This window comes from Nicotiana tabacum, chromosome 5, assembly GCF_000715075.1.
Source record: "Nicotiana tabacum cultivar K326 chromosome 5, ASM71507v2, whole genome shotgun sequence".
Classification (NCBI taxonomy): Eukaryota; Viridiplantae; Streptophyta; class Magnoliopsida; order Solanales; family Solanaceae; genus Nicotiana; species Nicotiana tabacum.
Window position 1 is genome coordinate 103,175,866 of NC_134084.1, and position 72,089 is coordinate 103,247,954.

Sequence of the window (72,089 nt, forward strand, 5' to 3'; positions counted from 1 at the left end):
TAGGAGAAAAATTCATCAGACTAAGATTTTGATCCTAGGAGAAAGTTCATCAGACTAGGTCATTTTTGTTTTTTGCTTTTTTTTTTTTTAACAACCACTTAGGAGGAAATGCATCTCCTATTGGATACAATAAACTTAGGAAGTGCGTCTCCTATTGGTACAATGGATCTAGGAAGTGCGTCTCCTATTGGTAAAACTTAACTTAGGAAGTGCGTCTCCTATCGGTGAAACTTTTTAGGAAGTGCGTCTCCTATTGGTGAACTTAACTTAGGAAGTGCGTCTCCTATTGGTGAAATTAACTTAGGAAGTGCGTCTCCTACTGGTAAAACTTGTCTTAAGAAGTGCGTCTCCTACTGGTACAATGGATCTAGGAAGTGCGTCTCCTATGGGTAAAAATAAACTTTAGGAGGAAATACATCTCCTATGGGTAAGACGTGGAATGTATGCCTCTGTTATCTGGGCGGGCTCCCAACTTCAATACTTAAAATAAAAAGACTGAATGTATGCCTCTATTATCTGGGCGGGCTCCCAACTTCAACACTAAAAATAAAAGACTGAATGTATGCCTCTGTTATCTGGGCGGGCTCCCAATTTCAACACTTAAAATAAAAGACTGAATGTATGCCTCTATTATCTGGGCGGGCTCCCAACTTCGACACTTGAAAATAAAAAGACTGAATTTATGCCTCTGTTATCTGGGCGGGCTCCCAATTTCAACACTTAAAAGTAAAGACTGAAACCAACATATCCTATTTGAGGGCGGATGAACCCAACATATCCTATTTGAGGGCGGATTAACCCAACAGATCCTATTTGAGGGCGGATGAACCCAACAGATCCTATTTGAGGGCGGATTAACCCAACATATCCTATTTGAGGGCGGATTAACCCAACAGATCCTATTTGAGGGCGGATGAACCCAACAGATCCTATTTGAGGGCGGATTAACCCAACATATCCTATTTGAGGGCGGATGAACCCAACATATCCTATTTGAGGGCGGATGAACCCAACAGATCCTATTTGAGGGCGGATGAACCCAACAGATCCTATTTGAGGGCGGATTAACCCAACATATCCTATTTGAGGGCGGATTAACCCAACAGATCCTATTTGAGGGCGGATGAACCCAACAGATCCTATTTGAGGGCGGATTAACCCAACATATCCTATTTGAGGGCGGATGAACCCAACATATCCTATTTGAGGGCGGATGAACCCAACAGATCCTATTTGAGGGCGGATAAACCCGACATATCCTATTTGAGGGCGGATGAACCCAACATATCCTATTTGAGGGCGGATGAACCCAACAGATCCTATTTGAGGGCGGATTAACCCAACATATCCTATTTGAGGGCGGATTAACCCGACAGATCCTATTTGAGGGCGGATTAACCCAACATATCATATTTGAGGGCGGATGAACCCAACATCTCCTTAAGACTTGAAAATGTCTTACCTCGAATACTTGCTGGGGATTGGGATGAATTTTCATTTTCTACCTTCCCCATTTTTTATTATTCTTTTTTATTTATTTATTTATTTATTATTATTATTATTATTATTAGCTTCCTCCTTTGAAGTCTAACCGCTGAGGATACCGACTTTCCAACCTTGTGTTGGACCCCTTGCAACTGCTAGGGATAACACTGTTGAGGAATTATTTACTTACCTGTTGGGGGTAAAATGTTATCAGCTGGGGGTACCTGACTTCCAGAGAATTTTCTAAATGGAAGGAAAATTTTCTGCCCCAGTTTGATAATATCCCTTGTGGCATGCGTTTCTGCCTCAATGCCATTTCCCTTACCTGTTTCAAATCAAACAAAATTGTTAGTTTAAAACATGGTGGTTGGTTGTGATACTCCTGCTGGGATGGTGTTCCCTTTCTCCCTCCTTGCTCTGTGTTCCACAACTTGTTGGGGATGATATTATGTGCTGGGGATAATCCCTTCCTGCTGGGGATATCCATCTTCTTTTGTGGCATAGCTCGGAAACTGGCATTTTCCCGACCTTTTAGTCTAGTATGGATTTCGCCAAATCATGCTCACTGCTCTCCTTGCTCTGTTCACGGGCCTTGTCTTTGAGGTTTATAACCTTGGTTTTGGCAAGGATATCCCTCTTGATGCTCGTCAATCCTTTTGTCAATTCCCTTTGCTGGGGATATCTTTTTTGACACTGGCCTCGCGCTTGTTCCTCGCTGACTATACCATTTGGATATACTAGTCAGATCTCATCTTGGAAAGCTGATGGCATATTTTGAAGTCGTTTCATACTTGTTCTGACCGGACATACTCTATTGGGGAAATTTTTATGAAAGGAGAAAGATAACAGAAACAAAATAAAAGACAAAGGAAACGATGACTCTTTTACAAAAGAAACTATAAATAAAAATATATCAAATGCAGATACCGACTCTAATGGCCATGACATGCGTATGTGGCCTATCCTTTACCGTCAATCACCTTTCAAGATCTTCAATTGGTGATTCCCCCTCTGATTCTTGATCTTATTCGACTTGCAATGCCAGAAGGGTTTTCACTATCAAGTCTCTCTCATTTTTGGCTTTTCTCTCAGCTTTCATCGCCTTATGGTGCCTGTGAAGGTTTTCACCGATAAGACTCTCTCATTTGTATCACTTTCCAGCTGGGGGGATTTGGAGTGTCGCCGGTACGACTCTTTCTGCTGGAGATTAGAGTCCTTTCTGCTGTGGAACAGAGTGTTATGTTCGCCGGTAAGACTCTTCATTTGTCTAACTTGGCATCTTTTGAAGACTGATCGGAAGGTCTTTCTTTGGACCGTAATGTAAGTTTTGGATAGGCTAGAAAGAAAAAGGTATAAAAGGCTCAAAAATGCATTAATTTTGGGTTATTAGTTACAACCTTCGGAATTAGATTTATTTACAACGAACGCAACATTTGCCCCAGTTTCTTGCTTGGGGATATTTTAATTGATTTTTTTTTCATTTTTCTAAACTATGACCGAGCCGTGAAGCGCCTACGTATCCTTTTGAGGAATCAGGTCAAACGTAGTTCCCAATTCTTCTTTTCCATTTGACTTTCTTCTTCTTTTTTCTTTTTTCTTTTTTTGTTATCACTTTTCTTTTCTTTTCTCATTTCTCCTTTCTTTTTGTCGTTTTTTCTTTCTCTCTTTTTTCTTCTATTCTTCTTTTTCCATTTTGTTGTTTTTTTTTTCTTTCTTTTCTCTTACCTGCCATGCTTGCGTATTTTATTCGTTGCTACTAATTCCGAACGAGGGGTATGAAAGAAAATAAATAAGGCTCAAAGGGCTAACGAAGGATAAAGTGTTTGGGTAGCAGAACAAAATGCCTTCGTCATTCCAGTCTTCAACACATGCCAAGTGCAAACAACACAATTAAACAATAGATTTATAGTCTCTTCCGATGGTGCCGGACTTGACAATTATATTCAACATCTGTTTGTTCATTTGTCACTTCTAAAACATCGTTGGGCGACACTCTCATTCTCATTATTGACCTTCATGCCAATTTGGCGAATCTTGCTTTTAAACGGTTTTCTTTGTGTTTTACTTGCCCCAGTTCCATATCACCCGGGCTCTGAATAATCTCAACCGTCCTTATTTCTTTAAACGTTCTGATCACCTTCTCGGGGTTTTATGATTAACTTTAAAGACTAGGCCCAAAGTGTGTGCGCATGTCATGTCCCTAGAATCGGCTTTGAACAAAATGATAAAAGGACTAACAGAAAGATAACTGGAACTAACAAAAGACCGACTTTGTATTAGACTACCGGCGAAATGGTTTGAAAAAAAAAACAAAAAACAAACCGGAATAAAATCCTAAACAACCTGGACAAAACTTAAACAAACCGCTATGACAAAACGGAAAGATAAGCGGAAAGACATTGACACAAAACAAAATCCGAATTACAATCTTAATAATCCGAACAAGAGAAATGACAACAAAATAAGCCACCAAATGCCTCTTTCTTGCTAACCAAGGAATGGAGCGTCCTCCCACTTTATCAAAACTGGCATCTTAGCCACTGAGCTTTGCATCAGTATTGCGAAGACCATTGCCAGCTTCAATATCAGCAACCTCCGTCAACAAGTTTCCAATAGGATTCAAGTGCTTCTATTATTAGGCCTGATCCCCGCAGACTGTATATCATGAGGTGCAAGCAAAGGATTCTGGGCGTCATTGTCCGGATTACCACAAACCAACCACCTTAAGTTTATGCTTCAAAACAAAACGGGTGCCAACATCTTTTTTTCGTTTTTTTTTCTTTTTTTTTTCTTTCGATTTTTCTTTCTTTTTTTTTCATTGCTTTTTCATTTTGCTTTTTCTATTTTTTTTCTTTTTCTTTTTCATTCTCTTTTTCCCTCTTTTTTTTTTGTTGTGGTCGAATCTTATGGAGATTGCCTACGTATCATGACCCCGCATGAATCAGACCTTGCGTAGTTCGTGCCACTAAAAGATAAACAATAATAAACACACATTTTTTTTGGAATTTCCAACTTTCAAATTAAAACAAACTTGATTGCAAAAACAGACTTTTGACAAGAGACAACAAACGGACCCGAAAATCAAAATAATTCGCATACTCTAATCAACAATTACAAACTCAAAAACGAACGGATAGTTCCTTTCCCCGTTTGCCAAATGCAACCGGACGGTTATTTTTTGCAAATATGGCCCCTTCCAAATTTCATATAAATTTTGAGGCCGGGGAGGATTATTTTATGACACTTTACAAATTTGTCCATTCTTTTATGAAAATAACCTTTCGACAACTGAAGATACTCTAAGGCTATTTCGGCAAGAACGGTTTAAGACGCGGCCGAAGCTGGCTCGGCTTATTATGACAAAATTTGAACGGTATTCACCTGACCGTTGACTAGTTGTTTTTTTTTTCTTTTTGTTTTTCTTTTCAAATTATAATAAAACCCTGGTGTTGCAAACACGGCCCTTCAGCGCCTCGGGGACGAAGATTTTTAAGGCTGTGTGGGTCAACTGGACCAAACTCCTAAACATGACCCCAAAAGGTGGTTGTTTATGCAAAGTCAGCCTTCCGGCGTCCCTTTCGGGAACATTCGGCTATTTATGACAAACAACATCACCTGATTTATTTATGACTCTTTTTATCATTTTTCAAAAATAGAAAACTCAATATTGCAAACACGACCTTTCAACGTCTCGGGGACGAAGATTTTTAAGGCTGTGTGGGTCAACTGGACCAAATCTTAAACATGACCCAAAAGTGGCCGTTTGTGCAAAGTCAGCCTTCCGGCGTCCCTTTCGGGAACATTCGGCTATTTTTGACAAAACAGCATCACCCGACTTATTTATGAAAAAAAATTAAAATTTTGACATGTTTTTATTTATTTGTTTTTGGTTATTTTAGCAAAGGGTGGGGTTGGACCCGATGAGGGTTGCCTACGTATCTCACATCCGATGAGAATCAAACCCGCGTAGTTCGGTCGAATAAACTATTTTTGAGAAGACCCTTTTCCATTTCTATTTTTTTTATTATTATTTTTTATTATTATTTTCACAACAAACAAATAGACTATTATTCTATTATTTTCATTTATAACAAACAAACGAATTAACGAAAAACATAAAACATTCCTTCTTTTTGAGAAGGTGGGGTTGGACCCGATGAGGGTTGCCTACGTATCTCACATCCGGTGAGAATCAAACCCGCGTAGTTCGGTCAAAAGAACTACTTTAAAAGAAAAAAGGAAGCATTTTTTTTTGATTGATTTTCCCTTTTTAAAAGAAACACTTCTAAGATATATTTTTTGAATTTTCATTTCCTCTTTTTTTTCTTTATTCTAAAGAAGAAGAAGAAAATATTTTTCGAAATTTTGCTTTTAATGAAAGAAATGCTTCTAAAATGTTTTTTTTTTTGAATTTTCTAAAGAAGAATCAAAATATTTTCGGATTTTTATTTATCTATTTTATCTTTTTGAATTTTGAACTTTCTTTTGATTTTTTTTTTATATATATACTTATTTTTGGAACAAATAATAAAATCACATTCAACGCCGGACTCTTTTTATTTTTATTTCTGGCATTTTCATAGACAAACAAAATAAAATAAAATAAAACATTTTTTTTTAAAAAAAAAAAACAGACTCTTTTTCATTTTCATTTAATGGCAAAACAAACTATTTTCTTTAATATTTTTTTTAAAAAAACAGACAGAACAATGATGATTTTTTTTTATTCTTCCTTTGCTTTTAATATAACAAACTAACAAGACATTTTTTCATTTTCAAAATTTCGGCAGAGATTCGACTCTACTCGGACTTCTATACTGTTATTTTCTCCTTTTCACGATTTTCTTATATGTGGAAAATGACGACAACATACAAAATCTTTTTTGAATTTTCATGCTTTGTTTTTATTTGTATTTTTTTTTTTTATTTATTTATTGTTATTTTCAAAATGTGGCATGGGAAACATAAGGATTTCCAAGACATCTTGGATTTCGCAAATGTTCCCCATGCGCTTTTTCCAACATATGAAGCGTGGGGGACATATGGGAATTCCAAGACTTCTTGGATTCCACAAATGTTCCCTAGGTGCTTTTCCCAAAAAGCAAGCGTGGGGGACATAGGGAATTCCAAGAATTCTTGGATTCCACAAATGTTCCCCATGCTTTGATTAAAATAACATCATGCTGGAAAAACGTGCGGCCTTCTTATTTAAATGTGATCAACCTAACAAGGTGTGTTATTTGTCCGCAACTATTATTGGTCCGCCAAACGACCCATTCACCCTTGAATAAGTACAACATGTAGCACATAGGATGCCAAAAGATGGTCTACTATTTTCAGGTTGCTTGTCCTAGACGGACCCAACCCCTGTGTTGAGTCCCCTAAGTCAAATGCACATGATGCAAATAAACGCTCCTACTAGGGATCCGGCATGAAGCTGAGTTATTCTAAGTTCATAACCTGGGTCGGTGTTCTAGACAGTGTACCCGAGCGGACAACTCGAGTCGAGGAGGGGGCAACTTACCGGGAACCAAAAGGCTGTCCGGCTTCGTAACTTATCCGTCCTCTTTCTTATTTCGGGTATTGACACTAACAGAATAGGGAGTCTCGACCAGCGAGCTTCTCCCCGGAGGTAAGAAGAAAAGGGTTTCGGCACAGTTTATATACAGTTCAGATAATATCAAAGCGGTAAAAGACAACATTTAGCACGTTATGCAAAAACATGTAATAAAGATCAGATAATAAAGCCAAATTATTTCATGCTCGAATTCTTAACCCTGAACCAGTGGTTCTGGGTTATGTAGTCCCCAGCAGAGTCGCCAGAGCTGTCACACCTCCTTTTTACGCACCCGAGAGGGCGCAGGGGAGTTTTTTCCAATTAAAGGACAGCCGAAATGGGATTGGTTTATTTATTTCAGAGTCGCCACTTGGGAGATTTAGGGTGTCCCAAGTCACCAATTTTAATCCCGAATCGAGGAAAAGAATGACTCTATATTATGGTCTGCGTACCAGAAATCCGGATGAGGAATTCTGTTAACCCGGGAGAAGGTGTTAGGCATTCCCGAGTTCCGTGGTTCTAGAACGGTCGCTCAATTGTTATATTCGGCTTGATTATCTGATTTTATACAAGTATGAACTTATGTGCCAATTTTATCTTTTAACCGCTTTTATCATTCACTGTTATTTTTATAGGACTTGCAACGTCGTGAAAACATATCTCGAACCACGTTACATCAATGCACCCGTGGTTATTGATATATCTCGACTCGGTTGAGATTTGGATTTGAGTCACATAAATGTGCACCCGAATTAAGAAAAATAAATTATTTAAGACGCGCCTAAAGCAACTAACGTATGGTTGTTTTGGGGAAGGCCGTAAAATTTGCTAAACGGCATGTCCCGAATTCTAAGTATTTTTAATATATATGCATTTAGAGGGCCCCGCAGCTTCTACATTTTTGTTTGTCGAGGCTCGTCTCATTTATTATTAAAAGGAATTTACAACGTCATGGAAATGCATCTCGGGCCACGCCACAATCAATGCGCCCGTAACTAAAGACATATTTCGACTCCGTTGAGATTTGGATTTGGGTCACATAAATGTGCACCCGAGTTTAGGGAGATAACATTATTAAAGGCGCGCCTAAAGCAACTAGCGCATTATTATTTTTTGGGTAGGGCCGTGAAATTTGCTAAACGGCCCGTCCCGGAATCTAAGTATTTAATACATATATTTTGTGAGGGCCCCGCAATTTGTACATTTTTTATTTTTGGCGAAGCTTGTCCCGTTTTTTTTTTTTTTTTTTATTTTTTATTTTTTTTTTATTATGTTTTTTTTAAAAGGATGCCATTTTTACGCCTTTAACAATACTAAACCTTACGGCTTCTTTACAACTACAATCTCATAACTTGTCAAGATTTGATAAAAGAAGTTAAGCGAATGAGTGTTTCGGGCGTAGTAACAACACGTACTAATATTAATCTTGTCCAAACAAACTAAGACAATGAAGGGACGAGCGAATCAACGTCAAACTGTGTCTTAGGACTACTACTACAACTAAATCAAATGACGTCAAGTAAACAATAATAACATAACACAAAAATGAACTAAAATGCATACGGTGAAACATAAGCAGAATCTCAATTGATATATTGCAACTTCAAACATTGAACGTAAAATTGCTTTAATCCAATACATCGAGGCTTACTAACCTGAATAAACAGAAATGCATAGAGCCATGGACCGAACCTCAACATCGACTTCAACGAACAAACTCGACGCGCCGGACCTCGACGAACAAAGACGACCTCAACGGACTGAATAAACAGAAATGCATAGAGCCATGGACCGAACCTCAACATCGACTTCAACGAACAAACTCGACGCGCCGGACCTCGACGAACAAAGACGACCTCAACGGACTGCACGACAACAGTGAAAGAACCACGATAACATGAGCTGAAGCAGTGGTGGTCGCGTTTGGACGGTGGGGTTGCGGGCAGTGGTTGACGGGCCTGTTTGGTGATGGTTTTGGTTGGTTCCACAGGTGGTTTTTAGGCGACGGGGGAGGTGACAGACTGGTGGTTTTCGGACGTGAGGCTGGTGAAGCTGGGACGGGCAGCGTTGGTGGTCGACGGTGGTGTTGAGCTGGGTTGTTTGGTCGTCGGCTTGACAATGACGACGAGCAGGAGCTCGTGGGCTGGGGAGGGCGAAACAGTGGTGATTTGGGTGATGACGACGATGGTTTCCACTGGGAAGGTGAGGACGGTGGTCTGTCGATGGTTATGGCGTTTTGACAGTGGTCGGCGATGGAGGAGTTGGGTGGTCGTTCATGGAGTGTTGATGGTGGGGGGCTGTTCGGAGGTTGACGATGGTGGGGCTGCCGGGGAAGGTGACGGGTTGAGGAGGAGTGAGCTCGGACGTGTCGATGGAGGTAGTTGTTTGGACAGGAGGGGGAGGAGGTTGCCGGTGGCTTTCGACGCTGGGGGGGGGGCAGTAGGTTTTTCTTACTTTCTTCTTTGAAGAAGAAAGAGGAACAGTAGTCCGTTTTCAAAATTCTCCAAAGTCCTCCTCCTCAAACGTGTTTGTCCGTGTTTTTGTAATACAATGCCCATGAAAATGAGCCCCACGCGTGGTGGGGTTCGAGGCATATGTCCCCCACGCGTGGTGGGGTTCCCCACGTGTCCTGGACACGGTTTATTATGGGCTAGGTCCGAAAATTAGGCCTAAAACCGGGTAGTTTGAACCCGAATATTATTCTTTTGCTCGGACCCGAGAAATAGAAAACGACGTTGCTTAACTAGTCCTATATAAGCAAAATAACTACCAAAATAAGACTAGTATTTAACAAAACTATATCTTTTTAAATATTTTTTAAGGATTTAAAATAGCTACAAAATATTAATAAAACTATTTTTGTAATTTTCGTTTTTAAATATTAAGATAAAATATGGGGTAATATTTTTGTATTTTTTCCAAATTAAAATGACTATATTAATAAAACTATTTTTGTAATTTCGTTTTTTTTAATAAAGACAAAAATGTGAAGTGATATTTTGTATTTTTCAAAATTATAATGACTGCAAACATTAATAGAACTATATTTTTTTTTTGTAATTTTCGAATTTATATAAAGTACCAAAATAAAGTACAATTTTTCAAGTTTATGAGAGATACATAAACTAAAATTTATATATATATTTTTTTGAAATTTTCTTTTTGCAACGAAATAAAGTAAAAATAGTCAAAATAGCTATATTAGTCCTAAATTAAATATTTAAGCTAAGAATGTAAAAATTCCCGGGGAGGGTCAAAAATCACGTGCTTACAAGTTATACACAACTAATTTGCAACTTAGCAAATCAAATTTGCTTTCTTAAATAAGTGTACAAATCTCAAATTAGTGTAAATCTTTATTAATTATTGTAGCATCTATATATACAACCGTTTGTAGTCAGAATATTTCTTCTAAATTCTATAAGAGTTTAAAAGGATCACAAAATCATTGTCATAATATTTATTGAGTCTCTCTCAAAAATATTGTTGTTTTCGGGGTATACCCTACCTATTGGATTTGATTTAACGCCATGACTTTCCTTCACTCAATTCAACCAAGCAATTAGTGAATAAATTTATCAAAAGTACACCTAACACATATATAGTACTAATACATAAATTCATCATTTATATTACCTGAAAAGTGACATTATAGGTAACAACTTACCAGTTGTAGCTTGTGCATCATTCATATAAAATACTTAAAAATGGTAAGTCAGTAGCAAGCATCAAGTAGGTCATGGATACTCAAAAATACCTCTTCTAGTAATCATACTAATCATTGTTTGCTTTCAAATGATACGACCATAAATTATGAAGTATACTTTCAAATAACTGGTTTGTTTTCCAAATATCAAAAAAGTACTAATTAATCAACCTAGATAAAGATGTGAAGTATTTCTTATTTTCTTCAAGATGATTTATGCTTTTAATCAGTATGACCAATTTTATTTTATTTTTTATTCCTTTTTTTTGTACTATATGCAAGTGTAAAAATCCAAAAGGAAAAAAAATATTCATCCAAGTAAAAGAAAATGTTTAAAGCGGCAGGACAGATTGAAGATAATTAACACATAAATATGCATAGGACAATTTATATAAAATATCCTTGGTTACCATGACATGCATCATATCAACAATTAACTGCTACTATGATTTTCACATATAGAACTTCGAAAATTTTATTCCATTCATGTGATATAAAAGATGTAATATTAATATGTGCTTATGCAATACAGGTGTAGTACGAAGTTGTGTGCATATGAGATTTTAAAGGAATGACAAGTATAAGATAATCATACCTTCTTACATTTCATTACTTACCATATGTAGTTTCTCTTTACATTTAACCATGTGATGATATGTATGGCTTCTAATTGTAATCTTTCCGGATGTAGAATTTTTTTTGTAGATATATATATATATACAATTAGTTAGAGACTCGTGTTGATAACGTGTTATGAAATAAAAGCAATTTAGTAAAACATGAACAAGAAATAGAGATAGAGAGAATGAAGAGATTTTCTTCTTCAATTGTGTGTATTTTCCTATCTATTACAAGGCCTTTATATAGGCATGAAAAGTGAAGAAAATATGTCATGGAATATGTCATTGAACATAGAAAATATGTCATTGAATATGTCATTAACCATTTGAGAGAAAGATCATGGAGGAAGAGTAGACATCCACCATATTTTGATTTTTATCATAACACTCCCCCTTGGATGTCTATAAATAATGTACCTCGTTAAAACCTTATTAGAATTGTCACACCTCCTTTTTCCGCCCCCCGCGAGGGGCGTAGGAGTTTTTTCCAATTAAAGGACGATCGAAACGAGATATATTTATTTATTTCAGAGTCGCCACTTGGGAGATTTAGGGTGTCCCAAGTCACCAATTTTAATCCCGAATCGAGGAAAAGAATGACTCCATATTACAGTCTGCGTACCAGAAATCCGGATAACGAATTATGTTAACCCGGGAGAAGGTGTTAGGCATTCCCGAATTCCGTGGTTCTAGCACGGTCGCTCAACTGTCATATTCGGCTTGATTATCTGATTTTTATACAAATATGAACTTATGTGCAAATTTTAACTCTTTACCGCTTTTATTATTATATATTTTTTAAAAAATGTGAACATCGTTTAAAACATGTCTTTGGATTACGTCACATGAAATGCACCCGCAATCCGGAACACATTTTTATTCAATGTTTTAGGATTTAGATTTGGGTCGCATGAAATGCGCATCCGAGTTTAAGAAGGTAAAATTAATTAAATCGCACCTAAAGAGTCTAGCGTATCATTATTTTTGGGGAAGGAAGTGAAATTCACTAAACAGTCCATCCCAAATTCTAAGTATTTTTTTTTAAATAATTAAATAAATAAATGAGATTGGAGAATCCTGCAAATTTTTGTATTGTTTACATCTATTTATTTTTAGCGAAATCCTTCCTTATTTTAAGAATATCCTTTAATGACTACATTTTTATTATTACTAAGTTTGTCTATAAATATAAAATCAATCTCTACATTCTTAAAAATGACATATTAAATAGAAGAGAAAAACAAATATTAACAGAAAGTAATAAAAATTATAATTATAAATACAACATGGAATTGTCAAATAAATTTGTTTTTCAAAAAAAAAAACTAATTATCCCATAGTCGGATTAAAAATCATATTGTTAGATGACTTGAGCTATTAAAATTAATTATTTACAAATACTGAAAATTAGAAATAATCTTGATTACTAAACCGTATTTCTAAAAAATTAAATAATTTAACCTTAACTAACCTTGTTTTAATTCAAATCCTGTCCTAATATTTGATTCGCAAAATTAATTCATGTTTTAACTGAATTTAGCTACATGATTCTAATTAACTTAACGTTGGCGATACTAAAACCCTTATGAATAAGGAACTTAATCAATATTGCCAAACTGATTTAATAAAGCTATTTTTACGTTATTTTCTTCTATTTTAATTATTTGACAGTTTAAACAGTAATGAACATGCTTAAATATATACTACCTAATAATCTGGTTAAAGCAAAGCATTATTTAATACATCGCTACAATATGCCTAATTATGCAAAACAATGGCGATTTACAGAATAATAATACATGAAATAACCTAAATGCAATTAAATAAAAAAAAACTAAATAAAAAATTTAAACTTCCATTCTTCATTTTCAGCTTACAAAAAGCCAAAATTACAGTTGTGTACCTGATATTGCCAATATAAGAAGAAGAAAGTCAGCAACGTAATACGTAACACAGCAACAACAACAATAACCGGCAATAACCAGTCAACGAAATCCCAGTGACAGATTTTGAAAATCAAAATAAAATCCAGGAATGCCGACAACAACGGACATAAACCAAGGGAATTTTCAGATTTGAGTGGCTAATTAATGTTTAACCCTTAATTTCTAAACCTGTATATCAGAATATTTATCAGGTGTGTACTACTCTCTCTTCTAATTTCCAACTCTTTTTTATTTTTGTATTTTTTTTTCTTGAAAGTTTTAATGTTTTTCGGAATTTTTCTTTCTCTCTTAAATATTCAGCTTTTTTTTTTCTCTCTCTATCTGTCTGTCTTTTTTCTGTCTCCCCTCAAAATCTGATTCAAGTCTTTTATTTATATCCCATCCCAAAACCCTTTAATCAATTAATAAATCAACCACTTTCTCCTACCAAACCCATTATCTTCCCACTCATCCCCTACTACATTAAACAAATATATCAACCCCACCCCATTACATCTTGTTCCCCATGCCTAACATAAACAAATACAATATTCCCCTCCACTACCTTATATCTTGTCCTCCATTATATTAAACAATTATATCACCCACACCCCATTACATTTTGTCCCCCATCCTTAACATAAAGAATTATTCAAAAATGTTAAATTACCAAACTACCCTTCCGACCTTACTAAAATTACCATTTTACCCCCTGAACGTACTGCAAATTACCAAACTAGCCCCATCAGCTACAACCAATTCACTTAATCAATTTCAACCAAAATATAGCAAATATGACCAATTTCTAACAAATGTTCAACAACAAATTCAAACTAAATGATGAACAACAAAGAAACAACTAAATTATCTTGATTGAACAACATCTTTAACAACAAACAAACCTATTTTCAAATTCAATCAACAACAACAACAAACAAGTATATTCAGATTTCTAAATTCAATAATCATTTGAACTTAAAATCTAACAACTTTACAACCAACAATTTTTTATATATTAAAACTAAACAAAAATCATGAAGCAAAAATGAAGAAATAATCAAAAAATGATAATCAACAAACAAGAAGATCAAACTATACTAATTTCGGATTCAAGAACAATCAAACAAAATATGAACATAAATGAAAAAATTCAACAACAATAACAAACAAGCTTTATTCAAATTCGAATTAAACTTAAACAAAACAAATAAACATATTCAAATCACTAATCTCCAAATAATCAATTGATCTTTTTAAATTAAATCCAACAAAATTATAACAAAGATACATGATTCAAAAATTAAAAACCAAAACATAACTTCACATTAAATCACTAAATTAAAAACGAACTTCAAACAAGATGAACACGAATTAAATCTACAACAAACAACGGATTCAAGTGATTTAAACTAACATTCTTTTATATTAACACTAAATCCTTTTAAATTAATAAAACAAACTGAAAAATAATTAAATGAATCTTCAATTTAAATCTAGCAACATTATAATTAATTAATCAATTTCTACCTAAAAAAAATAAACAAGAACAATAAAACAAATATGAAACAAATTGAAGAAAAATAAGAAAACGATAAATACGAATTGGTTAAACAACTAACCGGAACGGAACGATGATAAATTTGAATGAGAACAAATATGTCCGGACACGATTATCGCGCCAAGACTGCCAACGACCTAACGGATCTTGAATTCAACGACGAACTCACCATCCTTTTAACCTTGACGAACTTAAAACGACGATCGACGACCTCGACAAAACTTCGAATAAACGAAATGGTGGCAGCGGCCCAGCTGAAACAAGATAGTTGCTCGTCGAGCAGTGACAACGCAGTAGAAGCGAGGTACGTTTGGATGTAACAGAACTTGGAACTCATACACAGTCGAGGTTGATGAAGCAGTGGCGACCATGGATGTCGAGCTCAAGCTTGAGCTCGACGAAGAGGACGAAGGCAGACACGGCGAGAAGCAGCTGAAGCAGAAACGTGAGCAGCAGCAGCAATGGCGAAGCAGCAGCGGCACGGAAGAGCTGGGAGGCGAGGTGAGGCAGCCATGGCAGTCCGCGCGACGAAGAAGACGTAGCTGGTCGTTTGGAGAAGGTCGGCGCAGAGGAAGCAGCTGTGGCTGGTTGGAGATGACGAAATAGTGGCAGCTGCCATGTGAGAGCATCGAAGCTCAGCCATGGTTGGACATGGTAGAAGCTCGAATGGAGACGATGAAGTAGATGACGGGGGAAGATGTGCTCGTGTGAGTGTGTTGACGCAGCTGTGTGCGTGTGCGTCGATGAGGAGCTTGGAGGTGGAGGGTGACGAGGCTGGTGAGGGCAGCCATGGCTGTGTAAATGGAGATGGAGAAGATGGACTTTGGAGAAGAGGAGAGGGGATGGGGCGGGTGAGTTTTAGTTTAGGGTTTTTTTTGTTTTTTTTTGTTTTTTTTTGAAATGCAAGATAGGGGTGTTGGGTATTTGGGGTTATGGACCGGGTCGACCCGGTTTGAAATGGACCGGGTCGTGGGGGAGGTTGGACAATTTTTTGGGCCTGTGGCTTACAATTGAAGAAGTGGCCCAATCCAATTTTTCTTTGCATTTTTGCCCTCTTTTCTTCTTTTATTTTTCTAAAACTAAATTATAAAAATACTTAAATTATTATTAAGAACTAAATTAAGTTATAAAACCGCAAATTAACTCCCAATAACAATTAACGCACATTTAAGTAATAATTAAGCGTAAAATTGTATATTTGGACATTAAATGCTAAAAATGCAAAAGATGCCTATTTTTGTAATTTTCATTTTTTGTAAAACAAACTTAATTACCAACAATTGTAGAATTAAATCCTTCATGCAAAATGCGACATATATTTGTATTTTTTATTAATTTAACAAATAAACATGCATAGACAAATACAAATAATTATCCAAAAATGTCACAAAATTCTCAAAATTGCACACCAAGGAAAATCATTTTATTTTAAATTTTTGGGAGTAATTTTCTTATAGGGCAAAAATCACGTGCTTACAGCTGCCCCTCTTTGCCTGAAGACACGAAGGGTTTTCGTGCAAAGATAAAGCGAGCGATTTTTGCCCATCCGAGTACTCCGTGTGAAGCATTTTTTGAAAAAGATTTAACCGAACCTTTGCTTCAAAGGTTTCATACATATCCCTGGCTAAAGGGGAATCAGGTTAATGTAGTTCGGGAAGTTTTGGTAGCTGGGACTACCGTGGGACTGCAATGTTACTGCTGTTGCATGCTACTTTTACTGTTTGCTGACCTCCTTATTACACCATGCTTACAAGAAAAATCAAGAAGTTAAGGTTAGACTACGGATTACAAGATCTTATCTATCTTCCCTTTGCTCTGGTTGCCTCACTCTTGTCGTCTTGTGTTTTCCCTGGTGCCTTTCTTTCGAAATTTGCTGGGGACGACACTGGCCTTTTGCCTTTTTTGAGCATAAGCTTTATTATTCCGTTTTGTCTGCTGGAGACAACTGCTTCTTATATTAAAGCTTGTTATGCTGGAGATCTTCGTTGTATTCCTTCTGATTACTGATTTCTGTTTGATCTGAAAATGTGTTCCTCTGTTCTGCAGGCGGGCTCCTGACTTTAACATCTTTCTCAAAATTTAACACCTCCATTCTCCAGGCGGGCTCCTGATTTCTTTAACTTCTTAAATGTAATACCTCCATTCTCCAGGCGGGCTCCTGACTTCAGCAACAACTTAAATGTAACACCTCCATTCTCCAGGCGGGCTCCTGTCTTCAACAACTTTTAAAATTATAACAACCTCCGTTCTCCAGGCGGGCTCCTGACTTCAATAATTTCTTAAATTTTATCACCTCCATTCTCCAGGCGGGCTCCTGACTTCTTCAACCTCTTCAAAATTTTATCACCTCCATTCTCCAGGCGGGCTCCTGACTTCAACAACTCCTTAAAAATAACACCTCCATTCTCTAGGCGGGCTCCTGACTTTCCAACTAAATATAACAACCTCTGTTCTCCAGGCGGGCTCCTGACTTCTTCAACTTTCTCAAAAATTTCATCACCTCCATTCTCCAGGCGGGCTCCTGACTTCTTCAACTTAAAATTTAACAACCTCCGTTCTACAGGCGGGCTCCTGACTTCTTCAACTTAAAATATATCAGCCTCCGTTCTCCAGGCGGGCTCCTGACTTCAACAACTTCTTAAATTCTATCACCTCTATTCTCCAGGCGGGCTCCTGACTTCTTCAACTTCTTACATTTTACCACCTCCATTCTCCAGGCGGGCTCCTGACTTCTTCAACTTCTTACATTTTATCACCTCCATTCTCCAGGCGGCCTCCTAACTTCAATAACTTCTCAAAATTTTATCACCTCTATTCTCCAGGCGGGCTCCTGACTTCAATAACTTCTTCCTTCAAAATGGGTGTTTTATTCCTCTGAAAATTGCTGGAGATAACACCGATATTTTATTTCATCAATGTGTCATTCTCCTTCCTTAAAGACTATTTCCTTTAAAGCTGGTGCTTTCACTTCCCTGCAACCTGCCGGGAATAACACTGCTGGGGAATTATCTTTCTCCTTTTAACAATGGTGGGGATGATACTGATTATCTTGCTTCTTCCAAGATTGTTTTTCTCTTAAAACTTGTATCTTCCTTCTCGTTTACTGCTGGGGATTTTTTTTCTTCCTTCAACACTTGTGTTATTTTTCTCTTTCCCAAATGACTATCTGATTTTAAGAAACTTTTCGTAATGAGGGAAAATTTTCTGCCCCAGTTTGATGATCTTCTCTGTGACCCTGTCTTCCTGCGGTCAATAATATTTCTTTTCCTTGTTTCAAATCAAAGAAAAAAAAATTATTAGTTTAAAATGTGGCGAGTGGTCGTGCCACTTCTGCTGAGGATGGTTTTTCCCTTTTCCTTTCCCTGCACTGCTATAAAACTTGCTGGGGAGAATATTGATTGCTAGGGCTGATATTCCTGCTGGGGATGGTTGTCATTTCTCTTCCTTCCCCACTCCGTGTCGTCCGACCATTGCGGAGCTTGGTCGAGAATCTGCCGGAGTTATTCCTGTATCTTGTAAATCTGCTGAGGATCATCTCGGAATTCGATCCGTAATTTCCCTTGGAAATTTGGGCTTCTTAGGATCTAGACCCATTCATCATTTGTTCTTTGCGACAAACTTCTTTTCACTTTGTCGCCTTAACTTTGACTTGTCTTTTTTGCATTTCGCCTTGCATCATTTTGGCAATTGGTAGTAAACTCTGATAATCCTTTTCAAAATAAACTACTGGGGAAATAAAATCTTTTAAACTAAGAAATGAAAGATTGACAACTTTAAAATAGAGAAAAAGCCTTTCTGAACAAACGCTGGGGAAAAAGAAAAGAAAAGAACTTATCTGAAAGATATAACCAATCCCAATGATCATGTCGTGCATTCCGGATTGATCAACCTAGTCTATTTGTATCCATCAATATTTCGGATGGCCTCATCTTGTTGGGGATAAATAAATACTCAACTTTTGACAAAGGTGGACCTTCTCCGCCAATCTCGCCTTGTCGCCTCATAGTGCCCTTCGAGGGGTTTTCACTAATAAGACTCTCTCATTTCTCTCAACTCCCGTCGTCTCATGATGCCTGTGAAGGTTTTCACCAATAAGACTCTCTCATTTTATTTTATTTTTCAGTTGGGGTTTGGAGCGTTTGTCGATATGACGCTCTTTGTTGGGGATTCTTTCGGCTATCGATTCATTTCCAGCTTATGATCCTTTTCTCTGTTGGGGATCAGAGTGTTATTCCCGACTTCTATGTGCATGAACTTGGCACTTCTCGGATACTAATCGGGAGGTCTTTTTTGGACATCAATAGGGATTTTTGTGTGGGGTTAAAAGAAAAGGCTATCAAAAAGCTCAAAATAATTTTGACGGGTAAAATATTATAACTCTTGGAATCAAACTTTCTTTCCCAAAATTATAAACACAACTTCTGCCCCAGTTTTTCTTGCTTGGGGATTCTTGTTTTTTTGTTACACTATGACCGAGCCGTGAGGCGCCTACGTATCCTTCTTTGAGGAATCGGGTCAAACGTAGTTCCCACATCCTTTGTTTTTCTTGTAATTTTTCTTTTGTCTTTATTATTGTTTTTCTCTCTTTTTATCTTTTATTTTTTTTATTACTGACTCCAAAAGAGGGATATGAAAGAATAAATAAGGCTCAAAAGGGTAAGCAAATGTTAAGGTGTTTGGATAGAAGAAAGAATTGCCTCCATCATTTCATTCTCCGATAAATGCCAACCACAAATAAATGACAATTACAATCAAAAGAGATCATACATAATATCTTTTAACTGCGTCGGAATTGATAGCCATGTCGACGCATTTCCCTTCGATATCTGTTAACACTTTGGTTTTATGAATGGTCCTTGCCAATTCGGGGCGAACTTGCCCTTTGCTTCTGCTTGGTGTGGCAGGATTCGTTTCAACACTTGTTGCCCCACTTCAAATTTTCTAGGGCGCACCCTCTTGTTGTAGGCTCTTGCCATTCTCCTTTGATATAACTGGCCATGACACACAGCTGCCAATCTCTTTTCATCAATCAAGCTCAACTGTTCCAAACGGGTTTTGACCCACTCATCATCATCAATCTCAGCCTCGGCGACAATCCGAAGGGATGGAATTTCCACTTCCGCCGGTATTACTGCTTCAGTTCCATATACCAACAAATAAGGGGTTGCACCTACTGAGGTCCGGACGGTAGTGCGATAACCCAACAATGCAAATGGTAATTTTTCATGCCATTGCCTGGATCCTTCTACCATCTTTCTCAGTATCTTCTTGATGTTCTTGTTGGCCGCTTCAACAGCTCCATTTGCCTTGGGACGATAAGGTGTGGAATTACGGTGTGTAATCTTAAACTGTTCACATACTTCTCTTATCAAATTGCTGTTAAGATTAGCGCCATTGTCTGTGATTATCACTTTCGGGATCCCAAATCTACAGATGATATGGGAATGGACAAAATCCACATCTGCCTTCTTGGTTACTGACTTGAAAGTTTTGGCTTCAACCCACTTAGTAAAATAGTCGATGGCCACCAGAATGAACCTGTGACCGTTCGAAGCTGCCGGCTCAATAGGCCCAATAATATCCATGCCCCATGCCACAATTGGCCATGGTGCTGACAGTGTGTGCAATTCCGTTGGTGGAGAATGAATCAGATCTCCGTGTATCTGACACTGATGGCATTTTCGTACGAAACTGATACAATCATGCTCCATAGTGAGCCAATAATACCCTGCTCGAAGAATCTTCTTTGCCAATATATATCTGCTCATATGTGGCCCACAGACTCCAGCATGTACTTCTGTCATAACTGTCGTGGCTTGGCTGGCATCTATACATCTCAGCAATCCCAAATCTGGGGTTCTTTTGTACAACACTCCTCCACTGAGGAAGAAACCATTTGATAATCGCCGAATGGCTCTTTTTTTTATCTCTGGTGGCCTGCTCCGGGTATATCCCCATCCTGAGGTACTCTTTGACATCATAAAACCATGGCTCACCATCCTCTTCTTCCTCTATCATGTTGCAATAGGCATGTTGATCACGAACCTGGATGTGTAACGGGTCAACATGAATTTTGTCTGGGTGATGCAACATTGATGCTAAAGTGGCCAATGCATCAGCAACCTCATTGTGAACTCTTGGGATGTGTCTAAACTCCACTGATCGAAATCGCTTGCTCAGATCGTGCAAACATTGTCGATATGGTATGAGTTTCAAATCCCGTGTTTTCCATTCACCCTGAATTTGATGCACCAGGAGATCCGAGTCCCCTAAGACCAAGACGTCCTGAACATCCATGTCTGCCGCTAATCGCAAACCCAAAATGCATGCTTCATACTCAGCCATATTGTTGGTACAGTAAAAATGCAGTTGAGCTGTAACAGGGTAATGATGTCCTGTTTCAGAAATAAGCACTGCTCCTATTCCAACTCCCTTCGCATTTGCGGCTCCATCAAAGAAAAGCTTCCAATCTGGTTCCTCAGGTAAGTTCAACTCATCTATATTCATTACTTCTTCGTCAGGAAAATACGTCCTCAACGGCTCATATTCTTCATCAACCGGATTCTCAGCCAAGTGATCTGCCAATGCTTGGGCCTTCATGGCTGTCCTCGTCACGTAGACGATGTCAAACTCTGTGAGTAGTATTTTCCATTTTGCTAACCTTCCTGTGGGCATAGGCTTCTGGAAAATATACTTTAACGGATCCAAACGGGAAATGAGATAAGTAGTATATGAGGATAAATAATGTTTCAACTTCTGGGCCACCCAGGTTAGGGCGCAACATGTCTTCTCGAGTTGAGTGTACTTAACCTCATATACTGTAAACTTCTTGCTGAGATAATAGATGGCTTGCTCTTTTCTTCCTGTAATGTCGTGTTTCCCCAACACGCAACCAAAAGAATTCTCCAAGACCGTTAGACAAAGAATTAATGGTCTTCCCGGCTCAGGGGGAACCAATACAGGTGGATTTGATAAATATTCTTTGATCTGGTCGAATGCCTCCTGGCATTCCGCCGTCCATCCTATTGCAGCATCCTTCTTCAACAGCCAAAAAATGGGTTCACAGGTTGCTGTGACTTGAGCAATAAATCTGCTGATGTAATTCAATCTTCCTAACAGACTCATTACTTCTGTCTTATTCTTCGCCGGTGGCAACTCTTGGATAGATTTGATTTTTGATGGATCCAGTTCAATACCTCGCCGACTGACAATGAATCCCAAAAGCTTCCTAGATGGAACACCAAATGCGCATTTGGCCGGGTTGAGCTTAATATCATACCTCCGAAGTCTTTGAAAGAACTTCCTTAGGTCTGCTACGTGGTTTTCCTGATGCTTGGACTTTATGATTACATCGTCTACGTACACTTCAATTTCTTTGTGGATCATGTCATGAAACACAATGGTCATTGCTCTCATGTACGTTGCCCCAGCATTCTTCAAACCAAATGGCATTACCCGGTAGCAATAAGTTCCCTACGGCGTAATGAAGGTTGTCTTTTCCGCATCTTCCTCATCCATCAGAATCTGATGATACCCAACATAGCAATCCACAAAAGATCTGATTTCACGTCCGGCACAATTGTTGATCAAGATATGGATGTTGGGTAAAGGAAAGTTGTCTTTAGGGCTTGCCCTGTTCAGATTGCGGTAATCGACACACACCCTGATCTTTCCATCTTTCTTTGGTACCGGCACCACATTAGCCAACCAATCAGGATATCGAGTGACACGAATAACCTTTGCTTGCAGCTGCTTGGTTATTTCTTCTTTAATCTTCACACTCATATCCGTTTTGAACTTCCTCAATTTTTGCTTGACGGGAGGGCATGCCGGGTCAGTGGGCAATTTATGAACCACTAAATCTGTGCTTAACCCTGGCATGTCATCATATGACCATGCAAAAACATCCTTGAACTCAATAAGTGTTTTGATCAATTCCTCCCTGATATTTGGTGCAATGTGGATGCTTATTTTAGTTTCTCTGATATCGTCGGCATCCCCTAAATTGATGGCTTCTGTGTCATTTAAGTTGGGTTTGTATTTTTTCTTCAAACTGGCTTAACTCCCTGTTTATCTCCTCGAATGCTTCATCCTCATCGTATTCCGATTCATTATCATAATCGACCTCTTGTATGGTTAGCTCGGAATCAGATTGATCTTTTAGACTAGGTTGAAGATCCGTTGTGCATGCCATGTCATTAGAACCAGTATGAAAAGAACTGTTCAGAAAATAAACGAAAAAAAACAAAATTAAAATAATAGAAAATAAGATAAGAAATAAAGAAGAAACTTTCATTTTATTTATGGGATAACAAGGTTTCACACTGTATTCAATATAATAAAAGAATTATGGATTACAACCCTGGAATAATCCAGAAAACAGAAAAGGAAAATCAGAATCAACTACCAAGACTCCCTCCAAGTAGGAAGAGGAGTAGCCATCCAATTGTTGACCTTGACTTTGGGACCCACAAACTGTATGTCTGCCTTACTGGAACCCTCTCCAGCTTCTATCATGTTGACGTCGACAAACACTCTTCCAAAGCTTTCATTCAAATCTCCGTTTGGCCCCATCAGAGGTCCAAGAACTTCCGGGACTGGCACTTTTCTGCACCCTGCTTTGACAAATGATTTGGACAGGCGTGGGACTGGTTTAGGAAGGACCCAAACTCTTTTCTTCAATTTGCGGGCTCGTTTCACATCCGCTGCGGTAGGCTTGAATCCTAACCCAAAAGTTTCCAGGTTCTTGGGCAAAGAAACTGGCTGGATCATTCCCTGCAAATCAACCCCCAGACCTTTCCCTGGTACAAACCTATTATTCAACATTTCTGTTGCTATCATGAAGGCTGCAGCTGTGATTCTGGGAAGTGGAAGGCCCTCGCCCTCAGGAATTTTGTCTACCGAGACTGTATCAAAACCTGATAAACCCACGGGCCCTTATCATCGTCGGTTTCTATGAAGGGCACAATAGCATTACTGATGGCATGTGTGCCATCATCCCCGTGTATCACAATCTCTTGTCTATCCCATTCAAATTTAACCACTTGATGCAGTGTAGAAGGCACTGCCTTAGCTGCATGTATCCATGGTCGACCCAACAAAAGATTGTACGATACTGCCACATCTATTACTTGGAATTCCATGGTGAACTCAACTGGACCAATGGTTAGTTCCAGTACGATATCGCCTACTGTGTTAATGCCGCCTCCATCAAAACCTCGGACACAGACACTGTTCTGGCGGATCCTGTCATTAGCAACCTTTAGCTTGTTGAGAGTGTCCAAAGGACAGATATTGGCACTTGACCCGTTATCAATTAATGCTCGAGTGACCACCGATTCTTCGCATTTTACCGTCAGATAGAGTGCTTTGTTGTGCTCAGTACCCTCTACCGATAACTCATCATCAGAGAATGTCACTCGGTTTACCTCAAAGATCTTGTGCGCTACCTTCTCCAAATGGTTTACTGAGAGTTTGTCCGGGACATAGGCCTCATTCAGAATCTTCATTAAGGCCTGACAGTGATCGCTTGAATGGATTAACAAGGATAGCAATGAAATCTGGGTTGGGGTCTTTCTCAATTGTTCTATAATTGAGTAATCATGTGCCTTCATTTTCTTCAAAAATTCCTCTGCTTCTTCCTCTGTTACAGGTTTCTTTATTGTTTCAGGATTGACCCTTCTCAACTCTGCGGGAGCAAAACACCTTCCCGATCGAGTTAACCTTTGTGCCTCGCATATGTCTTCTACAACCTCCTTCCCCTCATGCGTTACCGTCACCTGACTGTAGCTCCATGGCACAGCCTTCTCATTTGTTATCTCCAACTGTATGACCGGCTTGATAACAACTGGTCCCACATAGACCCCTTTTACTACCAACCTTGGTTTGTTTGCTACTCCCTGCAATACTGCTTTGATTGACTCTGGCCTCTTCTCAGTAATAGATGATCTTTTCCCTGCTATCACAAAGGGCTTGTCATATACCTTTCCCGACTGTACCACTGCCTTTCCACTGGTTGACTCTTCATTAGTACTGGCGCGAATCATCATTACCGTTTGTGAGGGTGTTTTTGGTTTCCCTCCCTCGTGCACTAACTCGATCATGTGGGCTTCATGGTGCATCGGTAACGGATTTTCATTGATGTTGGGGGCCCCTGGTGCCTGAACCTCGATCCTATTGGTGTCAATAAGATCTTGTATAGCAGTCTTTAGCTTCCAACATTTCTCAGTATCGTGCCTGGGAGCACCCGAACAATATTCACAGCTCACTGAATGGTCCAGATTTCTGGGAAGGGGATTTGGCAATTTGGTTTCAACAGGACTTAGTAGGCCTATCTGCTTCAACTTGTGAAACAGAGTAGTATAGTTTTCTCCCAACGGAGTGAATGTTCTTGGCTTCTGTATCTTTTCGTTTCGGAAAGCCTGATTTCCACAGAAGCCTGGCCCTGAAGGATTCCTGTAGGCCCTCGGTGGTGGATATGTACTTTGTGGAGGTAGATATGTATGTTGGGGAGCCAGTACATGCCATTGCGGACGAACCGGAGGCTGGGTATAAGTTTGGGCGTGATGTATGGAAAAATGTTGTTCTTGTGGTGGGTAGTAGGGTTGTGGAGGGTTGTATGGATTGTGTGGGTAGTTTAGATGATGGGGTTTGGGTTGGTAATGAGGGGAAGGGCCTTTAGATCTGGACCAATTGCCCGCCTCTACTGTTGTGACCTCCTCTCTCCTTTTCTTTCCGAGCGCACCTCCCGTGCCGCTCTGAATGGCCTGAGTTGTTGCCTTAATCGTCGAGTAACTCAGGATCTTATTGGACTTAAGTCCCTATTCTATCATGCTTCCCATTTTCACCACTTCATTGAAGGATTTTCCAACTGACGTCACCAAGTGACCGAAGTAAGTCGGCTCTAGAGTTTGTAGAAAGTAATCTACCATTTCTCCTTCTCTCATTGGAGGATCAACTCTGGCTGCCTGCTCTCTCCATCGGAACCCAAATTCCCTGAAGCTCTCTCCGGGTTTCTTCTCAAACTTTAGCAATGTGAGACGGTCTGGGACTATCTCAAGGTTGTATTGGAAGTGTCCTGCAAAAGCCTGTGCCAAGTCATCCCAGGTGTACCATCTGCTCGGATCTTGTCTTGTATACCACTCCAGTGCCGACCCGCTCAAACTATGGCCAAAGTAAGCTATCAGCAGCTCATCTTTTCCCCCTTCTCCCCTCATTTTGCTACAAAAACCCCGTAGATGTGTCATAGGATCGCCATGCCCTTCGTATAAATCGAACTTGAGCATTTTGAACCCTGCTGGTAACTGAACGTCAGGGAAAGGGCATAGATCCTTGTAAGCCACGCTGACCTGGTTACCTAACCCGTGTATGTTCCTGAAGGATTGCTCCAGGCTTTTAAATTTCCGCATTACCTCGTCCTGCTCTGGGCTCTTAGCCGGCTTTTCAATCTCCGCCGGGACCTCAAAGTGGGGATTATAGGTATGTGGCTCGGGTGCTTTGAATGTGAGTTCAGGGGGGTAGTATTGTGTGTCGTGAGCCTGAAACAGTGGCTCACTGGATGATCTGTGCAATGGGGCTGGGGGAGGTGCCACAAAGACGGGAACATTTGGTGGAGGAGGGTTTTGAGTGGGTGGTGGAGCTTGGGGATCATAAGCCTCTCTTCCCTGATAATAGTGATGGCTTGGGAAACTTGTTGAAGGACCGGGAGAAGGGTATTCTGACGTGTGTCCTGGTTGGAGAGTAGGAGTAACAGGTAGTTCCTGCCCCTTTTGGTATCTAGCCAAGGCTATCTGCATTTCATTCATTTCCAGCCTCATTTTTTCCATTTTTTCCATGGCTTCCTTCAGCATCTGATGTGCCGTCTTTTCCGACTCAACACTGTTGTCTGATCCAGTCATGCTTTCTGGTATAGGACCTTTCGATCTTGTTTGATAATGGTACGGTGCCAGTACGCTCTAACAACTAACTGATATTGATTGGAAAAACAACAAACTTGTCAGTGTTAGAGTCTTAACAGATATTGTAATTGCACGTTGGGGGGATGCAATGCTCTTAGGCAGTTAATCATTTCTAACATGCTTTTGCTCTGACCGCATGCATCATCCCGGCTTATTTTGTTCTGACAGATATATATCTGACTCTTTTTTATTCTCTCTTTTTCTTTTTTTTTAATTACGGTCGAATCTTATAGAGATTGCCTACGTATCGTGACCCCGCACGAATCAGACCAAGCGTAGTTCGTGCCATAAGTAAAATAAAGACCCAATTTTACTTTTTATTACCCCAATATGCTATTACAAGCTATTATTAAAAAAAGCAAACGAAAATACAGACTCCATTTTTCTTTTTAAGAATGTTTGAAGAGAACATAAGGGTAGACAACAGACTCTGAAAAACAAACAAGTGCGAGATTGAACTAGGGATACATTAAAGCTTTGGATTTTGGTGCCCGCGAGGCATCGTTCGGCCTTTCCGCGGGCTTTGGTGCCAGGCTTCTTTGCAAGCTTTTTAGTTCCTCCATGATCTGGTGGACATAATCCATGACTGAGGAAAAAAGGATATCACGGGGCATCTCTTCACATGTTAGGCACTTTGTGGTGATGTAGCGCCCTATCTCATTGATCCTACCCCTGATTCTATCCCTCTCTATGCACAGCTGTTCTATCCGTTGATTCTTTAGTCCCAATATTCGAGTATTGTCAATGAGCTGATCTTGGAACCTCTCCATTTGTTCTTCCATCTGGGCTATCGACTCATAGCAGCGTTTTCTATCTGTTCTAGCATCCCGGGCTTGTTTGAGGACCCGATTATTGAGAATGGAGTTTATCTCTCTCAATGTCGCAACACTTATTTCGTAGTCCCTTTTTACTTGCCATAGGTGCTCTCTCTGTGATGCTGTAACTTTGGCCCACCTGACCCGCATTCTTGTTATACAAGCCTTGGATCTCTCCAAGTCTTCTCGGCTTTTGCTGACTTGATTTCTCAATTCCGCTATCAACCTTTCATCAGAGCGACGTTTCTGTCGGTCGCTATCACTCTTACCGACTTGGCGAATTCGGGCTTTCAGTGCCTGGTTTTCTTTGGCTAATTTGTTCTTTTCACCCTGCTCCGAGGCTACTTGAACGTTGTTTTCAAACATAAGCCTTTCAATTTGTCGCTTCAGCTTCCCGATTTTAGCCCGGTAGCCTTCCTCTCTCACTAACCAACCCCACTGTTCCTGCGAATCGTCCGCAAATTGTTGGACGTGAGCTCTTTTAGCAGGCCTCTGACGAATCTGGAACCTTTTCCCGAACCAAACATCGTACTTTGGGTCTACCTCAACCTTAGCCAGCTCTCGAACCATAGTCTTGGGTTCAAGGAATCTACATTCGTGCCACAACTTTCTAATTTTTCCTTCGGGGAACACGACTCCTAGACTCAACTCAATGGCGTGCTTGCTTAGATCCTCATCAGTGGGAATTACCTGAAATCTTCCTAGCTGGCGCAGTACCCGATGAGGAGCATATGGCTGGATGCTGCGAAGTCCCATCAAAAGAACATGACATTCCTCGGCCGCCATGTATATTACCTCAGTATCATTCAACCACCCAAATGCCCATTCAACTTGGTCGGCTGTTGTTGACCTCAATTGTGTAAGCCATGCTTCGACACCTTCGGGAAATATGACGCCTGTCATTCGTTTCTCAAAGCCGCTAATGCAGTTTCTCTCAGTCAACCTGTGGTTCATGTATCCCACTCGGTGATGGAGGTGTTCTTGCATCCACAGCTGGAGTAACAGATTGCATCCCTGAAAGAACTTGCCTCATTCTCGGCATATAGTTAAAGCTCGGTAGATTTCGGACAAAATCAAAGGAACCACAGTACTATCGGTTCTTTTGATTGCAACATCGGCCATCCCTACAAGGCCTATCTCTATTTTTTTATCTTTGCGGGGATAGACCACAACTCCCATAAATGTTGTGATAAATGCCAAAGTACGTCTTGCTTCCCACTTGATTCTGTTCCCAGTGTGAATTAATCCGAGGTTTGGTTCTTCCAAACCCTGAGGAATTCCGTACCGTTGATACAAGAATTGGAGAGTACAACATCCCTTCGACAAATCATCATTCTGCACCTTCCGACTAATGCTTAGCAAATCCAAGAACGCGTGCGGAGATACGGGTCTTGGTGAAAGTAAATACTGCCCTCTTAATTTCCCATTCAACCCCGCATATCCGGCGACTTCCTCTAATGTAGGTGAAAGTTCAAAGTCGACAAAACGAAATACATTGCGGGTCGGGTCCCAGAACGGTATTAGAGCCTCAATGATATCTGTCCTTGGCTTGATATTCAGCAGATCGACAAAACCTCCCAAAACTCTTTCCACTATTTTTTTACTATCATTTTCCATATCATTCCACCACATGTGGAGTTGCAAAGGGACCTCGCTACAGACTGAGAACGGTTCATTTTGACTTGTGCTCATCCTGCACATTTATTATAGTAATTAAAGAAGGAAAAACTTTTATTTGACTCGAAAACTATCTATATTCCAAATGACCCGGCTTTCAAATACGGCTTTTGAGGACGAAGAGATTTTTTTTTTTTTTTGAAAAGTAAGACGTCTAAAGAAATATTTTTTGAATTTTTAACTCTTATTTTTTTTTCGAGATTCAGAAGCCGGTCAATATGCAAGATTGAGCAAATAAATGCACATAAAACAAATAAGATGCCTCAGGACGGTCTTTATTTCAGGTTGCTATCCCTAGACGGACCCAACCCCTGTGTTGAGTCCCCTAAGTCAAAATGCACATGATGCAAATAAGCGTTCCTATTAGGGATCCGGCATGAGGCTGAGTTATTCTAGGTTCAGAACCTGGGTGTTTGTTCTAGACCTGGCTTACCCGAGCGGACAGCTCGAGCCGAGGGGGAGGCAGCGTACCGAGAATACAGAAGCTTCACCGGCTTTGCAACTTATCCAACCTCGTTCTAAATTGGGAATTTAGACACTATACAGAAAAGAAGTCACACGAAGTGCACCCTTCTTGATGATTCAGAAGACTCAGAGAGGAGATGGGTTTCGGCATAGTTAATATACAGTTCACGTAATATTAAAGCGGTAAAAGGCAATCAATTAACACATTGAACCAAAATATGTAACAAAATCAGATAAAATCAAATATAACAATTTATATAAGCTCGAATTTCTAACCCTGAACCAGTGGTTCTGGGTAAGTGTCCCCAGCAGAGTCGCTAGAGCCGTCACACCTCCTTTTTCCGCCCCCGCGAGGGTGCAAGGAGTTTTTTCCAATTAAAGGACAATCGAAACGGGATTTATTTATTTATTTCAGAGTCGCCACTTAGGAGATTTAGGGTGTCCCAAGTCACCAATTTTAATCCCGAATCGAGGAAAAGAATGACTCCATATTACAGTCTGCGTACCAGAAATCCGGATAAGGAATTCTGTTAACCCGGGAGAAGGTGTTAGGCATTCCCGAATTTCGTGGTTCTAGCACGGTCGCTCAACTGTCATATTCGGCTTGATTATCTGATTTTTATACAAATATGAACTTATGTGCAAATTTTAACTCTTTACCGCTTTTATTATTATATATTTTTTTAAAAAAAATGTGAACATCGTTTAAAACATGTCTTTGGATTACGTCACATGAAATGCACCCGCAATCCGGAACACATTTTTATTCAATGTTTTAGGATTTAGATTTGGGTCGCATGAAATGCGCATCCGAGTTTAAGAAGGTAAAATTAATTAAATCGCGCCTAAAGAGTCTAGCGCGTTATTATCTTTGGGGAAGGAAGTGAAATTCACTAAACAGTCCATCCCAAATTCTAAGTATTTTTTTTAAATAATTAAATAAATAAATGAGATTGGAGAATCCTGCAAATTTTTGTATTGTTTACATCTATTTATTTTTAGCGAAATCCTTCCTTATTTTAAGAATATCCTTTAATGACTACATTTTTATTATTACTAAGTTTGTCTATAAATATAAAATCAATCTCTACATTCTTAAAAATGACATATTAAATAGAAGAGAAAAACAAATATTAACAGAAAGTAATAAAAATTATAATTATAAATACAACATGGAATTGTCAAATAAATTTGTTTTTCAAAAAAAAAAACTAATTATCCCATAGTCGGATTAAAAATCATATTGTTAGATGACTTGAGCTATTAAAATTAATTATTTACAAATACTGAAAATTAGAAATAATCTTGATTACTAAACCGTATTTCTAAAAAAATAAATAATTTAACCTTAACTAACCTTGTTTTAATTTAAATCCTGTCCTAATATTTGATTCGCAAAATTAATTCATGTTTTAACTGAATTTAGCTACATGATTCCGATTAACTTAACGTTGGCGATAGTAAAACCCTTATGAATAAGGAACTTAATCAATTTTGCCAAACTGATTTAATAAAGCTATTTTTACGTTATTTTCTTCTATTTTAATTATTTGACAGTTTAAACAGTAATGAACATGCTTAAATATATACTACCTAATAATCAGGTTAAAGCAAAGCATTATTTAATACATTGCTACAATATGCCTAATTATGCAAAACAACGGCGATTTACAGAATAATAATACATGAAATAACCTAAATGCAATTAAATAAAAAAAACTAAATAAAAAATTTAAACTTCCATTCTTCATTTTCAGCTTACAAAAAGCCAAAATTACAGTTGTGTACATGATATTGCCAATATAAGAAGAAGAAAGTCAGCAACGTAATACGTAACACAGCAACAGCAACAATAACCAGCAATAACCAGTCAACGAAATCCCAGTGACAGATTTTGAAAATCAAAATAAAATCCAGGAATGCCGACAACAACGGACAGAAACCAAGAGAATTTTCAGATTTGAGAGGCTAATTAATGTTTAACCCTTAATTGCTAAACCTGTATATTAGAATATTTATCAGGTGTGTACTACTCTCTCTTCTAATTTCCAACTCTTTTTTATTTTTGTATTTTTTTTTCTTGAAAGTTTTAATGTTTTTCGGAATTTTTCTCTCTCTTAAATATTCAGCTCTTTTTTTTTCTCTCTCTCTCTATCTGTCTGTCTTTTTTCTGTCTCCCCTCAAAATCTGATTCAAGTCTTTTATTTATATCTCATCCCAAAACTCTTTAATCAATTAATAAATCAACCACTTTCTCCTACCAAACCCATTATCTTCCCACTCATCCCCCACTACATTAAACAAATATATCAACCCCACCCCATTACATCTTGTTCCCCATGCCTAACATAAACAAATACAATATTCTCCTCCACTACCTTATATCTTGTCCCCCATTATATTAAACAATTATATCACCCACACCCCATTACATTTTGTCCCCCATCTTTAACATAAATAATTATTCAAAAATGTTAAATTACCAAACTATCCTTCCGACCTTACTAAAATTACCATTTTACCCCTGAACGTACTACAAATTACCAAACTAGCCCCATCAGCTACAACCAATTCACTTAATCAATTTCAACCAAAATATAGCAAATATGACCAATTTCTAACAAATGTTCAACAACAAATTCAAACTAAATGATGAACAACAAAGAAACAACTAAAATTATCTTGATTGAACAACATCTTTAACAACAAACAAACCTACTTTCAGATTCAATCAACAACAACAACAAACAAGTATATTCAGATTTCTAAATTCAATAATCATTTGAACTTAAAATCTAACAACTTTACAACCAACAATTTTTTATATATTAAAACTAAACAAAAATCATGAAGCAAAAATGAAGAAATAATCAAAAAATGATAATCAACAAACAAGAAGATCAAACTATACTAATTTCGGATTCAAGAACAATCAAACAAAATATGAACATAAATGAAAAAATTCAACAACAATAACAAACAAGCTTTATTCAAATTCGAATTAAACTTAAACAAAACAAATAAACATATTCAAATCACTAATCTCCAAATAATCAATTGATCTTTTTAAATTAAATCCAACAAAATTATAACAAAGATACATGATTCAAAAATAAAAAATCAAAACATAACTTCACATTAAATCACTGAATTAAAAACGAACTTCAAACAAGATGAACACGAATTAAATCTACAACAAACAACGGATTCAAGCGATTTAAACTAACATTCTTTTATATTAACACTAAATCCTTTTAAATTAATAAAACAAACTGAAAAATAATTAAATGAATCTTCAATTTAAATCTAGCAACATTATAATTAACTAATCAATTTCTACCTAAAAAAATAAACAAGAACAATAAAACAAACATGAAACAAATTGAAGAAAAATAAGAAAACGATAAATACGAATTGGTTAAACAACTAACCGGAACGGAACGACGATAAATTTGAATGAGAACAAATATGTCCGGACACGATTATCGCGCCAAGACTGCCAACGACCTAACGGATCTTGAATTCAACGACGAACTCACCATCCTTTTAACCTTGACGAACTTAAAACGACGATCGACGACCTCGACAAAACTTCAAATAAACGAAATGGTGGCAGCGGCCCAGCTGAAACAAGATAGCTGCTCGTCGAGCAGTGACAACGCAGCAGAGGCGAGGTGCGTTTGGACGTAACAGAGCTTGAAACTCATACACAGTCGAGGTTGATGAAGCAGTGGCGACCATGGATGTCGAGCTCAAGCTTGAGCTCGACGAAGAAGACGAAGACAGACACGGCGGGAAGCAGCTGAAGCAGAAACGTGAGCAGCACCAGCAGCAATGGCGAAGCAGCAGCAGCGACACGGAGGAGCTGGGAGGCGAGGTGAGGCAGCCATGGCAGTCCGCGCGACGAAGAAGACGTAGCTGGTCGTTTGGAGAAGGTCGACGCAGAGGAAGTAGCTGTGGCTGGTTGGAGATGACGAAACAGTGGCAGCTGCCATGTGAGAGCATCGAAGCTCAGCCATGGTTGGACATGGCAGAAGCTCGAATGGGGACGATGAAGTAGATGACGGGGGAAGATGTGCTCGTGTGAGTGTGTTGACGCAGTTGTGTGCGTGTGCGTCGATGAGGAGCTTGGAGGTGGAGGGTGACGAGGCTGGTGAGGGCAGCCATGGCTGTGTAAATGGAGATGGAGAAGATGGATTTTGGAGAAGAGGAGAGGGGATGGGGGCGGGTGAGTTTTAGTTTAGGGTTTTCTTTGTTTTTTTTTTTTTTTACGATAGGGGTGTTGGGTCTTTGGGGTTATGGATCGGGTCGACCCGGTTTGAAATGGACCGGGTCGAGGGGGCGGATGGGTTTTCTTAGGTTTTTAGGGTTTTTCTTTTCTTTTTTTTTGTTTTGTTTTGTGTTGGAAAAAATGAAAAATGAAGAGGGGTTGGGTATTTGGGTTATGGATTGGGTCGACCCAGTTTGAAATGGACCGGGTCGTGGGGAAGGTTGGACAATTTTTTGGGCCTGTGGCTTACAATTGAAGAAGTGGCCCAATCCGATTTTTCTTTGTATTTTTGCTCTCTTTTCTTCTTTTATTTTTCTAAAACTAAATTATAAAAATACTTAAATTATTATTAAGAACTAAATTAAGTTATAAAACCGTAAATTAACTCCCAATAACAATTAACGCACATTTAAGTAATAATTAAGCGTAAAATTGTATATTTGGACATTAAATGCTAAAAATGCAAAAGATGCCTATTTTTGTAATTTTTATTTTTTGTAAAACAAACTTAATTACCAACAATTGTTGAATTAAATCCTTCATGCAAAATGCGACATATTTTTGTATTTTTTATTAATTTAACAAATAAACATGCACAGACAAATACAAATAATTATCCAAAAATGTCACAAAATTCTCAAAATTGCACACCAAGGAAAATCATTTTATTTTGAATTTTTGGGAGTAATTCTTTCATAGGGCAAAAATCACGTGCTTACAATGCTCTTTGACTGTTAGGTCAATGCTGATTTAAAAATAATAATTATTTAAATTTCACGTGGCAACTTCTTATTGGTCGAAATTAAAACATCTAACCTATTAGAAAGACTAACCCATATCTAACCATTTTTCGGACTAAGCCGCCCCAAACATTAACCCGACCCGAATAAAAAGTTAAAAAAAAAAAAGGCGCGCCAGTTCCATCTAACTCTGGGTTATATACCCCTACTGTCATACTTTGGAACAAAAATACTCCTATTTTGGATGGAGTGTCACGTGGCAGCACCAGATTAAAACGACCCATTTCTTTTATTTACCCAACCCGTTTTAAAAAAAAAAACCACAACCAACCCCTTATTTAGTTTTTTTTTAAAAATTCAGTTTTCAAAAAAAAAAATATTTTGTTAAAAAACGAAAATATTTTTTTCAGTTTTTACAAAAAAAAAATGCTTTAAAAAAATGAAAAAAATGTTGAAAATATTTTTTCAGTTTTTTAAAAACGAAAATATTTTGCTAAAAACAAAAAAAGTCAGTTTTTACAACAAAAAAAATCAGTTTTTACAAAAAAAAAATGCTTTAAAAAATTTGAAAGAAACGGATTTTTTTTTGTTTTGTAAAAACTAGAAAAAATAAAAAGAAGACTTTACTAAATTAGTAGACTACTGGTGCATTAGTTTAAAAAAATGAAAATATTTTGCAAAATATTTTTTTAAGTTTTACAAAAAAAATAATAATTATTTTTAATTCAGCATTGACCTAATGGTCAAAGGATATAAGTGAACCAAAAAAGTGGACGGGGATATTTTTAGCCAATAGGTGGATGAAGGGTATTTTTAAATCACTTTTAACCCTTTTCCGTATTTAAAAAGTGGACAAGTTTATTCTAATGCGAAAATATCGCCAAATATAACTTATAATTTGCATTCAGCATATACGACTATGGACGGCTTTTGTCTATTCTTTTCACTATGCTTTTTCTTTTAAGTCTCATTCTAAATGCATTTTGTATATTCATGGTATTCTCTAAAAAACAACACACCACTGTTAAGTTAAAAGTGCAGATTTGAGGGAAAAAATCTATAATATGAATGTGTGAAACCGACGCCTACCACATGATTTTTTTTTTGGTTCACGTAGCATTTTCTAAAATAAATTATACTTTTTTCCTTTTCAAATCCATTAATTTTTTAAATACTCCATTGTTTTGGCTAGAACTACTTTTTTTTATATGATCTTGCGGATTTTTGGATTCTATTTGGAGTTGAACGTCAAATCAAAATAGAACGTTGAACTTATTACTTATACCACAGACATGTAGTGGGCGTTTGGACATAAAGAATTGTAAAATCCCCCAAAAGAAAAGTAAAAAAAAAAATCAAGTAAAAATGGTATTTGAAAATTAGAGTTGTGTTTGGACATGAATATAACTTTGGGTTATTTTGAAGTTTTGTGAGTGATCTGAGTGAAAATTTTAAAAATCAGCTTTTTTGAGTTTTTCAAATTTTCAAAAAAATCCAAAATTCTTCAAGTGAAAATTAAAAAATTTATGAACAAACGCTAATTTCGAGAGAAAAGGCAAAAAAAATTCGAAAAAAATGATTTTTTTTATGTCCAAACGGGCTCGTAATTTCTTCAAACGTTTTGTATTTATATTTCCAAGTCCTAATAATAAAGAAAAAAAGTTGTATGCACAATTAAAAAGAATGCAGTGGCCTTCCTCTTTCTAAATTTGGTGTTGTCAATTGCAAATTCTGCATCAGCGTCAAACAAAGACCATGTTATTGCAGCAACATAGAGCACACCCACAATAGTACTGTTTAGCCTTAAAAGATGCTACTTTTGTTCCCTTCATTATGTAAGCATAGAAGTTAATCAAGCTATAAATTGCATAACAATGTGCAACTTTTTTATACCATCGGGGTAAAATGATCTACAACACGTAAATCTCCATATTAAGCCTAATTTGGTAATATATAAATAAAGTAAACAATCTGCTATAACAAGTTAGAACACACTAATAGTGTAAAATATCAACAACACTATCAGCATATATAAGTTAAATTTATTACATTATCAGCAAGCAAATACAATCTCCGCAGCATCAAGTTATTCAAGAAACATGCAGATTCTGATCTTTCATCGCATCTAATTGAGCTTGTGACTAGGAAAACCAAGGTGAACCATTTCTCACCCTGTTGAGATAGCAATAATGCAGAAAACAGAAGTACAATTGGAGAAAAAAATGGCTGCCAAGGAAAAAAGAGAATATCAGTAATGGTTACATGCACCAGACACAACATATTAATTGCACCTTTATTTTACCACTTGAACGGCAGAAGAAGATAAGTGAAGCCTGAAGGTGCCCAGGACACCTTGCTGTTACTGAGTATCCTTGCTAGTACAAGTTAGTTCCTTTAAAAGGCACAGGCTGGGTGTCATTTACTGAAACCTGAAGATTCCATAGGAAAAAGGGGGATAAGCACAGGTCGAATAGTGGCAGATATAATATGAATGAAGCCTATAATGAATTGAATAAACATATATGGTGCCTTAGAGAGAAATCAGGGTATAACTGCGTCCTAAACTACAGTATGCTCCAATCAAGAAAAGGATAGAATTCCATGCACAAGTTTGTATTGCACGTTTAATCTCTAACTCCGTAAATAGAACAATACTTCTATGCAACTTCACTGAAATTTTAAGGCTAAATATAACTCCAATGACTTTTCTTGTGCACAAAACTTGGGCAGACTTGCACACAAATGTGACCACGGGTTGATAAGTATGATACCATATGTGAATATAAACCAGAACAGATTGAAATCCATATTCACAAACCTCAGAAATGACAAGCTGCTCTGCCGTAACTTCATTTCAGGAAGATACGTAACCTAAATAAGGCACCAAGAAGTGGTACAGCAATAAGCTGCACAAACAAGTAAGAAGGCCGTGAAATCGACAAGGCCAAAGCTTTAGAACAGATAAAGAATGAATAACGAGACCAAAAGAAAGCAAAATTAAGAAATAATTACTTTTTTGAAGATCAAGGACATTATCTTACTTGAGTATCAAAGTCCTCAAAGATTGTGGATAACAGTGAGTAGCATCAAAAGTGCTTTTTAGTTTTTGGTGCTGTACGTCATCTTCTGAATGAAGAAGCTAACAACAGCATTGTTAGAGCCGAATAGGCTAACAAGTTGTATGTAAACTAACAATGTCTTTGTTCAAGGATCATCAATGCTGATTGCAACACTTCTCTAGCCTTTCTATCTGGCGTACATCCAGCGGATTCCATTTCACTATATATCTTGGGGACCTAACAAGCAACAACAAATTAGAGCCAAATAAATGCTGCTAAATATAGAAAAAGTTCAGTTAGCATATAATTTCCATGATTTCTACTCCCTTTTCTCACTGAAGCCAGAAAAGAAATCAAATCATTTATCTTTTTACCTGATCAAACTTCTTAGCCCTCATAAAAGCCTTCATTAAAGTACTATAAGTAACCACATCAGGAGTAATACCCTAGAAAAATAGCAGCACCACTATCAGCAAAGTTTATCTCAGGAAGTATGCCTGAGGAAAAGTTGGAAATGTTTAAGGACTTACCATCTCCCTTATGTGCTGGTAAATTGATAGTGCCTCCATATGCCTACCAGCAGTCCCGAAAGCATTGATAAGCACATTTAGCATTATAAGGTTTGGTTCCATTCCTTCGGCTTCCATTATCTGCAGAACCTTTACAGTCTGCTCACATAATCCCTGCACACAAGGCAAGAATATAAAAAAAAATGGAATATCCTCAAAGCTGCTTAAAGATACTATCTCAAAAGAAGTAATATGCAGGTGAAGGAAATATTAATTGCATAGATACAACAACAACAACAATAACAACATACCAAGTGTATTCCCACAGTGTAGACTACAACAACAACAACAACGACCCAGTATAATCCCACAAGTGGGGTCTGGGGAGGGTAATATGTACGCAGACCTTACAGTGTAGACTGAAAAATGTAAAAAGAGACCTCAAGTATAAGGAGAACAAGAATACAAGCCATGCCAGAAATTAAGACAAAGTAAATGGAAGGCCGATGTTTAAGTCTCAACTCGACCCAAAAACTCTTTCTAAAGTTATCTAATCCAAGATTTGCACTACCATCGTATAAAGTGACAGAATTAAGTCATGCCACTGATCCCATGTTGAAAATATTCACATCTCAATGAAAGAATTTGCAATTTGAAGACACTCCCAGAGTCATTCCTCATACCATAATGTAATACATCCCAAAATCAATTTTTCTCTTCTTCTCTTACAACCTATGCTGTATCTCAACCAAAAAATAGATAACTGGGGACCAGGGGATAATCCGTCCATCAAATATTTCTCCCATTTCTTCACCCGACAACAAAATAATAAGGAACTAAATTAGCAATCAGTTAAAAAACTTGGATTGAATATTTGGAAGACCGTAGTTTCCTTACCTTCTTTCTAGAACAAACTATGTATTAATATCTTTTTGCACCCAACTATTCAGATATGCTTCGAACTAACATATTTCTTTAGTTGCGAAGAGAACCTAAAATGGTCAAATGCTACGAATTTAATCCAATTTAAAGACTAGGAACATGAAAGTCATGCACATACCAATCCTGAGAGATGGACTTTCAATCAGAAGACTACTTACCTGCGTGCTAAATCTCCAACTTTCAATCTATCTGCACACTAAGTCCCAAGGGCCCTCAGGCACCTTCCTCCACCCCCACACCCAAAATGGAAAAGAAGAAACATATTGAGGCTACGACCTACTCAACTAGTGCACACGTTTTCAGATAATCATTAACTATTTTATGTTTAAATATATAAGCAAAGGAACAGCACAACACCTCACCTGCTGAGCATAGGCATGGGCCAGGACACAAAAGATGCTAGGTGAAAGCTGAAGACCTTCCAATTTCAGAGCATTTAAACAATACTCTGCATCCTGAAATCTACCCTGCTGGCCATAAATATCAACCAAGACAGCGTAAATAGCCCCACTCTTGTGATGTCCTCTCCCTTGCATATTCTTGAGAATTTTATTAATAACATCCCACCTACCCTGCTCCACTAAATGGGTAATAATGATAATGAAGATCTTTGGATCAGGGTATAGTCCTTGTTCTTGCATCTCATCGAACAAATCTATAGCAGCATCAAGATGCCCAAACTTGCAATGCCACCGGATCAAAGAATTCCATGTTCGAAAATCAGGCTTTATGCCATCTCGGCGCATTTTTTCAAACACTTCTAAGGCCTCTCCCAACTCACCATACTTGCCAAAAGTATCAATGATGCTATTAAAGAGACGCTTATCCAATCGTAACCCCATCTCACGGATCTCTTCCACAATGCCTAGTGCTTTTTTCCACATCCCATTGTCCCTATACAGTTCAATTATTTTACTATACACAAAAGAATTTAAACCATAACTTTCTCTCCTCATTTTGGAGACAATCGACCAAGTATCCTCCAACCGCCCAGCATTGACATAATACTCAAGCAAGATCTCATAAGTTTCTTGGTTTCTCTCAACATCCAAATCTTCAAGAAACATCAAGACCTTATCTGCTAGCCTTAAGAAGCCTTTTCGCAAGAAGCTCCTAAGTAACGCATTGACCACCTTTACCCCTGGCCTGCGACCAGAAGATAACATTTCATGAAAGATTGCATCAGCTTCCAAGGTCCTGCCAACACTTCCAAGAGCAGCGATCAAACTGGAATAAGACAAATAATTTGCATGAAAACCCAAAGCCTCCATCTGGGAAAGCAACCCCATTGCCTTATCAACATCACCTTCACTACACAACTCACAAATGGATGCATTGTATAAATCATAAGAAATCTCCTCACCATTTATATGAAAACTCTGCTGCTCATTACTCGAGTAGTCAATGGTTCCAAAACGACAATTAACTAAAAAGCCACATCTTTTAGCTCTACTTTGCAATATAAGCTGAATAGACGTATGTAGCATCTTGCGTTTGATTGGATCAACGTGATGCTTCAGATAAACAGGGACAAGATCCCACACACCATGACGGCATATAGCTGGACTGGATCTAAAAAGAAGATTTTGTCGCATCTGCATGCTCTTTTGCAGGAAGTATGCTCGCTGCAACTAAAAATGGTTAGAGAGCCATTGCTATTAAAGAACTGTAATTTGTAAACAAAAGATGTATTCTTTCTTGCTATATCCACACAATCTTAACAGGTAACAAATGCAAAATTCTCCAGCGAACTGATGAAGTTAGCCCCAATAGGTTATTCTGCCACCAGGACAGATTACATATTTTTGGCTTTGATTAACTTCAGAAGTAAAATGAAATCTGTGGCTGCTAAGCTCCAAAGTGTTGTCAAGCTTGGCAATGTACACACACACACACACACATATAGCCCCTCCATTTCAATTTTATGGTAGTATTTGACGAGACACGCAGTTTAACAAAGAAAGATAGACTTTGAAACTTATGGTTTTAAACATGCTACAACATTTCTATGACAAGCATGCTATTAAGGATAAAAAGAAAATTTTGAAGTTAAATTGTTTCCAAATAGAGAAAAGTGTTGAAACATACTAATTCGGAAATAGACCCACATAAAATGGAATATAGGGAGGCAGGGAGTAACAAAATTGCTAACGACAGCTCCCCATTCACACACTTTATCAAACAGAGCAAAGGCAAGGCCAAAATGCTGCTAACATTTTTGGAATAGGCTGAGCTTTGGGAGTAATTAGCAAATGTCCAACTTAAATCCCTTTTACAGATAATTTACAGAAAACTGAGGGTTCTGTTAGTAGCGGAACCAACCATGAGTCCAGCGCATAAGGTTAAACTCTATATATGTGTGTGTGAAAAATAGATTGATATTAGAATTAGATATGCTTTTCAAAAACCATACCCAGCTCAGAATTACAATTCTGAATTCGCCAATTGGCCACTGGTTCCGTAATGAATAACAGGAGACATAATCATTTGGTAAAGACATTAGTGATTTTTGTGTCCAGAAAGGGACGAAGGGAGAACTTACAGTTCTATTTCTGACTGTCGAAATTGATAAAATGGAGCAACTTTCCAGCCGAGGGAGGGTCCGTCCTTGAAACTTCTTTATTCTCCACTCAGCATATCTTTTATATTAGCAAAAAGAAATTGTGTTTCACAAAAATGTTGCTACATTTAATTTTGTCAAATTCTTGTTCCTTAATGGAGTAAATGCAGACCAATTTAACGTGAAAAAAGCTGTTTAAAAAATCTTATGTAAAACGTATACATAAATACTTTCAACCTAACGAAGAACATAAATTAATATTCTTATAAATACTCCTGTATTTCAAAAGGAATGAAAAGGTATGGTCAATATTTTAATTACAACTTACATTTTTTATTAAATAATTATGATAAACCATAATTTTATAAAAAAGGCTATTTTACTCCCAATAATAATAGTCATATAAATTGGAATAGCCGGAGTATTATTTTGTTAAAGTAAAATGGTGTCTGAAAGAAATGAGAATAAAAAGAAAAAGTGTAAGGATATATTGAGCATTAGGGTTGTAGTTAGTAACGGGCATGTGAACGGCTTAGGAAGCTAAATAATAAGTGAGCTGAGATAAACAGATAAGATTAGAAGTGGGAAGAATAATTAATCGGATGGCCCAGATTGAGTCCCAATGGTTATAACAGTCAAACAGTGGGAAGGAGCTAGTTATTGAGAATCTGTTATCTCTTTCTCCTACTTAATGCTGTATTTTGGGTCGGGGCCGGGCCTAAATGGGTCAGATGGGTCGGGCTTAGCGGGCTTGGGCTCTGGCGGTCCCGGGCCTCACGGTCCCGGACTTCGTGGGCTCAACGGGTGGAATCAGCCCGTGACGGGCCTAAGCCCATATGGTCCTGGGCTAAACGGGCCGGGCTCGTGGGCTTAGCGGGCCTAACGGGCTTTTATATTGCCGGGCTTTTTTTAATTTTTTTTTTTAAGGCAATTTCTTGTAAACCATATCATAAATAATATATATGTAGAAATCTAATTATTAAAGTGTTTGACGAAAAAGTAAAATAACAAAACAATAGTAAAACTAAATTGCCATGCATAATAAATTAATAAGAAAGTACAACATGAAGCATAAATACGTCTCATAATTTTAAAATAACACAAATTGTTGAAATATCTTAAAGACGAATTTGCGGATAAATACCATCAACACAATACGTTATATGCCTCCTTAAAATGCATGTGGTACACCCTGAACGAAAATTTAAGACTCTTCCACAGTTCTTGCATTTTAATATTTGGCCTTCTTCATTTTCTTCAAGCACTTCATAGTAGTGCGAAACAAATAAGCGCACTCTTTCCGAACGAGGCATGATGTAACTTGAAAATTAAGATTGAGACTTGAAGTCTTGAAAATTGGAGATTGAGAGATTGAGAGAAATTTAGATTGAGAAATGAGTATTGAGTATTGAAATGAAGAAGAAGGAGGAGGGTATTTATAGTGTTAGAGAAGGTTAGTTTTGTAAATTGAACAAAAAAACAGCTATTTGTGCAATATGACCATTGGTGGTCATTGGGGGTGGGACCATCATTTTGAATTTTGAAAATTCTTGTTTTGTAGTATATATAGTATACTAGTATAGAATGTTATGTATATATATTATATATATATATATATATATAGTATACTAGTATAGTATACTATATATAGTATGTTATGTATATATATTTCCAAATATAATTTCTTATAATGTTTTGTAGTATATATATAGATTTTCTTGTAGTATATATTGTATGTTATGTATATATATTACCTTATATATTTTCTTGTAGTATATATTGTATGTTATATATATATATATATATATATATATATATATATATATATATATATATATATATATATATATATATATATATATATATATATATATATTATCTTATAAATTTTCTTGTAGTATATATTGTATGTATATTGTATGTTATGTATATATATTACCTTATATATTTTCTTGTAGTATATATTGTATGTTATGTATATATATTATAGCTTATAAATAATTGCAAGTTAAAGACAAAAAAATATTGCAAAAAGGTATTCAAGGGCATGTCTTATAATTTTTATTACCAAAAATGGTATATCTTTCTTAGTCTTCCTCTCCCCAATGGAATGAGCACAACAAGGTACTAATACCACCATTAAAAGGGAAAAAAACTAAAAAAAGATATGCCAAAAAGTACAAGGTACACCATAATCTACATTGTATCTCTAACAAATTTTATAAATCCTTCAAGGTTCGGAGGAGGTTGCGTTGGTGGTGGTGGAAAAGAAGCTTGTTCATCACCACTTCCGGGCAAAGCAACATCCTCCGCAAGTTCTGCCATCATTTCTTCATAAGCTTCATCTACCGCCGGTTGTGATTCCGCAATTCCAAAGTTTCTTCTTTCCGAGCGGATCCAATCTCTGAACAGTACAGATTTTTCCAAGCTCTCCCTCATTGACGCTCTATGATCACCTATTTGAAGTCTTGCTTGACTAAAAGCGATCTCTGATGTAACAGTTGAAGCTTGAATAGATAAAATATCCCGAGCCATCCTTGCAAGAACCGGAAAATGTTTTTCCCTTGCCTTCCACCATTCCAAAAGATCAAAAATGCCGTCTGGATTTTCCTTTTCAAGTCCATGTGACCAATAAACTTGAAGCTCATTTAGATGTGAAGTTTCATCATAATTATCACCTTGAGAACCCCTGAACACCGTCCAAGATTTAAGTGTTTTAAGCCCGCAACTCTTTAGACGATTGTGAACTAGACGAAGTAGGGGTTGGAACATTTGGTCTAGCATGCTCTAAGGCAAGTTGATAATCATTATAAATTGTTTGAGCATTAATTTTAATTGAGGCTTTTGCATCTGCAAGTGTAGCAAATTCCTCATTTGAAAGATCTAAAGCCTTATAAATATTTGAGTACCAAAAATGAGGACCTCCTAATTTCATTGTAGAATTTAACATTGCAGCAACACCATAAGTAGGAGGGATAGGGAAAAAATATTTTTTAAACTTTTCTTTCATTGCATTTATAGCAAGTTGATAAATTTCCCCACCCTCCAAAAATTTAATAAACAAATCACATAGTGCTGCAATATAAACTAAACAGTTTGAAATAGCAGGATAATATTGCCCAGAAAATGCATTTGTAGCAATTTGAAAATGTTCTAAAAAATCTATAAGAATTTTAACATTCGTCCAATCTTGAGTAGTAAGCATTTCATCATCATCCTCACCACCCACCCGAGCATTAAACGTTGCATTAATTGGGTTTCTATATTCATATGCAACTACTAAACTTTGGTACATATAATTCCATCTGGTCGGGCAAGCTTTAGGAACCTTTCTTTCTCTAAGGCCATATTCATCACATTTTTTAAAATATTCTCTTAGTCTACTTCTACGGTTTGAATAAAAAAGCCAATTAAGAGCAATTCTAACCTTTTCAATTTCTAAATTTAAAATTCGCATACCATCACCGACAATTAAATGATAAATATGACAAATACATCTAACATGGAATATATTCCTAAATGCGGGATTTAGTGTTGTTGTAAGTATGCCTATAGCACTAGTGTTACTAGAAGCATTATCCATAGAAATTGCCATTATTTTATCTCTAAAGCAAAAATATCTACAAATATCTGCAACAGTGTTAGCTATAAACTTACCTGTGTGACATGAATTAATTATTCTATACGCAATAATGCGTTTTTGCATTGTCCACTCCTCATCTATCCAATGACTTGTAACAGTTAGATAATCACAATCATTACCACTTCTACCAATATCAGTAGTAATAGAAATCCGATTACTTATATGAGTAAATAAATACCGCAAATATTGTTCATATTCATGTTTATATTTATAAATATCGCTCTTAACTATTGCGCGAGGCCAACCTTTATAAGTAGGAATAAAAACTCTTATAATATAATGCACCCAATTAGGATTAGAGGGAAAAGAATAGGGTAAGCACATAACGGTAATCATCTTTGCTAATTCTTCACGATCTCTATTTGGATCGTAATATAAAATACCTCCGGTCACAGTGTTAATTCCTGGTTGAACTAGATTTGAACTTGTACTAGGGTTAACATCAGAATCTACATGTGTTCCCTCTAGCTGCGCTTTCATTTGTAAATATCTAGTTTTATCTCTAGGGTGTGTTTTTATGTGGCTAGTCAAACTACTCGTGCCGCTACGGTCTCCAGTATCATCTAAAGCCGGTTGGGTTTCATCTTCATCCTCATTTTCAAAGATAGTTTCATTAGGATAAAGAGCATTCATAGTTTCATCATCTAAATTTTCACCTGGTGCAACATTATGGCAAAATTGACTATCGGAAAATTGAAAACAGGGGTTATCACTATCAAGAATAATAGGAGTAGCAGGACGTCTACCAGGTCTGGGTCGGGGAGCCGGGGGAAGGGTAGTAGGTTGGCCACTACTTTCACCAATTTTAGCTTTACCCTTACCACCAAAAATATTTTTCAAAGAAAATACCATATTAATTATAATTATACTAAATAGAACTAACAAAACTATAATATTAAAACTTAAGAGTTGGAACGCGTTTACTGAATTGCCGAACACCTTCTTGAAAATTGAAAATCGTTGAAGACTTGAATACTTCAATTCACCAACTTCACAATTTTTCACGAAATTTCAACAATAAAATAAGCAATTATAGTAGAGAGATTGAGAGAGATTGATGAATTGGTGAGTAAAAATGAAAGAATGAGGGGGTATTTATAGTTGAGAATTGGGAAAAAGTGTAATTATATAAAGTTTGGGGTCCAAATGGCTATTTTTTAAACTTCCAAACGGTCAAAATTGCAGCCCAACGGCTATAATTTTAATTTTTGACCGTTGCTATTTTTTTTAAAAAAAAATTAAAAAGTAGCCGTTAGGCCCGGTAAGACCGGCCCAGGCCCGCCAGCCGGTCCCGGGCTTAGCGGTCCCGGGCTCGTGGGCTTTTTTACCATACCCGGCCCGCCACGGGCTTTTTGCACCATTAGGGACCGACCCACCAGGACCGGCCCGCCAGGCCTGTTTAGCCCGTTAGGACCGCGGGCCCGGTCCGGTCCCGGCCCACCGTACAACATTACTCCTACTCTCCCTCCTTCTTCTCTCGATCTTCTTTCTTTTTCACACCCATTTCTATTTCTTCCACGAACTCAAGCTGACAATGGAGTTGAATTTATTTCCCTATTTCCAGTTGTAGTCACTCAAGTTAATCAATAAAGCTTTGGATTCGAGTTTCAATTTCCTTGTTCGATTAAATTCATGTATCAATTTCTTAAGTACATAAAATTTGGTATCAGAGCCCTATCCTGACCTATTCAACATGACATGAGTTAAAACAAGATCTAAATTTACTAAAGAAACTGTTAAAAAAATGAAGTCGCAATTATGAAAATACATAACTGCAAATGATTCTAAAATGGATGATTTGAAAAAAAACTTGGATACTCTCACAGAGAAATTTCTTTCTTCTCCGCGTGATGGGATATTGGGCAGTGCTACATTGGAGAGTCCTCAGTCCATTGTTTGTTAGTTTCTTTCTGTTTCTTTGCTTTTTCTATTTTTGTCACGACCCAATTCCCGAACCTGGTCGCGATGGCGCCTCTCATGAAGACAAGGCCATCCATTCAACCCAATTCATCCTTTTAAGACAATTAATTAACACAATTATAGTATAAACATGGTTTAATAATATCCAATAGCGGAAAGTATAGATAAAATACGGAAATCCAACCCAACTCAACCCTAACCGGGGTGTCACAAGTCATGAGCTACTACAGAGTTTACTAAAATTCTACAAAGTATGGAATTAGGAACAAAGTCTGAAGATATCATAAATAACAGAAGATAAGGGAGAAAACGGGTCTGCGGGACGGACCAAGTCGCAATCCCCAATGGTTCTCTACCTCACGCCCGTTATCTGGCGTGCAAGTCACCTCAATATAGCGTTATGATGTGAAATTCCAGGGTTTCAAACCCTCAGGATATCATTTACATCAATTACTCACCTCGAACTAGCCCGGAAAGCTACTCTACAACACGCTTGCCCTCTCGAATTCGTCCGAAGCTTCCAATCTAGTCATAATAATTCAATATACTCAATGCAAGTCGTAGGAATTAATCCCATATGAATTTACACATTTTCATACAAGGTACACATACCGTATGTTCGTCATAACAAGGGGATTCTTCAAGAGTTAAAGTTAGCCATGCATACCTCAAATTCGCCCCTTAATAATACTACCATGATCCAATACACTTAAGCAACTTCAATCTACAATACAATATTAAATGAGACCAATATTAGTAACGAATTCCATAACTTATGACATTTAGACATATTATCAAACATCTTGTAGGCATAGATATTTACATCTCATAACTATAGTATTGGTTCATCCAATCATCACCATTAACCAACAATTCATTCCACCATCATTCCCAACCAATCTATAACTTCCAACAACATATGTATGACCTTCCATTCACACCCAACCAACAAATCCTATCAAATAATCACCTTTAAATCCCTACCATGGTCATGCATTTAAATTGAGAATTTATGTCTTCCAATAACCATACCATAAGTTGTAATACTTGATTCATACTCATAATTCCATAATAACTCCATATATGTAAGTCTAAGGTGTAGGATTACCTCTTGTAGACCAAATCTTGAAAGACAACTTTGGGGTATTCTTGAGTTTTGAAGAAATCCTATGAAACCCAATCAAAATCATGTTGTAACTAGTGATTGAGAAGTGAATTCACCATGAAAACATACTTAAAAACTCACCTTAGGTGTGCAATTGGATGCCTTGGTCGAGTTGGGGGTGTAGAGGAAGCCCTAAGCTTGAGAAATGACTCAAATTCTCTTATTTCCGGTTTTTAGGATATTTAAAACCTTCCAGGAGCGCGAACTCGCGCGCGAAGAGGCAGAATACTCAGCATAATGCGCGACTTCGCGCTAATGTTCGCGCTAGAGACGACTGCCCAGAAAAATTGTCATAACTTTCTGTATACATCTCCAATTGACAGACGGTTTGTTGAGTTGGAAACTAGACTCAAAGGTCTTTAATTTGATAGGCTATGCATTACACAACTCCTTGTAGAACTGGAGATATGATCATTCAAAGTGAGGTCTTGTGCATACTCATTTGCAACTTTCATCTATAATGAAAATTTTCAATTTGGCTCGGACTTAAGCCTCTCCTTAGACCCCAAATCACCTATAATATGCCTCATACACTTATTATCATATCCAATTAATATCCATTATATTAATAGTCCTCGTTCGCAAACAGAGTAATATAATTAGCGCCCGTCAACTTTCTTAATAGTGCTTAAGTACTTCAAAAGTTTTTCCGGGGTGTTACATTCTCCCCCACTTAGGATCATTCGTCCTCGAATGAGAATTAGAGTCCGCTCCCAAATTTTTACTAAGTCCCAAATTTTTCAAAAATTTCGGCGGAGTCTACTTTGTAATTGGGCCTATCCACCTGTCAGAGAATTACCAAAACCATCCTAACAACACATCCACAACTCGACAAAGCATCACAATGTATATCAACAACATTAATCTCAATATTACATGCTTTATATTATCAAAATTGATACATGGACATGATTTGCACCTAGTTTAATCGTAACACATAGAAAATACCTTTCGATCCACCATTATTGGGCTATTCAACCAAGTAAGAACATTTTCTTTCCTTAATATTTTCGACCTCCAAGGTGGGCTCCTCGACTAATAGATTTCGTCATAATACATTTACAGAAGCGATCTCAACTCCCAGACTTATCTAACTAGTATGACAATTAGATTTCCCTCATAAGCCAATTACCCCTTAACTTTACCTTTAGTAGTTTCCCACCAGAATGATACACAAAGGATTTTCAACTACCTTCTTAGACATAGATACATGAAAACACAAAACACATGGAGAAAAATAATAGGGAGACATCATGCTCATAGTTTGGCATATTCCCTTCGGGATTTCATAAGGCCCGATGTAACTATACATACTTTACCCGTATTAGAAATTCACATAACATCCTTATGGAGAAAATATTGAGAATAACCCGTTCACTTTCTTCAACTCTAAATCTCCACGCTAAACATCTAAACTAAACCTTTGTCGACCTTCAACAATTTCTCTAAGATGTTCTGGTACAAAAAACAAATGATGATAAAATTTCATGTCCCATATATTTGATCACTGGGTAATGCTTCTCCTTTGATATGTTTGAACCTTCAAATCCCTAATTCACCTATCACACATGCATACCCGAGGGTATTCCCACGTCATCTTATACCATATAGTCCTGACGACACCACATAACTAAAAATTACTAATTTGGCCTTAGCCCATAAACCTTGAAATCAAACTTCCAACATCCAGAAATTTCCTTTCAAGACCTGAATTTTACGTCAACACACTGTATGAATTAGAACAAGTTATATTAAGCTTTAACCATAATCCCAAATATAATTACACAATATACTACGCAACTCGCATACTCGCAACACCATTTCCGATCACAATAACTTCTCAAAACCAACCAATACTAGTATAAAACTCCATTCTCCATAAAGTCTCGTTCCCAAAATCTTCGTACAGTCCTGATTCCCAAATCTACCATAATCACATCCCATAGTACTCATTCTAGGTTCAATGACCTTACATCACCAAACACAACTATTCCAGCTATTCCGATGTAATCCTGCCTTTTCGGCTTAGAACATTATTTAAATCCAACTCATCAAACTCTGTGAGAAGGCCATCTATATGTGCATGCGCCCAATTTTCTCAAATTGCCCTGATTTGGAAATATCATAGCATGAATAGGAAGAAAACCATTAATCTATAATTGAACGGGGAATCACAATTTTCACATAACTCACGTGCTAACAATAGCACCCGCACGGACAACTCACGTGCCAACAATAAAATATGCACGGACAACTCACGTGCCAATAATATAATCTATCCGGTATAGTCTCAGACCTCCAGTTCAAATATTTTATATGGGAGCATTCAAACAGGTATACATTTTCATGCTGAGTAAGATAAGACTTTCATGTTCCTGGACTGGTATAAGTGACATGCTAAAGTGTAAGCATGTACCAAGTATGTTATCATAGCTCAAATCGAAAAAAAAATTCATCACTGAGGCATTTATCAAGTTCGTTCAGGGATTTTAAACCTTTCGCAGCCTCAAACATACCCAAAATAGCTTACACAATGTTACAAATGAGAAACATTGTAGCTTAAAGCTTAATAGTAAATTCTAAGCTTGTTATAGCCCAAACATTTTCATGATCATGAATAGTTGCCCCGGTGCTCGCACATGGGTTCGAACCTCACATATATGCGCACTCACAACACATAGTTATCACAATCAACTAGTGCAACTAGTACCTCCACTAAGTTCAAATAAAATTCTCACATCAAACATGCCGCGAATCCCGGTTATTATACTTCTGGGAACTCCCAGTCTCCAAATTCATAGATCACATAAATCACTGTATCTTATCACAATTCCAGCACTCGAATGACTAAAACATTCCTCATGCACGATCATCCAACTAGGAATACTTCCATAATTCTTCTGTACCCCATAATAATAATTCGAATATCAACAGTCTATCAACCAGGTGAGTACCGCAATACTAATGAGCATCCGTAAGTAAAAACACAATACACTTTCTGAGATGCACATCATTCTCAGGGATTACCGGGCAGTTGATAACATTCACCTAAATATCTGAAATGGGCAATGATGTCCAAAATTTGTGATACTCCATTCAAGAATGAATTGCCACCCTTTACATGAAACTTTTAATCTCACACAATACACCATGTCTACCACGCCATCATATGACAAGCACAAGAATCTCATTATCAATTCCGAGTTACCAGCAAATTACCTGCCGGTTAGTTAGAAACCTTCCAATGGCTCCCACCCCAGGGCAAGTCATAATACACAACATATGCCTCACACCGGTAGAAAATGTCCGGCTCAAACCATGGTAGAAACCATTAAGAACACCTTAAAATTTATTTGCACATAATCAAAATATCAAATATGGATTCCTCTAACTCGACCAAGCCACGTAGGCTGCCAAACCCATGAATGTTGTCACCCAAAACCTATGTAGAGAATCATCTCATAATAAGTAAACCAAGAACTGATCATATCCATTATCGTTTGGATCCTGCTTACTACCAAGCTATATCACTTGATTTTCTCTCCGATTTACCCTCAGGTCAACACTCTTACTTGACGTACACCAGTAGTGTTACCCAAAGCTCACTACCAGATATCCCAGCATAAAATCACATGGCCATAAGGCCCATAAGCCATGATATTCTTCTTAAGTATCCCTTAAGTATCACAACCCAAAACGCCCACTCTAAAAGTACCTTATGAATTTAAAAATCATTCTTTACCTCCCTTGTACTAGAATACAGAATCCATAGTCATATAGAAGTACCGCAAGTTTTGATATTATCTCAATGTAAATAATTGATTATAGCGGTATACAAATCCGAACAATTTCAATTGCCACATATATATTTTTGAATCCATTAGAACTCTCTCAAGAGTCGTCTACTCTGCTCAATTTAAATTGTACTGCCCAAATGGCCAAAAGACACCTGCCACATTAACACAAAACACTTAAAGAAGTAACCATGTCTTAACATTATCAATCAAGTTCGTACTTCATGTGCATTACATTCTTCAAAATAACCACTTAATCATTCCATGATTTTCATATCTTCATAAAGTATAACATACCTCGTATCCAGAAATTTCTTACTCGAGTCATCTTCGACCACAATCTCCTCGAATCACAATCAATTCACAAGTATGCCTCAAACCGAAACCAACATAACGCATAACCATGTAATTAATTCATCGATAGCAGACTCCCCCACTTGGCTCTAAGCCTTAAATCAAAACATTTGATAACTTACAATGCCCATACTCTATTACTACCATAATACTATAGTGAGATTCAGTCAAATTCTTCCAATTTATGTAACACAGTTTATATGGTATCTCAATTCGTCTACTAAGCTCGCCTTCATTCTCGTGACGGTCAGGTGAACTCTCTTGACTAATTCAAATTCAAATCTCAATGCATCTACCGTACTGGTAGTAAATAAAATTCTCCACACAATATTATAATGATCGCACATACATAGTTTACCTTGCAGGTGATAACCCACATGCTTATCTTCAAATTGACGTCTCTCTATAACCTTTCACAGCCACAATTACTACGCCATCACTTAATCTTTCTGAGTTTGACTCATCAACAAAACATGAATTATTATTATTATTATTATTATTATTATTATTTTTAACCTCTCGAGAAACTCTTCTCTTCAAGTTCAAACCTTCCAAACGCATTCCCGAGTCGCATCATAATCATCATTTATTCATCCTATCGCTTGTCGGGCCACAAATTTTAACTCATAAGGACATTACCGGACACATAAGTCCAAATGTACAAATTCACACCACTGAAGCTACCGAGCCTAAGCTGCAGTCGAAACCCAGCCTTAAGTCTTCTAGACTGGCCCATTACCAAAACACCGAATACACATCTCGAATCTCATTCGTAGAATCACAAGTCGGCAATGCACATCTGATACCGAGCACTCATGTGCGCATACGAACGCGTGGAAGGAATTCAAAGAGTTACATTTCAAGTTGAATCAATGATGCACGATAAGAATTCAAGAGTGTGAAAATTTTCCTAAAGGTTCTGCAGCCCCTCGAAGATAAGTACAGACGTCTCCGTACCGATCCGCAAGACTCTACTAAACCTGCTCATGACTCGTGAGACGTATATAACCTAGGCTCTGATACCAACCTGTCACGACCCAATTCCCGAACCTGGTCGTGATGGCGCCTCTCATGAAGACAAGGCCAACCATTCAACCCAATTCATCCTTTTAAGACAATTAATTAACACAATTATAGTATAAACATGGTTTAATAATATCGAATAGCGGAAAGTATAGATAAAATACGAAAATCCAACCCAACTCAGCCCTAACTAGGGTGTCACAAGTCATGAGCTACTACAGAGTTTACTAAAATTCTACAAAGTATGGAATTAGGAACAAAGTCTGAAGATATCATAAATAACAGAAGATAAGGAAGAAAACGGGTCTGCGAATGCCATGCAACTACCTCGATAACTCCGATGAAAACTGAACAGCAGAAAACTCGCTCTATGCCTCAGGAATACCTGTACCTGCACACATGGTGCAGGGAGTAATGTGAGTACTCCGACCCAGTGAGTAATAAATATAAATAATGACTGAAGGTAAGAAAACACGTTAAGACACACAACATTCTATACAGAAGCAGTGAAATCATTTAAAATAACAATTCAGCGAAACATCATGTGAAATTTCTTTTAAACCAGTAAAACAGGTAATTTGGCAGTAAAATGACGAGTAGAAATCTGCCCATCGGGCTCAATATCAAAACAACAAGTAGAAATCTGCCCCTCGAGCTCAGTATCAAACTAATAATTAGAAATCTGCCCCTCGGGCTCAGTATCAAAATAATAAGTAGAAATCTGCCCCTCGGGCTCAGTATCAAAATAATAATTAGAAATCTGCCCCTCGGGCTCAGTATCAAAATAATAAGTAGAAATCTGCCCCTCGGGCTCAGTATCTCAGAACAGTATCAGCCCCTCAGGCTCAGAACAGTATAAAACAACCAGTCAATTAAATAAGAGCACATAATTATTATGGCATATAATGCGGATAAAGAATAAATGCATGAGTGCAATGCAATGCATATGACGGTACCCTATGGTACCCACTGCGGCGTGCAGTCCGAGCCATCCATATTTATTTATCAGTGACGGCGCTCACTGGGGGTGTGTACAGACTCCGGAGGGGCTCCTACAGCCCAAGCACAATATCAAGCCATCTCATGGCATCAAATCTAGGCCCTCGGCCTCATATCAATATCAGAATAATCACCCAGGCTCTCGGCCTCAATATCAATATAACACTGCTGCGGCGCGCAGCCCGATCCATGCTCAATCCAGAAATCATCATAAGCCCCTTGGGCATTTTTAAAATAGTAGTTCTCAGCCCGAAATATCATTTAAAAATACCATTTAAGTTTTCAAATCTTAGAAAGATGGTTGAGTTTGCAAAACAGTATTTAAAACCTTGGACTGAGATCAAATAATATGCAAAATATGTGAAAATAGTGATATCAATCCCTGAAGGATTCAAATAATTGGCAAGAAGACCAAATGCAACAATCAAATCTAAGTAAGGATGATCCTCAATTTAGTTCAAGTAGAAAATACGGTAAAAACATCTTTCGGGACGGACCAAGTCGCAATCCCCAATGGTTCTCTACCCCACGTCCGTTATCCGGCGTGCAAGTCACCTCAATATAGCGTTATGATGTGAAATTCCGGGGTTTCAAACCCCCAGGACATCATTTACATCAATTACTCACCTCGAACTAGCCCGGAAAGCTACTCTACAACACGCTTGCCCTCTCGAATTCGTCCGAAGCTTCCAATCTAATCATAATAATTCAATATACTCAATGCAAGTCGTAGGAATTAATCCCATATGAATTTACACATTTTCATACAAGGTACACATACCGTATGTTCGTCATAACAAGGGGATTCTTCAAGAGTTAAAGTTAGCCATGCATACCTCAAATTCGTCCCTTAATAATACTACCATGATCCAATACACTTAAGCAACTTCAATCTACAATACAATATTAAATGAGACCAATATTAGTAACAAATTCCATAACTTATGACATTTAGGCATATTATCAAACATCTTGTAGGCATAGATATTTACATCTCATAACTATAGTATTGGTTCATCCAATCATCACCATTAACCAACAATTCATTCCACCCAACCAACAAATCCTATCAAATAATCACCTTTAAATCCGTACCATGGTCATGTATTTAAATTGGGAATTTATGTCTTCCAATAACCATACCATAAGTTGTAATACTTGATTCATACTCATAATTCCATAATAACTCCATATATGTAAGTCTAAGGTGTAGGATTACCTCTTGTAGACCAAATCTTGAAAGACAACTTTGGGGTGTTCTTGAGATTTTGAAGAAATCCTATGAAACCCAATCAAAATCATGTTGTAACTAGTGATTGAGAAGTGAAATCACCATGAAAACACACTTAAAAACTCACCTTAGGTGTGCAATTGGATGCCTTGGTCGAGTTGGGGGTGTAGAGGAAGCCCTAAGCTTGAGAAATGACTCAAATTCTCTTACTTCCGGTTTTTAGGATATTTAAAACCTTCCAGGCGCGCGAGCTCGCGCGCCTGTTCGCGCGCGGGAGGCAGAATACTCAGCATAATGCGCGACTTCGCGCTAATGTTCGCGCTAGAGATGACTGCCCAGTAAAATTGTCATAACTTTCTGTATGCACCTCCAAATGACAAACGGTTTGTTGCGTTGGAAACTAGACTCAAAGGTCTTTAATTTGATAGGCTATGCATTACACAACTCCTTATAGAACTGGAGATATGATCGTTCAAAGTGAGGTCTTGTGCATACTCATTTGCAATTTTCATCTATTATGAAAATTTTCAACTTGGCTTGGACTTAAGCCTCTCCTTAGACCCCAAATCACCTATAATATACCTCGTACACTTATTATCATACCCACTCAATTACCATCATGCTAATACTCGTCGTTCGCAGACAGAATAATATAATTAGCGTCCGTCAACTTTCTTAATAGCGCTTAAGTACTTCAAAAAATTTTCCGGGGTGTTACAATTTTTGATTTTGTCTATTTGATCTTTGTTTAGTTCTTTCTAAGTGGATACCGTGTTGTCTTTGAGTAGGTGTAGGGGTGACAATTTGAGCCCAAATCCATCCAACCCACAGAGAGATTAATGGGTTGGGCTACAAAATATTTTAGCTCATTGGTCTATTTGGGCTGAGCCCAAGTTAATCCATTATTTTTTATAGCCCATTCTGACTCATTAACCAGCACAAATACAACCCATAAAACTCACCAAAAACAAAGGGATCTCAACCCAACTTATCTAGAAATTTACTTAGTTGCCCTATTTTTTTTTTGGTATTTTCAATTTTATGCATCACCCACCCACCCTAACCCCCTCCCCTCACGCGCTAACCCCCTCAATTTTTTTTTAATTTTTTTTTGTATTTTAAATTTTTTTGTTTTTCTGCACCACCCACCCACCCCTACTTGCAAATTTTTTTTCAACTTACACATTTTAAGGTAAAAGGCTTTTTTATGGAAGATGAGCATGGTTCTAAAACATGGGTCAAGTTGGGCTATGACCCATTGTTTGTCCCATCTTAGCCCAAGTACACTTTGGGCTGGGTTGAGCAATGACCCATGTATTGACCTAACCCATATTGACTCTCCCAAATTCTGTCCAGCCGCCCCATTTGCCTCTCTTATGTAGGTGTCACTATGATTATAAAGTTTTCATGCTTGGGGTTAATTTCGGGTATAGAATTGTAAAAATAGCTATATTATTTTAATTACGCGTTTTATTTTTCATATAGAATGCCCTTCCATCCCATATAGATGTATTTAAAACTTTTCAGTGCTCAAAGACCATTGTCGCACATAACGAGGCTAAAAAGACACTCTATAATTATTTGTCTGTACAAATATTTAAGTTTCTACCTGAATCATGATTCTTTCAATAAATTCAATCTTTAAGCTTATGTTATTTTCGATAGGTCAACATATTAATGTATTGAAATGTGAGTAGTTATTCAACTAAAGTAGGATTTGGAGTGAAAGTTTTCAGGTTATATGGAGGTTAGAAAGCATTAGTACCAAATCACAAATCTGATTAATGTTAAATAGATCTGGAGCGTTAACTGGCATGAAGGTGGCTATTGGTGTAATAGTTCAAATTTATTAAGTTGGCTATAGTTTAGAACTTGAGGCTCCTCTGTAAAATGGAATTTTTATATTCCTATTCCATATAGGAAACTATATTACCCTCAATGTTTAAGGTTTGATTTAATTATAGTTAGTATACCTAATTACCAATTCTATACCATAATGTGTTTTAACTGTACAATTAATGTACCGTATATCACTCCTTAATTAACGCTACCGTATATTCCTCCAAATCCCCACCCCCCACGTTTCTCTCTCCTAAACCCACATCCACACCCACACCCACGTTTCAAACCCATTATTCCCTCTGCTAAAACCAGAGAAATATATGTAACACCCTTCCATTAACGTCCAATTTCAAGTTTTTTTCTTCTAAAACCAGTTAAAATTGAAGCCAAATCTTCAAAGTTCATACACACATTTACCCTCGGCTTCAAATTTTCTCAATGAAGAAGAACAAACCTTCAAAGAGACAAGAGAGCATCAATTCCACCATTAATAGCCATTAAAAAGCTTGAAGCTTTGAATTCAAATTTGGGTTTTCAAAAATCATTATTTGTTTTGATTGGGTGTTGTTGTAAATAATTGTGAATATGTTTTGGAGTTTATATCTCAATTTGAGGGGTTTTGGTGAAGATTTAAACTTGGTTTTGACTGAATTTCAGATTGAAACTCGAAAAAGAAGAAGAGGAAGAAGAACAAGACATGACATACATTATACTGCAGTAATTGTAGATAAATTGTAGACTATTTTTTGCAGAAGATTTGTAGAAGTTTTAGTCGTTTTTTATTTGTGTAAACAGAAAACAAAGCATCTACAATCAGAATACAAATAATCTACAATTTATCTACAAAATATCTACAAACTGGGTACATTGAATTTTAATATCCCAATTCTCATTCAATTGTAGCTTAATTGGTATTTTTGACATAATTGCATTTTTTGCAGAAGATTTGTAGAAGTTTTGGTCATTTTTGATTTGTGAAAACAGAAAACAAAGCATCTACAACCAGCATACAAATAATCTACAATTTATCTACAAAATATCTACAAACTGGGTACATTAAATTTTAATATCCCAATTCCCATTCGATTGTAGCTTAATTGGTATTTTCGACATAATTGCATTTTTTGCAAAAGATTTTGTAGAAGTTTTAATCGTTTTGGATTTGTGAAAACAGAAAACAATGCATCTACAATTAGAATACAAATAATCAACAATTCATCTACAAAATATCTACAAACTAGGTATATTGAATTTTAATATCCCAATTCCCATTCGATTGTAGTTTAATTGAGATTTTCGACATAATTGCGTTTTTCAGAAGATTTGTAGAAGTTTTAGTTGTTTTTTATTTGTGAAAACAGAAAATAAAACATCTACAATCAAAATACAAATAATCTACAATTTATCTACAAAATATCTACAAACTGGGTACATATTTGGAATCGACATGCTTCCCCTGAAATGTATGTTTCACATTTTTTATACATATTTTTGTCCAAAACAGTACTAAATCATCCACTTTAATACAATTTTTATACAACTTTTATACAATAGGTAAATGAATAAAAGATAAATAAATAAACAACAGTCTACAATTTATCTACAATTTCTGCAATATGTCTTCTTTTTCGAGTTTCAATATGAAATTCAGTCAAAACCAAGTCTAATCTTCACCAAAACCCCTCAAAATTGAGATATAAACTCCAAACCATATTCCCGATTATTTTCAACAATACCCAATCCAAACAAATAATGATTTTTGGAAACCCAAATTTGAATTCAAAGCTTTCAAGCTTTTTAATGGCTGTCAATGGTGGAATTGCTGCTCTCTTTTCATTTGCTTTGTATTACTAAAGTTTGCGATTGAGAAATAGAGAGAGATGTAGAGAGAATTTCTGGAAACAGAGTGTATTGCAAAACCAGAGTATGAAAAATCTTGGTCTGCGTTGTGGAAGATCAGAGTGAAGCTGACGATAATTATGGAATGTGCGTGATTTGCGTTGGGGAAGATCTGGAAAATATTTAATTCCTCTTTTTTAGCGCGCAAAATAAGGAATCATAAAGCTACAATGATTCCTTATTTAATGCATTGTATATATTAGATATAAATACTATTAGCATGAAGAGTAATAAGCAAACTATAAACATATTTGGTAATATAGATTCATATATGGTATATATACGAAAAAGCCTCCTGTAAAATTGATCAATTGTATGATGATCCATTTGAAATTAAGTCCCTTCAAATGGATCCACAGATGATCCGTAAGTCCCTGTATGATGATCCGTAATAATATGGATCCACAGATGTGTTGGATTTGCAAAGCAGGCTGGTTTTAATCGATAGAGTGGTTGTATGTGTAATAAGATTCAACTGAAGTTTTTAACTGACAAAATGACTATTTGTATAACATGAGGTTTCCAATTGGGCATCACTCTAGTTTAGAATCTGAATCTTCTGTAAATTAATTAATTTATATGATGTTCATTTAAGGTTGAGCCTGTATAGTATTTGTTCATGGTGACTTTTTCTTTAAAATTTGCAAAGGCATGTTAGCTGGCCATTTTTCGATCATGTTTAAGCCTCTATGAGATTTATTGGGCCGAGCTTGTTTGTAAAAATGAAAGAGTCAAGGCGTCATTTGTTCGCACTTTACGGAGGTCTGAATCTTAATCATTCAGATCTCAAACATTAAGTGCGTTTGTTTTAAAGTCTGAATTTTAATTATTCAGATCTTAATTATTAAGTGTATTTTTTTTACTTCACAACCACTTAACGAGTCTGAATAGGTCTGTATGATTAAGATCTATAATTGAAACTTAATTTTATTAAGATGTTATCATCCATATCTATTATTAACTGCCGACACTGCCTACAATTATCAACTACCACTGTGTCACCACCCACCACCATACTCAACCACCACCACCACCATACTCAACCATTACCAAGACTACCACCACCATCCCCAATCATATCCGCCACCATCATGGACTACCACCATCCCACCATTCCCACCACCATCATTCTCAACCACAACCAAAACTCATCCACCTCAACTATCACAACTAACCATCCCATCACTATTAACAAACATAGTCGGCGCTACCCATCATTATAAACCACCACCACCACCACCCGTCATTATTAACTGTCACTACCCACCACCACCATCCTCAATCATAATCTCCACCACTATCAACTACCACTAATTACTACCCTGAACCACCACCGCCAATCAAAATTACCACCAACCACTGTCTCTAGTCGGTATTCACAAACACTACCGTTAGACATCACCACCAACAACTATCATATTTTAAAAAGTTATATATTTTATTAATAGTTTATTATATTAATTAGTTTATCTGCCTTAATATTTAAATGTATATTCTTATTCAGACGTCTTAATCTAAAAAAAATAAAAAAAATGAGGCGTCAATGACTCTATGAATGATAGGCCAAGCTGGTTTGAAACCATTTCCAAAAATTATTGAGTCTTAGAAAAATACTCATGCACTTAACTATTTACCCGACAATACCCATACAACCCCATTTACTTTGGAAAAATGATACTGTAGCCACTCTCAAAAAATAGTCGAAAAAATATATATTTTTTGTTACTTTAATTGTTATCATAATAGAGGGTGGTTAGTTTGTGTCACTTTGGCGATTCGTCCATACAACACAAGGTCAAAGAGCAAAGTACCCATGGCTAGTAAAGACTTGAACACAGGAGTTGTTGACCCGTCGAGGGAGGTTATGGAGTCGGAGTCTGAATTGAAAGAGAAGGTCCAAAGGTTGAAACAACAGATGGCAGAAATGTATCAGTCTCGGATCAGGCGACGTCCTTGACCTTTATTCCCCACTAACTACACTGAAAACCCTGCAACTATCCCACTACTATCACAAACCCAGGTTCCCATTGCTGCTGATATCTCCCCACAACATTTTCACATTCCACCCCTCAAAAGCACATCATATACTGCTTCTTTGACTACTCATGTTTTTGTAGCTCATCCACCAGCTACTCTTCTTCGATCCTCTAGCGAGACTATGTTCCAAGCTCCAGATGTCCAACACTATGCTCTAGAACCAATTTTCAAGGTCTTGGGTCCATACTCTTACGCTCCTCATTCTGAGCCTCCCGGTGAAACTACAAAGCCTGCTAAGACAGTGGAGCAGGATGAGATATCCAGAAAGCTGAAAGGGTCTAAAATGCCAAAGCTTAATTTATATGATGGGCGTGGAGATCCAATGGCCCATCTGAGGAGTTATTGCAGTAAAATAAGAAGTGTTTGTAGGAAAGATAAAGTATTGATGGCGTATTTCAGTCAGAGTCTGAGTGGGGAAGCTCTGGAGTGGTGCACCTGCCAAGACGCTAGTAAGTAGCATGCATGGGGTGACCTGACTCAAAATTTTGTTCGACACTATCAGTACAATGTAGACATTATCCCAGACCGCTCCTCCCTATCTCAGATGGAAAAGAAACCCAAGGAAGGCTTTAGAGAGTTTTGGTTCAGATGGAACGAACAAGTTGCTGGGATCAGTCCTCCGATTGATAGAAAAGATGTTGTCAAGCCCAGCCAACGACAAGATCCAGTGGGCATTCCTGCTAAATGATTTTAGCCTCAATACCGACCCCATGAATATCCTCGTACTCCAAATAATCCTCCTCAATGCTACTTTCCTCCACAAAATCCCCAAAGTCATACCCCACCTCCCCAGTACTCTATCCATAATGCACCGCCATATGCTCCACACCCACGAAACCTTCAACGGCTTGCACCGCCTCCACAAATGTCTCACCCACCTCTACAAGCATATCAACCCCTACCCGAAAGAGGTCCCAACCAAGGCCGGAGTACAAAATGAGAAGGCAGCAGCAAAGAGAAAAGTCTTTCACTTCTATTGGAGAATCATATGCTAGTCTATTCCAAAAGCTGAGGCAATTGGACATGTTAAAGCCGATTCAGATAAAAATGCCAAAACGCTTTCCAAAGAGTTTTGATTTTTATCAAAGGTGCGCATATTGCTCTAATGCCCCGGAGCACGACATATAAAAGTGTTGGAATCTGAAAAAGGCAGTCTAGAAGTTTATTAATGTAGGTGACATTACCGTGCAAAATCCAAATGCAACAAATACTAGCCAAAGTCCATTGCCTGTTCATAATGAGACACATATGGTGGACATGATTTGTGTGGAAAAGGAATATGAGAACTCTTCTGAATCCCTTGGAGGGCCACTTATCGCAAAATTTTCAGGGCTATCAGTTTCGGTTCCAGAGGTTGATCTTAAGGACAAGTTGGCAAAAGGGACCCAAAAGCTATTTGCTAAGGTCAACGTGATGGAAATTGGTGAAGGTCCTACTAATTTTGATGTGCAACCCAGTGGCTAAGATGTCGATCTTGGTAATTGGAAAGACACTCCTTTCTTGGCTAGCCAGGGAGGAGTTTTGGTGGTTTATTTTGTTGTCATTTTTGTTTTTCGGGTAATTTCAGAGTTGTAATCCGGACATTGTCTTGTGGCTCAAACCCTTCTGCTTCTTATTTTTCCTAGTTTGTTTAGTGGTAGTAACTCATCTAGCATTATCTAGGATTGTTTCAGGATTGTAACCCATGTCTATTTTGCTTGTTTTGTTCAAATCCTTTTCACCATCTGTCTAATGCAATCTCCTATTTTCTGTTAGTTCTAGTCAGTTTTTTAGGTCACTTTTCCTTTTATAGTTCTTTTTATGCTGACTCTAATTATATGATACTAGAAAATTAAGGAAAGAGTATTTGTAGCTTAATTCCAACGCAGTATCATGTTTTGCACCTTATGAACATAATTAAGAACGACAATTTGTAGATATTGTTTTCAGGGCCAAATAATTATCTAGCCCGCTTTGTTTATTGATAAACCAAAACTGAAATCAAAGAATTACGATGTCTGCAAAGTAGGTGATAATTTACCAATGTACATATTTTTTCTCCAAATAAACTCTATAATTCTTAGGCCATCACAATAATCCCAAATTTAGAGTAGATAGTCCAAGAACATCATTGATGCTTTAGGCGCGACTAATAATAAATTATTGTGACTATGGGTACGATTCCCATGGCATAGTCTTCATACGTAATTCCAAAGTCAAGTGCGCATCCACGTGCCTTGACCGAAATTTTAAATAATTAAAATAAACATGTTACGAATCACGGGTACATTTACGTGGCGTGATTCACAGTATATACTAAACAAAAAGTGTACAACATCGTGACTTATTCAAATAATTGCCATAACTATTTTTAATATGTTATTAAAAGTGGTGAAATGTAAAAACACACATAAGTCCAAAACATATAATAATCAGATAATTAAGCCGATTGTAATTGTAAAGCGACCGTGCTAAAATCACGAAATCTGGGAGTGCCTCTCACCTTCATCCGAGTTAACAGAATTTCTTACCCGGTCTTTTGTGTTTCACGGACTTTACAGAGTCAAATTTTCTTGAATTGAGATTTAAAATAAATCGGTGACTTGGAACACCGCAATAAATAATCCCATATGGCAACTCTTGAAATAAAATAAATCAATCCATTTTCAATAATGTCACTTTAACTGAAAAAACTCATTTCCCCATAAAAAGAAGGTGTGACACTCACACCCATTTATGTTTCTTTCAGGAGCTCAAGCTCACAATGGAGTTAGAATCTATTTTCTTATTTCCTATTGTAATCACTCGAGTTAATCAATAAAGCTTCCGATTTGAGTTCCAATTTCTGTCTTCGATTAAATTCGTGTATCAGTTTCTTAAGTACATAACATAATTATACATATAGTTCTAAAAAAGATCCAAAAGAGCAGAACAAGTGAAATTGAGAGTTAATGTTTTAGCCCAATGTTAAGTTGTATAAGGAATATAAGGAGAATGTTACTTAGTTGGACCTCTTTTCTTTTCCTTTACTTTCTTTTGTATTGGCCCCAGAAGCCCACATCTGTATTTATGCAATCGTTTATTTCAGTCATTGGGTTGGTTTTAGCTTTTGGCCCATATAGCATATATGTAATTGAACATTTCATTTTTAGTTAAGTTTTTCCGAAAGACAGAAGCTAGAAGCTTCCTTTCTCTCTCTCTCTCTCTCTTCGTATTTTTCTAACCCTAGATAATTCCTTGTAGATTTACTTCGAATTCAAACTTTATCATGGTATCAAAGCCCAGATCTAGTTAGATCGGGTGATTACAATTTGACCAATGTTACCCTCGAGCATTTTCCCGGAGGTTTGCTCTTCCGCGGCGATCTGTCTTCTTTTGAAAATTTTCATTGATTTTCTATGGTGATAACGTTTAAATTCGCATGTTTTTTCTGGTAGAGATTGTTCGTGTTGTTGTTCAATTGAAGTGAGTCAAAATTTCAGAGGAAGATTTATCAACCTAGGGTTTGGAGATTTCTGCACCAGTATGCTTCAGCTTGGGTTTTGACGTGGTTTCGTCTTCGGTTACGAATAAAATTGGTAACCCTAATCATTTTCTCTTTTATTGTATGTGTAGATTTTCTGCTCATTGTGTATAAAATGACAAATGACAATAGTTCTCCATCTAAGTTGGCTACTGGTTGTTCTACGTCTTCTCGTTCTGTGTTTCATGAGGACGACTATACTCACTCATGTCATCCTTTCTATGTGAATCCATATGACGTGTTTGGGTCTTCACTAGTTCCTGTGACTTTTGATGGCATCGGGTATGGGAGTTGGATACGAACTATTTTTTTAGCCTTGTCTATCAGAAATAAATTGGATTTTATAAATGGAACCTCAACTAAACCTCCTGCCAGTTCTCTATTGGCGAGATAGTGGCAGAGGTGTAATGATTTAGTCTTCTCATGGTTAACCAACTCCTTGTCCAAAAACATTACTCGTAGCATTGAGTACTCTGAACTTGCCAAAGATATTTAGAGTGAGTTGGAGGAAAGATATGGTCAGGCAGATGCTGCAAGAGTATTTGAGCTTAAAAAGGAATTTGTAATGAGCCGACCGGTCGTTTTGAGCTCTAGCGCGTCGTTCAGTGGTTTGAGGCCCTGAGTAGCTTCACTTCAGGTATTATGACTTGTACGCATGGTCGGAACTGAATTATGAAAAGTTCGGAGTTGATTTGGAAAGAGAATTCTCATTTTGGAAGCTTTAAGTCGAAAGAATTGACTAAGATTGGATTTTTGAGTAACCGACCTCGGAATCGGGATTCGAAGGTTCCAGCAGGTTCGTATGATGATTTCGGACTTGGTTATATGTTCGGATCAGGTTTTCGAAGGCCCGGGAACGTTTCGGCACCTATTGTGAGAGTTAGCATTTTTGGAAAAATTTCATATGTTTGGGTTGAAGTGAATTTCAGTGTTATCGATGTCCGTTTGGGATTTCGAGTCTGGGAATAGCTCCGTATGGTGATTCTAGTATTGGGAGCGCGATCGGAAGTGGATTTGAAGGTCCGTAGGTCATCTTGGAGTCATTTGGCCAAAGTTAAAAATTTGAAGGTTTTTAGGAAGTTTGACTGGTAGTGGACTTTTTGATATCGGGGCCGGATTCCGAATCTAGAAGTTGGAGTAGGTCTGTAATGTCAAATATGACTTGTGTGCAAAATTTGAGGTCGATCGGACGTGATTTGATAGGTTCCGGCGTCGGATGTAGAAGTTTGAAGTTCTAAAGTTCTTAAAGCTCGAATTAGAGTGTGATTCGTGATTTCGACATTTTTTTATGTGATTTAAGGCCTCAAGCAGGTCTGCGTTATGCTATGGGACTGGTTGGTGTGATTGGACGGGGCCCTGGAGGTCTCAGGTGGATTCCGGGTGGTTAACGGATCGAATTGTAGTTGGGAGGAAGAGCTGAAGCCTACTGTCATCTGGTGTAACCGCACCTGCGAGGTCTTGGCCGCAGGTGCGGAGCCGCAGAAGCGGCCTAGGTGCCGCAGAAGTGTGAGTGGTTGGGCTAGGCTGGGACCGCAAATGAGGTCATTTTGCCGCAGAAGCGGGACCGCACCTGCAGAAGGAAGGGTGCAGATGCGGAAGTTGAGGCCTTGGAGGAGGACCGCCGAAGCGGATTGTGGGTCGCACCTGCGGAACCGCAGAAGCGGTCAAGTGACCGCAGGTGCGGAAATGCTGGAGACAGTGAGGTTCTTTTAAATCGGGGTTTGGGTTCATTTCAACCCCATTTCTTCCATTGGAGCCAATTTTGGAGCAACTTTGAGGTACCATTTTCACCACCAAGAATGAGGTAAGTGGTTTATGCTAGTTTTGAGTTTAATACATGATTGTATATAGATTTGAGCATGAAAATTTGCGGAAAACTTGGGGTTTAAGGGAAAACTAGAAAATTGATATTCTTGGATTTTGACCATGATTTTGGGCATGCAATTAAGAGTAAATTGCATATTTGAGTTCGTGAGGTTATGGGTAAACTTTATCTTCAAATTTCTTTTGGAATCCGGACACGTGGGCTCGAGAGTGATTTTGTCAACTTTTCGATGGGGGTTAGGAATTGTTATAAATTGGATTATAATGAGTAATTGAACATATATTAATGGGTTTACATAATTATTGGCTAGTTTTGGAGCGTTATGGGTCAATTTGAGTCTTCGGAAGGGCGTGGAATGCTGGTGATGGAACTTCGGAGCAAGATGAGTATCCTTTCTAACCTTGTTAGATGGAATTGTCCCCGTAGGTGAATTAATTGGATTTGTGGTTCTATTTATGGGGGATACATATGCACGAGGTGACGAAAGTCCGTGCGTAGCTACTATTATGTTTAAGTACGGGTAGTCTAGGACCCAAAAGCATGCTATACCTGAAATATTTGTAATCTTATTGACAATCTAAATTGCTTAAATCATATCGAATTAGTAAATTAATTTTCTAAAAGGTTTAACCTCATTTTCTTAACTGATAAAAGAGAAATTTCCATTTCCCCGGATAATTATGCCATGATGACTTCTTGATTGACTGTCTGTGTGTGTTTAATTTTGGAACGGGCCAAACGCCTCAGCAGATTAAATAGATACATCTATGGTTCGCGTCATTCGACCCTCTGGAAGTGCACAGTTTAAATACCTATTGGATCGGGCCGTACGACCTCGGCATGTTTTGCGCATGCTTGTAATGCTTGCTTGAGATTTATAAACTGATATTGTCTCCCTGGTATGAGATAAATTGATAAATAATACATTATGAATTTGGGGACTTCTTAATATAAAAAGGAATATTTACTTGTTTCTTGACTTGCTTGAATTTACTGCCATTTTTAATAAATCCATGATTATTCGCATTATTAATATATTACTATTGGACCACTAGTAACTATCGAAGTCGACCTCTCGTCTCTACTTCTTCGAGATTAGACGGGATACTCACTAGGTACACGTTGTTTTTCGTACTCATACAACACTTGCTGTGCATTTTTGTTGCACAGGCGCATGTAAGTCTAGTGGCCTAGTTTGGCACAGCGGCATGGTTGATACGGGGACTTAGGCGAGCTGCACCTCTCGAGACGATCCGCAGCCAGCAGAGTCTCTTTCAGATTATTGTACTGTATTTTCTTTTCTGTCTAATTGTATTCTGGACAGTTGTTGTATTACATTATTTCCTAGAAATTGCTCACGCACTTGTGACACCGGGTTCTGGGATGATTATGGAGTATTCTGTATGAACTTCTAAACATTATTTTATTTATTTTGTAAGATTATCTTTTACTAGCCAAATTGAAGAAAAATCATAGTTTTCACAATTATTTAAACGATAATTTAATTAAGTATATATGATTGGCTTGCCTGACAGTGGTGTCCGACGCCATCACGACACTTAGTGGATTTTGGGTTGTGACAGAATTAGCTCATGTAATGACCCAGTCGGTTGTTTTAAGAATTAATGCCCCGATCCTCTATTAACTGCTTTCCTCGTGTTTGTTTCTGCTATTTTGATTTGCCGGGATGATTTGTTTTGAATTTCGGAGTGTTTTGGAACACTTAGTCCCTAAAAAAGAGCTTAATCTTTAGAATTTGGACCGTAGTCGGAGCAATGTGAAGACGGCCTCGGAATGGAATTCCATCGATTCCGTTAGCTCCGTTGGGTGATTTCGGGCTTAGGGGAGTGTTCGGATTGTGTCTTGGAGGTTCGTAGCTTATTTAGGCCTGAAATGCCGAAAGTTGAATTTTTGAAATTTCCGGTTCGATAGTGACATTTTGATATCAGGGTCGGAATAGAATTCTGAAAGTTGGAGTAGCTCTGTAGTGTTGAATGTGACGTGCTTGCAAAATTTCAGGTCATTAGGACGAGGTTTGATAGACTTTTTGATCGAAAGTGGAATTTGGGAGTTTTTGGAGTTCTTAGACTTGAATCCGATGTTAATTTGGTGTTTTGATGTTGTTTTGAGCATTTTGAAGGTTGGAACAAGTTCGAATGATGTTTTAGGATTAGATGACATGTTTGGTTGAGGTCCCCTTCGGGTGTGTTTCAGATGCTCAACAGGTCATTTTTGGACTTAGAGAATTGCAGATTTTCTGCTGTTGTGTTGCAGAGAAAACCTTCATCGTGTTCGCGAGAGGGTTCTCGTGTTCGCGTAAAGCATCTGGGTGAAGCAGCTGAATCATGTTTCACGTTAGCGATGATGCCCAGCGTTCGTAAAGGTATGGGCCCTTTGGTCTTCGCGTTCGCGACATGGTCCTCGCGTTCGCGTAGGGTCCGCCAGTGTAAGCTATGCGTTCGCGAAAGAGGAAATTCTGACCAGTGATTTTTGTGCATCGCGTTCGCGACTATGGTCTCGCGTTCGCGAAGAAGGAATTACCTGGGCAGATTATAAAGTTTCAAAATCGAGGGTTTAGCCATTTTTATAAAAACTAAAGTTTGGGAGCTTGGATTTGAACGAGATTTTAAGGGACTTTCAGAGTTATCAATTGGGTAATGATTCCTAACTCCTTTTTGCTTATAACCCATTAATCTAAACGTGAATTCATCATCTAAATTTGGATTTGGGGTGAGAAATTGGGGAAAATTTTGGAAAGGTTCTTAGGCCTAATTTTGGGGTTTTGATTAAGATTTTGGCATCGGGTTTGGATAAATTTGGTACGAGTGAACTCGTGAGTGAATGGGGGTTCATAATCCGTAACTTTTACCCGATTCCGAGAGTGGGCCCAGGGGACTTTTTGGGCAATTTTCTTAATTTCGCGTGTTATTAGTGGAATTAGTTACTTGAAGTTATATTTACATTATGCAATTGATTTGAATAGATTTGGGCCATTTGGAGTCGAGTACTCGTGGCAATAACGTGATTTCGAGTTGATTGAGCTGATTCGAGGTAAGTGGCTTGCCTAACCTTGTGTGGGGGAACTCCCCTTAGGATTTGGTATTGTTGAGATATGAAATGCCTTGTACGTGAGGTAATGAGTGCGTACATGTGCTAATTGTTGAAAATTCTATTTTTATTAAGTAACCATAACTGTGTTTTTCTTCCTTGTTGTACATTACTTGCAATTTAAATCTACTGTTAGTTTAGGAAAGCATGTCTAAGTGACTTAATTGCTTTACTTGTTCAAACTGCTTTATTTGAATTCTGTGCAGCATGCTAGGTTAGAAATACCTGTTTTACCTTGGTATGAAATTGGATTGAATTAAATATTCTTCGTGTTGTTGTTGTATGTTTACTTTGGGACTATGGGACGGTATCCCGAGAGATCCCCCTGTTTGCTTACTTTGGGACTACAGATCGGTATTCCGGTAGATCCCCCCTGCACATTTATATTTGGAACTACGGGACAACACCCGGTAGATCCCCTGTATTGGATATTTACTTTGGGACTACAGATTGATATTCCGAGAGTTTTTCCTGCATCTTTATGATTCGGACTACGGGACGGTATCCCGGGAGATCTTCTGGACATTTATGTTTGGGACTACGGGACGGTATCCAGGGAGATCCCCTGTTGCTATTTCTGTATACTGAGTTAGATTCCTTCTGTGTTTTTATTTGTTATAGACTGTTAGCACTTAAATTATATTGTCGTATTCTATACTGTTTTCCTTGTTTTTCATCTATAACCAGTAGGGCCCTGACTTTTCTCGTCACTACTCGACCGAGGTTAGGCTTGACACTTACTGAGTGCCGTTGTGGTGTACTCATACCCTTCCTACGCATGTTTTTCATGTGCAGATCCAGGTTCTTCGGCTCAGCCCTACCATCCTTGAGGCGAGGCGATTCTTCAGAGACTTCGAGGTATATCTGTCGCGTCTGCAGACCGAAGAGTCCCTCTCCATTCTCTCTTGTAGTTATAGCCCTTCTATATTTACTTTAGTTTAGACATTCTGGAGTTAGAGCACTATGTAGTATCCTTAGCTCGTGATTTCATGAGATTCCGGGTTTCGGGAGATTTTTTCAGTTGAAAGTGTGTATTTGTATATGCCGAGTGGCATCTTAAATGTTTTCATTATGTTTATCCGCTGTTTCTATTAGTTTTTATCTGTTATTTTTCCTTTTCCGCAAATTGTTAGGCTTACCTAGTCGTAGAGACTAGGTGTCATCACGATAGTTCACGTAGGGCGAACTGGGGTCGTGACAGCTCACATCTCTCAAGGCTCTCTTGATATTGCCTCCTATTTCAATAAGATAAAGCAATTATAGGTTGAAATTAATGCTATGTCAATTAGTAGAGGTCTGCAACAACATTTGGTTTTATACCTGATTATCAGAAGGATGATGATGTCCAAAAAGTGTATTAATTTTTATGGGTCTCAATGATACATATGTGCAAACTAGGAGTAACATCTTTATGATTAACCATTCCCTTCTATGAGCACTGTCTATAGTATCTTGTTGTCAGATGAGAAGCAGAGGTAGGTTTCTACCTCTCCTCAGTTTCTCCCTACATCTGCTTCTTTCAATGTTGGGGTGTCCAAACAAGGGTTTCGCTCTAGAGTCAATTTTGATGCTCACAAGTCACTTATGTGCAAGTATTGTAAGAAACCATGTCATACTATTGATAAATGCTACAAGCTGCATGGGTATCCTCATAATTTCAAATTTACAAAGGGGTTTGGAAGTAGAAAGACTGCAGCTCATGTTGAGGTCAATTCTCCTGGTCCTCCTGCTAGTGTGGTTTCTAATATGGGTTCTGAGTCTGTCAAATCTTTTGAATCTGGTACTTTTTCAATGGTTCCTGGTCTCACACAAGATCAATTCTCCCAGCTAATGATGTTGCTAAAACAATTCCATGTTTCTGCTGATTCCTCCTCTACTCCTGCTCTTATGGCTTCTGCTAAC

General features: G+C 37.6%; 1 protein-coding gene across 4 annotated transcripts; it reads right to left on the reverse strand.

Moving 5' to 3' along the window:
- Positions 1–36,707: 36,707 nt before the first annotated feature.
- LOC107827950 (uncharacterized) lies at positions 36,708–41,967 on the reverse strand. Of its 4 annotated transcripts, none has more exons than XM_016655185.2 (8): positions 41,828–41,967; positions 39,648–40,910; positions 38,365–38,517; positions 38,209–38,280; positions 37,817–38,071; positions 37,594–37,681; positions 37,078–37,204; positions 36,708–37,001 (listed from the first exon to the last, which is right to left on the reverse strand). In XM_016655185.2, exons 2-5 carry the CDS (start codon positions 40,884–40,886, stop codon positions 37,964–37,966), a joined length of 1,572 nt encoding a protein of 523 aa, XP_016510671.2. In that variant the 5' UTR covers positions 40,887–40,910; positions 41,828–41,967; the 3' UTR covers positions 36,708–37,001; positions 37,078–37,204; positions 37,594–37,681; positions 37,817–37,963. The 4 variants fall into 4 exon arrangements, with proteins under 4 accessions (XP_016510671.2, XP_016510670.2, XP_075109989.1 ...); XM_016655184.2 differs by having other exon boundaries at positions 41,699–41,833; XM_075253888.1 differs by lacking the exon at positions 41,828–41,967 and adding an exon at positions 41,394–41,821.
- Between the last annotated feature and the right edge of the window lie 30,122 nt (positions 41,968–72,089).

Bases quoted from the DNA above. Each gene is read 5' to 3' on its own strand.
- LOC107827950 (XM_016655184.2), bottom strand. From the start codon at position 41,785: ATGTCTTTACCAAATGATTATGTCTCCTGTTATTCATTACGGAACCAG. The intron at 38,281-38,364 runs GTAAGTCCTTAA...CTATTTTTCTAG, and splicing joins ACCAGCACATAAGGGAGATG to GGTATTACTCCTGATGTGGT. The intron at 38,072-38,208 runs GTAAAAAGATAA...GTTGCTTGTTAG, and splicing joins GGGCTAAGAAGTTTGATCAG to GTCCCCAAGATATATAGTGA.